The sequence below is a fragment of the Syngnathus scovelli genome, chromosome 10 (assembly GCF_024217435.2).
Source record: "Syngnathus scovelli strain Florida chromosome 10, RoL_Ssco_1.2, whole genome shotgun sequence".
NCBI lineage: Eukaryota > Metazoa > Chordata > Actinopteri > Syngnathiformes > Syngnathidae > Syngnathus > Syngnathus scovelli.
This window is the reverse complement of record NC_090856.1, coordinates 12518431-12587321: the sequence shown is the minus strand read 5'-3', so window position 1 is coordinate 12587321 and position 68891 is coordinate 12518431. Positions and strand designations below refer to the sequence as shown.

Genomic DNA, 68891 nt, shown 5'->3' with positions numbered 1-68891 from the left:
GGATTGTGGTCAAAAACCGAGGTTTGACTGTACAATTTATTCAGGGTTGGCGGGCCGGATTAAACGGCCCAGTGCGCTGGATGTGGCCCGCGGGCCGTAGTTTGCCCATATCTGGTCTAGACTATGTTTTGGTGTTTGACTAGGCATGGATAGTACAGCCCTGTTACCATGTTCTACAACACCATTGTTCATAATAAACTTCGCTAGTCTGTGCTTTAGAAGTTTTCCCGTACTTGGGTAGTAGACAACGTGGGCTGGGCTATACTTGTTGAACCCTGCAAACACTCCCTTTTCACACCTGGGGTCTAACTTCTTTTCTTGCTTGTATGCTTAACACACTATTCCAAATGTCCTCTTCTGGCTGCTTTCCTGTTAGCATGTGTGGTGAATTCTCTTCGATGTTCTGCTGGTCTCCAAGATAGAACGGTGGATAGGTGGCTGGCTCAGGGAAGGAAAACTTCAGTGACACACGGTTGATTGGGGAAAGATTTTATTCAACCGATGTCAGAATTTAAGTGTCTCTCTCTAGCCAAAAAAAGAAGTCCCCCTGTCTTCTCCCGCCTTGGATCTTATACCCCGCGCCCCCCCTTACTCAGGCGCATGCACACGAGGGCTGCTGGATGTCCTCTGCTGCCCCAGCCTGCCTTGTTGATTCTAACCAAATGGCCGATTCCTGTATACTGGTGCCTGGAAGTCTGCCTTCCTGGCCCAGGTCCCATAAAATCCCATGCGCGCGTAACCTGGTCACCTCTAAGCTTAGAAATGAAATATACATTGCATGAGACCTAAATAAAAATATACTACACATGGAGTAGAGTGTCTGTTTGAATCTGTTGTTATAACATCTGTTTCGTATTATTGCAGCAGCCATAACAGTATAGGCCTATACTCCTTAGGTAAGTTGCTCTCAATTAACATACATCTAGCCATCTCAAATAATGGTTGCCAATTTCTTTCAGCGGTCCCATTTTGATGGGGTGAGTGAGAGGCAGAGGTTTCGTGCCGTATTTTGTTTCTGCAGAGTAGTGCTTGGAACTAGTTCCCTGTGTATTCTGTGCCATTATCTGACCTAATGCATTTGATTGCTCCAAAAGGGGCAGCATCGGCAAAGAACTTCTCTGTAGCTTTAGTAGTATCACACTTTGATCTCAGAAAATACACAAACACAACACCAGAATAATCATCCGTAAAGGATAAAGCATATCTGAACCCATCTTTTGCTTCGGGTTCAATAAGGCCAGAAAGATCAGCGTGCACCAAGCGCTAGTTTTGCTCTCTCATCTGAATGCTGTTCAGACTCTGAGCAAACTTCCCATTTATAGAAACCTCGCAGTTAAGATTTGACCAATTTAGCGGCCCTTTGATTTTCATTCCCTTCCAACATGCTGCAGCTTACACACATCTTAAAACTTTGTGCCAGGTTTGTACAGTAAAACAAGCATGACATTGATCATTCACATCAGTGCTGTAGGTATCCAGATAGTACAGCCTGTTGTACTCTTTAATGTCGACTCTGGTCCCGTGCTTATGAATGAGCTGTTTACATCTTTGTTGGAAAGTAGCTGACACTCCGTTGGCCATAGCAGTCTTGACGGAGAATATGTCCTGCAGATAGGATGGTATGTCACGACTCGTCCCCGGTCATTCCATTGTGTGTACATTTTGTCATAGTGCTCCTATGTGCTCATGATCGGTGTAATTACCCTCACCTGCCTCTCATTGCATGTCTCGTATTTAAGTCCTGTCTGCGTGTCACTCCCTGTCGGATTGTTCTTGTTTCTTGTTTCTCGTTTCTTGTCTCCAGTCTCTGTCTTTGTCTCTGTTTCTGTTAGTTTCTGTTCTCATCTGCGAGTTGGTCTGTCTGTTCCCCTTTATACTCCATTCCAACTCCCTTTTGCCTTCAATAAACAAACCCTGGTCCAAGCTGCATTTGGTCGCCCTGCTCCACTCATTCCCGACAGAACAATCAGACCACTTCAGCGACCAGCGCCTGGACCAATCCTCGCCATCAGCTTCCGTATCCGCGACGCCGGACCCACGTGCGCCATCAGGATCCACCCCAGCGTCGCCGGACCTCGTCCCAGCGGCGCTGGACCCATAGCCGCCGTCGGATCTCATCCTAGCGGTGCCAGACCTGTGGCTGCCTTCGGAGCTCGGCTCAGCGCCAAGCACGGTTCTAACTCTCCGTTTGCTGCAGAGCGCGGCTCTGTTTCCCGAGTTTCGGCCGATTGCGGTTCTGTTACCCTGAATGCCGCCGATTGCGGTTCTGTTCCCGAGTTTCCGCCAATTGCAGTTCTGTTCCAGAGTTTCCGCCGATTGCAGTTCTGTTTCCGCCGATTGCGGTTCTGTTTCCGCTGAGTGCGGTTCTGTTCCCGACTTTCCGCTGATTGCGGTTTTGTTCCCGTGTTTCTGCCGAGCGCAGTTTTGTTTCCCCATTTGCCGCTGTGTGCGGGTGAAACTTTGCTGCTGCCAGTTCGGACTTTGCCACAAACCAGTGGGGTAATTTGGACTGGTGCGCTTACGCCCCCCCCTGCGCACACCGTGCGGGGGTTAGTTTTTTTTGGGACGTCGGGAGCCGTCCCTTGTGTGTGTGGGGGGGGGTACTGTCACAACTCGTCCCCGGTCATTCCATTGTGTGTACATTTTGTCATAGTTTCTGGTCACGTGTCTGTGTGCTCGCCCCTCCCCTCCTGTGTGCCGATGATCAGTGTAATCACCCTCACCTGCCTCTCGTTGCATGTCTCGTATTTAAGTCCGGTCTGATTGTCACTCCCTGTCGGATTGTTCTTGTTTCTCGTCTCTTGTCTCCAGTGTTTGTCTCTGTTTCTGTTAGTTTCTGTTCCTGTCTGCAAGTTGGTCTGTCTGTTCCCCTTCATCCTCCAACCCTGCTCCAAGCTGCATTTGGTCGCCCTGCTCCACTCATTCCCGATACGGTATGTACAGTGCTCTGTTCAGCAATGGCTTCACCCGTTGTCCTTCACTGTTCACCGGGAACACCTCCGCGTCTCCCCTCTTAGACGCAATGCCGCTCGTCCTGGTCTCGTCAGCCTGCTCCAAGAAGTATTTTCCGACTTGAAGGTGTCATCAAACTTCTTAAATCTCTCAATGTCTGTGATTATGTGAGACGTTGCCCTTAAATCCACCACAGGCCCCGTTGTCTGGATCCGTTGAGCTGTCCATCCGTAATCTTAAAAAAATTGTTCTTACCCCTTAGTTACTCGCTTGACATCATCTCTCACGCCTGTATGAGCCATTTGGTCTTCTCGCATTGTTTTTGGGTTGATGTGGTTTACCTCCGCGCCACTAGAGAGACTCTCTTGTATTTGTAGACACTATACTGGGAAGCCTATAAAACCCACAGTGAATTAGGACACGGGCGGGGTTGACAGGAAGGATACAGTTTTCCACTGTGCCTAATGCCAAAAATATTATGTGGTTATTTTGATTGCCGTTGTGTTATTAGGTATTTACCGTGTCTTGGAAAAGGAAAATAAACCTACAAGTATCTTTTTTTGTATCTTCAGCAACAGAACTCTCCACCTGCTTATTTATGTACGTATTCTAAGTGCAAAGGCACATGTCCTAACGTTCAGCTATAAGCCCCGCGAAACGACTATACAGGGTTAGTCACTTCAACGCCTTTTCCGTCTACATTTAGAATCACTTTGAGTCACATTTTTTCAGGTACTGCACCACTGTCTCTGGGGCTGTTCATTTGGGCAAAAACACGCAATGTGCGCTTTCTGGTTGCAAGTCAAGCAAATGATGTTCTCTCTCCCCCCTGCAGGAGTTGAGCCAGTCACTTTCATCACACCGTTATCGGTTGAATTACAGCCCTACTTTTCAGTGCTCTCAAAACTTCTCAAGTTAGTTTTAAAGTCAGTGAATGTCATGACGTCATCACTCTGGGTTATATAGACGCTAAAAGCTTTAAAAGATTCTGGTAATCCTTTCAGAATCATTGCGATCAAAAGTCCATCACTAAGCCTCTCTCCAGCCTTTCTCAGTGCTGTAATGGCCCTTTCGGCCTGAAGTACATAGTATGTGACAGTTTCATTTACCCCCTTCTGGAGAGATGTTAATTCTGTGTACAGGTTGATCACTCGTGGTTTGCCTTTACCTGCGTAACGATTCTGCAGTATTTCCAAGGCTTTCTGCCAATCTCCCCCAGCGTTCCTCATTCCCAGGGAGAGGCTTTTGTCATCCAGAAACTGGAAAAGTTCAGCGAGAGCGTCTCCATTTCTCTCCACGTACTAGCCTGCGTCAAAGTTGTCCGCAGATCTATCTGGCTAATGAAAGAGAGTCTTCTTTAGTCCTTGCAGCTGCATGTGCCCTTGGAACTTCACTTCACACAACTCGTAATTTGTTTCGTCTCCGTCAAAACACAGTCTTAACCATCGGCTTCCTGCCTGGGCCCATAACCTGTTGCATTTCCCATTTCTCTGGGATGGGTAACCGGATAAACATTTTCTTTAAGACGGAACAAAGTGCACACAGCATGCTGTGGGATTGCATTTAGGACATTCACATTTACTTCAAGGGCGGCTCGGTGGCGCACTGGTTTTGCACAACCGCCTTAAAACAACAAGAGCCCGGGCCTTGATGGAATCCCGGCAGAAATTCTGAAGCATGGCAGATCAACCGGGAACTGTTGTGGGAAGTGCTGGGGGACCTTGGGGTTCCACCCAAGTTCAGAAACTTCCTGCGTCAGTTCCACGACAGGACGCAAACCTGTGTGAGCGTTGGTGGCCAACAATCCACATTCTTCAGAGTGGATGTGGGGGTCAAGCAAGGGTGTGTGCTAGCACCAACCATTTTCAACATTTTCCTCTCTACCATTACCCTCCTCTCTCATAAACTCCTTGACCCCTCCGATGGGGTACAGATACAGTCCAGATTGGATGGCACCCTATTTACAAGTCTTCACCACCCAACACATCCTGGAGCTACAGTATGCAGATTGTCAGGGTTTTCCAGGTTATCTTTATCGTATGCCTATGTTGGAATGCAACCTGTAATGAATAACCTAGCTAGATTAGTTTTATGCTTATGTTGGAATGCAACCTGTGATAAATAACCTAGCTTGTCCCATCCTGCACAAAGTTGTAAAACACCCCTTGCTATGTTTTGACTAGAGGTCAGGGGCTTTCTCTATTCAGTCCACTCTTACCCCCACCCTGTTTCTCTTAATAAAAATGCTCTTGCAGGAGCCGAGAGTCAGACCTCCATTCGATCATCGCTGTACGCACAGCGACGAATGGACTCTCCACCTGCAGGTGTCTAAAAGGACTTACTTGTTTCCCGTGTGGTTCTTGCAAAATAAGTTGGAGTGAGCGAATCTCTAACATTTTGGTACCGTGACCCGGATCCCTCATACCCGCCATCTGGCTGACGAAGAAGGACGTGCTGCATTGTCGACAAGCCACCGTACATTAGGAGGACCTGGAGAAGAAAGTCCTGGGAAGAGAATTCTTCGCCGGGCCAGCATCTTAGGTCTGCTTTCGTCTGACAGAGGTGGATTGACGGGATCCGGCAGTGCAACGAACCAGGGGACAAGTAAGTTAAAGGCCTGAAGTTGTGTGATTGTGTTGTTGTGAAACGCGTAAAACGTAGAGGTGCACGAGATACAGCTTGGGTTCAAGTCCCATTGGAAGAAACGGGCTAAGAAAAGCAGAGCTTTTTTGTTCATCGAAGAAGTATGTAGACTCTTCTTTGTCTGTTTTTCCAAGCTTAGGGATCTGGCTTGGGTTAGAGTCCCAGTGGAAGGAACATGCTAAGAAACACAGAGCTTCTTTTTTGTTAATCAAAGAAGGGCGTAGATTTTTCTTTGTATGTTTTTCCGGCCAAAGAACAGCTTGGGTTCAAGTCCCAGTGGAAGGAACGGGCTAAGAAAAAACAGAACTTATTTTTCTTAATTGAAGAAGGGCATAAATTCTTTCTTTTGTCTGTTTTTCCAAGCTGTTTGGGAGGGTTTTACACTCATCCCTTGATAGGCCTAAAAAGCGCTGGAGTTTGTGTGATTGAGTGTGTGACTGGTAGGATAAATTGACTAAATAGCAGTTCTAGCATTGATCCACGGCAATAAAACAGGCTAGTAATTTGTTGAAAGGTCCATTTAAACCTGCATTGAGGATCCTCAAAGAAAATAATTGAAAAAAAATTGTAAAACCTTAATCTACTAAAATTTAGATGGTTAATAAGAACGGTAAATCTCTTGCTCTGCTCTTCTTTGAGACGAGAGGTACATGGCAAGTAAATTTCTTAATTGTATGCAATACATGCCGAAGTGGAAGAAAATGTATGGAGTACAAGGAAATTTGAAAGTTGAAATGTGGAAGAAGTGGTAGAAGTGCTAGAGTGTGATTGAAATCTTCACAAAGAGACGACAACAAATTCAAGAGACAAAACATAGAAAAATGAAAACTGATGAGGTCACAAGTGTTTGTCAGACCAGGACAATAAGGCCCCTGTGAGCAGGTACAAGGCCGCAGCTCAAGCAGCGGCTCAAGCAAAGGGGCAAGAGGAGCTTCCGCTCCTATGCAAATCATGCATCAAAATTTAAAAGATCTGAAACCTCTCCCATATGACAGCAAAACATGACATTGTCAGTTTATCAAAAATCCTTTTAGATTAGTAGAGGTCCTGTCCATCCAAGAAGTATGACAATGCTGTTTGTATGCCCAATGACAAATGACTAGAGATCAAATTGTGTGTGTACACTAAAGTTAAAATATGCAAATCAAGTGGTAAAGAAATACAACTTGCTTCTAGAAGATAAAAAAAAAAAAAAAAAAAAAAAAAATTGAATGTGCTGTCCTCGTGTGCGTGGGAGGGACCAGCTCATGATCGACCACGGGAAATGGCCAGCCTGTGACAAATCATTGGTGCTGGGACCTACCTTTCGCACACGAGAGCTGTGCATGTGTGTGCGTATGTGTTAAAATGATGAAGATGTGCTAAACTTTCTGTATAAAGAAATTTGCTAGACTGTTGTCTATTCAATTTACACCGCAGAACAGAAACAATTTTGACAGATAAAAATGAAAGAAAAAGAGAGAAATCTGTTTGCGAGCAGAAACTAATCCATACTAGTGCATGTTAGTGTCGAGCCCTCATGAGAAATTCGAAGTAAACAAAACAACAGAACATGCTTTCAGGAATTGGAAGACGCTAAATTGTGAATTTAAGATTTTGCAACGCTACATTTAATAGGAATAATTGATTGGTTGTGTTATAAGATTATACAAAATTCTAAATATAAACTAAATCTGAGAGATTGAGTTCTTCAAATTTAAAAACAAAGAAAAAAAATTCAGATTAATTTGCCAGTAGTTTTTTTAGTTAAGTTTTTTTTGAATTGGTGGATTGTTCTACCAGGAACCTTGAGTTGAAAATGATATATGAATGTTATGTGGTGAACTTGGATGAATTGGGACCAATGTGATCGGAAGACTCCTTTTTCGAGAATGTGTGAGATGCATATGATGAGCATTGATGAATGATTGCCTGAATGAAAGGTTGAATGGTTGAAGTCGTTGGCGACTACTATGAAAAATTAGTAGAGCGACTTTGATGAAAGAGTGATTTTGAGCAAGTTAAATGCTAAAAAGAAAAACGTAGTTTTTGGATTGATAATTAACTAGAGAAAAAAAACTGGAGAAACAGTAGCACATGCAGAAGATGTGTGAACTGAGAAATTGAGAAGCGTTTTGGAAAGAAAGTCAAATTAAATGATGATGGAATCGTATGTAGTAAAGAACACATTCTCCCAAAATGTTTGTCAAGGTGTGAGGCATGGGCGTTGCCAAGCCTCAGAAGGAGGGAGTGAGTAGGACAGATAGTGGAAGATAGTAATAATACCATGAACGTAGACTAATTGGCACGAGACACATCTGGTTTCCATTAACAACTGACAAGATAGGCACCGTGTAGAGTTGGGGAGGCTGACTGTGGGGTCATAGATCATCCAGCAGCCCCAAGTGAGAAAAGGAGTGCTGACTCGTAAATAATCAGGAGATAGGTATTGGGAGTAATCTGTTTGTCCTTTCTTTAAGACCCTTTAAATGGTTTTCTGGTGTACATAGGTTAGCAACACGAGAGATTTAGAGGTTCAAAAGAAAGACAATTAGAAGAAAACAACATTTCTGATTTGGACAATTGCAGACTAACAGGAACATGAGAAAGATAAGAACTAAGAAGTAGGATCCAATTTGATTGGAGAGACTGAGAATTCACAGTACCATATTCTAAGTCACATTTTTGAGCAAGCATGACACAGTTAATAACATTTAAGAGGTCAAGACATATATCAGGGCTAGATGTGGAACGCAGACCTCGATGAGTTAATTTTCAATAATGATACTGAAGCCAACATACTGTCCTGTTAAATTGGAACTATAGATAAAATGTAGCTCAAAAATAGGATGAATTGCAGGATTTACAATATAAAAACAAGACCGCTGTTATTAGGAGAATTTGAAGTTTGGTAAACAAACGTTACCAGCAAATTGATGGAAGCAGCTACATTTGGAGATAGTCTTACAAGTTTGATGTCCCAGCCTGTCATTCTCAGTGTCAGGGTCCTGAAACCCAATCCGAGACTTCGCCTGCAGCCGTGAACAACTACAAAATAGTGCCTGGCTCTGAAACACCTTTGACCTTTGGCGAAGGACAAGAAAAGACTGCTGTTGTGCTTGGAGGGGGACAAATACACTCCGGAGGAAATACAACATCCCCGGGGGACGGAAAAGACAGTGAAAAGCAGAGGAACTCACAATGATGAAAATGGACATTTGGACTAAAGTGAATTCAGTCAGGAGGAAGCTAGGTTGCTCAATGTACCTACTCAATACAATAGTAAGGTTTTTTGTACCACAGTGGAGGTTGGATGGTCAGAAAGTTAGGTACGTTCAATTTTTGACTTTCACACAATCATGCATAGGAGTCGCACAAGGTGACAATTAACAAGACAATGACTGCAATAGGGGCCACTTACGACTGCACCGACATGGAAAAGTAGAAACAAGAGAGCAGAGTATGGGATTGTATGCTAAAAAGTCTGCTATACAGTTACCAATAGGAGATTCTATCAAAAGAAGCTACATGAGAGATGGATTAGAATGCCTTTCTAATCTAACACCTGTCTGTGTTCTGTGTTCGTGCGTAATCTCTGTAAAGTTATGACAGTATATTGTCGTTCGTCTGAACTTTGTATGCCGTTTTGTGTATGTGTGCGTGCAGATGTGTGTGTGTGTGTGTGTGTGTGTGTGTGTGTGCGTGCGTGTGTGTGTGTGTGTGTGTGTGTGTGTGTGTGTGTTTACACCCTGTGTGGGTGCGCGCGTGTGAGGAGAAAGAAGGCATGGATAAGACAATCTCTTTTAAAACAGGAGGCAATAAATGGGAAAGCCCCTGTCATAAGTAGTCTTTGGTTAGAGGGAATCATTAGGAAGTGTTCAAACTCTTCCCGCAAACACTCCTATTTGCCAGTTAAATGGGCACTACAATTGACTACGAGGGTTGCAAACAACAGATGAAGAGCAGTCATTGGCAGATTATATGATCAGGACGCTCAAACTGTGTCAAAGACAAATTTACTGCCGCTTGATCTTTCCTCCTCACAGGTCGACAACCCCATCAATCCAGGAGACTGGGTCTACATCAAGGTCATCAAAAAAAAGAACTGGGCCAGCCACGGCGAGAGGGACCATTCCAAGTCTTGCTGACTACCGCAGTGAAGATCGCTGTACGGCCCAGCTGGATTCACCTCAACCACTGCAAGTTGCAGAGGGTGCTGGACCCCTAATTCGGAGTGGTGGGGCGTCTCAATGATGGTGAAGCGAACAACGATCCTCACTCCGCTAGGCGAGGGGATGTCCCGGTGTCTCTGCTATCCTAGTAGCAATGGGGATCCATATGCCAGATGGATCCTCTGCTGCGTTGTGGTTGGAGCGTGCTGTGGTCTATGGACTCATCTGAACAGACCAAATGACAATGTTGACCATGGAAAACGATGGTCACACGATGAGAACTTTGAAGCCATACGAAACCAACACTTGGTACCGGTATGTAAAGGTCACTGTGAGAGCTCACACACAGGATGTGTCACTTGGAGGCCAGAGCAATGAATGTCACTGAAGCAAACTGTATGGCATCCATGGGAGGAGTTGGATATCAACACCGAGCTGTCACAATCAGTGATGCCGACCCATCCCGCTCTGGACTTGCAGACAGTGCCTATGATGAACTCTTCTGGGCAAATCTCAATGTGACTGTTAGAGGATGAACAATACCACAAGTGGCCTACACAGGGAGACCAGCTGGAGTGAATTACACATGCTCTCCAGGAGGAAACTGGATGGGAGCTTTGGACATCACCGCTGTGTGCCAGGATGAGAGAGCCGTTTTCAAGGTGTAAGGGCTCTACTACCAACATGGCTGCACCATCGGACGGGACCTACTTCATCCAGAAGTTCAGAAGCACTGCCTCACCTGCATCCTATGAGTGCCCGTGCCTGTTCAGAACAGATCGTGGTTTTTGTGGTCACAAGAGTTGTCTGATGCTGCCTGCCAACTGAACACAAGTGTGTGCACCAGTGTGAGTGACAGACCACACCTACAGACTAGAACATCATCAGCTGACGAAAACACGAGCACATATACAACCTCTTGGAAATGACAGATATGATAATGATAATGAAACATGGATTGCGTAGATGCTGTTCTGCTGAGCATGATTTACAGAAACGTGTTGATTTGACCATCAAAAATGCTTCGCAAGTGATGGATACAATGATGTACTGTTTCTGTGTTTTTCTTTTTCTTTTTTTATGGATAGCATTCTGGTCGCCTGAGGCAGAGGGACCGTGTGAGACTTTTCCTGCTAAATAATATCTGGCCACCAGGTTTTTCGTTTACACAATGAGTTTGATCTGGGGTATTGAGGGACAACCTCATCTTCACTGGAAATTGTTGCTATCATTGTTTGTTTTTTGTTTTTACGATTTTTTTCCTTCGTTATATTTTCTTGCTTACCTTTGTTGTTTGGGGTTTCATAATCATATGATAAAACAGGAGGGAGATGTCAGGGTTTTCCAGGTTATCTTTATCGTATGATTATGTTGGAATGCAACCTGTAATAAATAACCTAGCTAGATTAGTTTTATGCTTATGTTGGAATGCAACCTGTGATAAATAACTTAGCTTGTCCCATCCTACACAAAGTCGTAAAACACCTCTTGCTATGTTTTGACTAGAGGTCAAGGGCTTTCTCTATTCAGTCCACTCTTACCCCCACCCTGTTTCTCTTAGTAAAAATGCTCTTGCAGGAGCCGAGAGTCAGACCTCCATTCGATCATCGCTGTACGCACAGCGACGAATGGACTCTCCACCTGCAGGTGTCTAAGGACTTACTTGTCTCCCGTGTGGTTCTTGCAAAATAAGTTAGAGTGAGCGAATCTCTAACACAGATGACTGTGCTCTCCTCGCTCACTCACCACAGTCCCTACAGTGTGCGCTAAATGCGGTCGCCTTCTTGCCGACCACATTGCCGGTCGCCGTTGGTCTTCAAATTAATATCAAGAAAACACAGATAGTTGTGCAAGCGTCCACCGCCCAAATCAGAGGCCCACGAGATGATGGAATTTGATCAGACAGCACCTTCAGGCCCAATCTAATGACTGTGGTTTTACAATTTGACTTGAACTGCAAAAACTCTGTAGTCAACCAATTTCCAGCAGCATTAAAGTGTGCATTTGATTTTATTAGTTCTCAAAAAAAAATATTGATTTAAGCAAGACGTGTACATGAAAACTGTAACAGATGTGATTCTAAATAAGTATGAATATGAATTTAAATGATGCTACTAATAAAGACTTCATATAAAATATGTATGATTGAAAGGAAATAAATAATAAAAACTGATAATAAATAACTAAACTACGTAATATGGCCACCTAGTTTTACAGTACACGATGAGCTTCCTTGTTCAATGAATTCAACCAAGTCGGTAAAACTTGGTTTGGAGGCCTTTTTGGGGGGTAAAATGCTCTAAAATCAAATAACTATAACTGGGTCAAGAAAAAAATGGGTCACCATTTCATCAGCTTCTATGAATACAAACAAAGTGCATTTGATTGACTTCAGGGTTAAGGAACATTTTCAAGATTGATTAATTTGCTAGGAGCAAGAAAGACAACAGCAGAAAGAAAAAAAAAGTCCAACGTGGCGCTCCTTCTCCTCCGGACCAGGCCCCGCCTCCTCTCGGCGCTCAGGAAACGAGCTGAAGTTACAATTACGTACAGTGTTCCAATTTCATATGCTGACCAAATGCTAATACGCTAACAGAGAACAACAAGTGAAAGTCTTTTGGTTAGCAAAAAACAAAAAGGCAGATCGATAGGTTCTCAAATTTGTAACCTCTGTCCAAGTACCTACATTTTGAAAGTCAAATGCTAACTGTTGGTATGCTAACACACAGCAAGGATAGATCACCTTGTGATTGTGAAATTACATAAGGCCATTGCTAAAAGACTTCGGGTGAGATATGATGAAAAGGTGAGGGGTGTGGTGTGAAAATGCAAGGAGGGGGCAGGAACTAGAGTGACATGCTAGCATGCTAGCTGTTGTCTTACCTGCTTGTTAACCCAGGAAAGGCTAAAGGGGGTTGACAATATGATGAAAGAACAAAGAGGAGTCAGGGTTTGACTTTGACAGTACACACCTCTTGCTCTTCACTCAGACGGAGACGTGTGTTTTGTTCTCACGGAACTTTCCCCGGAGGTACTTGGCGGACTTTTCACTTCAGGCAACACCAAGGCTTTGTTTTTCACCAGGGTGGACAAAACTGTGAACAGAGCACAGCAGGTCGTGGAGCCAATGTGGACTGATCTGGACTGCCCTAAACTGGTCTAGACACGTCTGTAATGGATTTGCCCAGTCGGGTCTGAAGTGTACAGAGCAAAGCAGCAGTCCACGCAGGTCTAGATGTGTGAGCATCGCTTAATTGAGAACCAGATGGCAACAACGCAGAGTACGTGCAGGTCCCGACTGGCACACGCACGGACCGGATCGTCTGATGTGGAGATGATGCGTGCCGGTTTGTATTGGACAAAACAGACCTGGGCCATAAAAACCTTTTCCAAATGTTTGTCAAGAAAAGGTTGAAGGTGCTCCTGGCTGGCAAAAAACTGATTGCCTCCCTAAACTGATCACCTTGACTACAGATCCTCATGATGGAGGTGTTTCTCTAGAATCTCTCTAGAAAAAACAGAGGGATTGTGAATCCAGTGGAATCTGTGAGTGAGAAGGCTAAATGAAGTCGCTGTCCTGATAAGGTGTCCCGCAAAGATGTCAAGTGAGTTGCAGCGGAAACCACGCATGGAAACTAGAAAATGCAATTCCTGGAGAAACTGTGTGTGAAGGCAAGGACTTTGAATCACTTCTTGGGGAATGATGCCGAATGATGATGAAAAGAGTTGAATTACTTGAGAAATGTGGAAAATAGAAGTGTAAAACGAAATTTTAGAGAATTTGTGGTGAAAATGTTTTATTTTTGGTAAGTGGTAAGTTGTGGAATACGTAGGAAAATGATGAACAGTTGAAAGTTTGAACGGGTTGAATCAGTTGATGAATGTAGAATTTAGAATGAACGGGTTGAATCAGCTGATGAATGTAGAATTTAGAATTGACAAATGAAGTTTTGGAGGATTAGGTTGAATTTCAAATTTGAAAGTTTGGAATTTTTGGTAAATGGGAAGTTGTGGAATATGTAGGCAAAAGATGAAGAGTTGAAAGTTGGAATGGGTTGAATCGGTTGAACAATGTAGAAATTAGAGTAGAAAAATGAAATTTTGGAGAATTTGGTTGAATTTCAAATTTGGAATCTTTGGTAAGTGGGAAGTTGTGGAATAGGTAGGCAAAAGATGAAGACTTGAAAAATGGAATGGGTTGAATCGGTTGAAAAATGTAAAAATTAGAGTAGAAAAACACAATTTTGGAGAATTTGGTTGAATTTCAAATTTGGAATTTTTGAACGAAAAAAATGTAAGCAGCCGTGTCACGAATATTTGGAATATGTGAAAAGTGGAACGGAGTGAATCGGTTGAAGTATGTGGAAGTAGTTAAGCGTCAAAAAAGTGAGTGGAATAAGTAGAATAATAACTAGAATTTGCAATTCCTGAAGAAATTGCGTGTGAAGGTGAAGAGGTTGAATAAATACTTGGGGAATGTTGCAGAATGATGTTGAAAAGAGTTGAATCGGTTGAAAAATGTAGAAATTACAAGGGGAAAAGGAAATTTGGGAAAATTGGGTGTGAATTTCAAAATTGAAAATTTGGAATTTTGGGTAAGTGGGAAGTTGTGGAATAGGTAGGAAAATGATGAACAGTTGAAAGGTCGAATGGGTTGAATAAGTTGAAAAATGTAGAAACTAGAGTAGAAAAACAAAATTGTAGAGAATTTTTGGTAAGTGGGAAGTTGTGGAATAGGAAGGCAAAAGAGGAACAGTTGAAAGTTGGAACGAGTTGAATCGGTTAAAAAATGTAGAAGTTAGAGCAAATCTTGAATCCTAATAGAGAATGAATGGGAATTAAAAGAAAAAAAAATTGCACCAAAATTTTTTGAAATTTGGAACAAAAGGAAAAAAAACGGCTTCAGGAGGTTCCCTTTTGGGGTTAAAATGTTGAAACGGGTTTAATCGAACAAAAATTGCAAAAGTTAGCTAAAATGTAGCTATTTAGGCCACTTAATGTTGAAATAAGGTCACTTCCGGTTTGATTTGGGTCACTTCCGGTTTGATTAGAGGCACTTCCGGTCCAGCTGAGGTCACTTCCGGTTTATTTGGGGTCACTTCCGGTTTAAAAAGGTCACTTCCGGTTTAAAAATGTCACTTCCGGTTTGATTTGGGGTCACTTCCGGTTTAAAAAGGTCACTTCCGGTTTGATTTGGGGTCACTTCCGGTTTGATTTGGGGTCACTTCCGGTTTACCTCAGGTCACTTCCGGTTCATTCGGGGTCAATTCCGGTTTGATTTGGGGCACTTCCAGTTCATTCCAGGTTCATTGGGGCACTTCAGGGTCAATCCAAGATGGCCGCCACTCTGGAAGTGGGGGTCAAGGGTTGAATTGTGAAAGCATAGTGGAAGTGGGGGTGAAGGGGGTGAATATGGTAAGCATAAGGTTAACAAAGTGAATAAAGTTGAAAAATGTAGAAATTAGAAAGGAAAAACTAAATTTTTGAAAAATTAGGTGTGAATTTCAAAATTGAAAATTTGGAAATTTTGGTAAGTGGGAAAGTGTGGAATAGGTAGGCAAAAGATGAACAGTTGAAAGTTGGAACGAGTTGAATCGGTGGAAAAATGTAGAAATTAGAAGTGAAAAACTAAATTTTGTGAAATTTTGCAAAATTTTAGTGCAAATTTTAAAAGTGAAAACGTGAAATTTTTGAATTTGGCAAGTTTGGGAATGTCCCCAATAGGATTTGAATGTGTTCAATTAAGTGAATTTCAAACTGGAACAACGTAAATGTGAAATGTTGAATCTGCCATTAAGAATGAATAGGGAAGAATTCGCCGGAATTTTGTGAATTTTGTCAAAACAGAAAATTTGTGATGAATATTTGGAATAAGTGAAAAGTGGAACGGAGTGAATCGGTTGAAGTATGTGGAAGTAGTTAAGCGTCAAAAAAGTGAGCGGAATAAGTAGAATAATAATAATAATAATAATAATAATAATAAAGGACAGCAATAACACCTTCACACTAATAATAATAATAATAATAAAGGACAGCAATAACAATAGTGTGAAGGTCTTCACCTTCACACTAATAATAAAGGACAGCAATAACAATACTGTGAAGGTCTTCACCTTCACACTAATAAAGGACAGCAATAACAATAGTGTGAAGGTCTTCACCTTCACACTAATAATAATAATAAAGGACAGCAATAACAATAGTGTGAAGTAATAATAATAGAGAATGGTGTAGAATAACATGTGTGAAGGCCATCGCCTTCACACAATAATAGAGAATGGTGTCGAATAACATATGTGTGAAGGCCATCGCCTTCACACAATAATAATAATAATAGAGAATGGTGTAGAATAACATATGTGTGAAGGCCATCGCCTTCACACAATAAAGGACAGCAATAACAATAGTGTGAAGGTCTTCACCTTCACGCCAATAAAGGACAGCAATAACAATAGCGTGAAGGTCTTCACCTTCACACTAATAAAGGACAGCAATAACAATAGTGTGAAGGTAATAAAGGACAGCAACAACAATAGTGTGAAGGTCTTCACCTTCACACTAATAATAATAATAAAGGACAGCAATAACAATAGAGTGAAAGTCTTCACCTTCACACTAATAATAATAATAGAGAATGGTGTAGAATAACATGTGTGAAGGCCATCGCCTTCACACAATAAAGTGAATGGAGTAGAATAACATATGTGTGAAGGCGATGGCCCCAGGCAATAATAATAATAGAGAATGGTGTAGAATATATGTGTGAAGGCCATCGCCTTCACACAATTAGACAATATGATACAAGGGAACTTTATTGATCTGGCGCATTTGCCTCGACTGGTCAAGACCTGCGCACTCTCACTTTGACTGTTCTGTGCCGATCCAGACTTGGCCCAATTGATGTAAAAGCGCACTGCTGGGACACCGTGGTCTTTACTGGCATAAAGTTTCATGGGCTTTTGTGAACCTTCCTTGACTGATCTACGGAGCCAGATTTCATCTGTGCTAGCTTGAAGTGGAAATGGTTTGGGCTGGTCTGGAATGACCCGCCCTAGACCTGAATGGACTGACAGGTTTAGGCTTTAGGTGAGAGTGGACCCGCATGGTACCTTCCCTGGTGAGGTTCTCTGCTGCGCTCATGGCCTTCCCACTGAGGTCGCTGACCATGTTGTCCACGGCGGCTTCGTGACGGAGGAAAATGGGTCTGACTACACGGTCGTAGAGGACCTGGGATCCGTTCCAGGCCACGGGGGCCATGCACCACAACAGGAACAAACACTGCGGCCAAGGCATGAGACCAGGAGAAGGGTGTGGCAAGGCGTGGCGAAGGAGGCAGGGAGGTTGCTTACCTTAAAGGCGTAGTAGAAGGGGAACCAGTAGAGGAAAATGTCAGAGAAGAACTCGCCCAGACTGAAGACTCCGTAGACCACCCAGTAGGTCAGCCATTTTGTGTCGTCTTCTTTGCTCGGACTCTCGATGGCTTTGACTCTGAACACACAAATATCATGGACGGACTTCCCGCACTGGGAGAAGCTGTTTGGACTAGCACACAAAGCCTCAGCTGGACTCCAAGGATATGGAGTATGCACTTAGTCAAGTGTTCTAGTCTAGTCCAGATGGCGGACCTCCGAGGGACTCACGAGTAGTACGCCGGGTAGACGAAACCGATCAAGTTGCAGAGCAGGGCAGCGCCATAACCGTAGACCAGGTATAAGCCCGTCACTGAAACCACACCTGAGGGAAGGGCGCAGGACAGCGGGTCATTTCCACAAGGGCTATCAGGCAGGCGCCGACAGCGACTCGAAGCTGGCAGACGCAAAAGCTCAGCGCGTCCTGTGTGCCCAGACAACCGTGTGTGCTGTGTATGAAGACGTCCACAGGAAGTAAGCATTCTGTTGGACAGTGTTTCATGTTCCTACACATGTTCCTTTTATTGGTCCCTCGAATGTTCAACGTTGATTCCACATTTGGATGTTGACAGGCCCCAAAGTACACCTCACGGAAAGTGGTTATCAAATGAGCACATGAGCACTTCTTTTCAGTGTCCATTAGTTGCCTCCAAAGGCTACATGGGCTCCACCGACACAGGTGCCACGCTGGCGTAGCGCGTCTTCTGGCCACGTATGCGTATTGAATTTTTTTCTTCGCCACTGAGCCAAACTCTGCTTGTGATGTTCGCTTAGCACACGCGCACCCAATTAGCTGGGTCATGGTAACTCCGCCACACTTAGCACACGCGCAATATATGAGAGCGGCGCTGCCATGTGGCCTCGTCTTTGGCAGATTAAGGCAATCCTCTCGGAACCTCAGCGCACACACAAACATGCACACTCACACAGACTCGCACATGCACGAGCATACCGGCCGCAAGGATTTTCTTCTTGACTCCCGTCTTCTCCTCGATCTTCCCCAGGAAGTCAGTGACGACATTCTTTTCATTGAGGAACCTCTCGGCACGTTCTTTGGTTGCAGATAGGAAGCTGAGAAGGCCCATGTCTTCGATGTCCTCTATGTCTTTGACTGGGGAGGAAAACGAGCAAGCGGCTGAGGATGAAGAGAACCTGATTAAAAACCTGCCACACGGCAAGGGATGGGGCAGGGTTAAGTCTGATGCAATCAAAGCAGGTCACTTCATTGGGCCAAATGAAAGATGATGTCACGTTGCCATAGTGAGCCAGAGGCTTTGCCACTCTTAGCCCTCTCAGCTGAAGTTGATTAGAACACAGTCTTGTTGACTTTGAAGCGCTAAAACCCTTGTACACCCCCCCCCCCCCCCCCCCCCCCCCGCCAATAGATTCTTGCTAACACACATTGACGGGCTAATTATGAGCATGTTTCACATTCAATTTTCCTCGCTCTCTCGTCTTTCCCTTCCTTCTCCACTGTTGATCAAGTTTTTAGGCATGCAAAACCAAGGTTAGGAACGGCGTGTGTGTTTTTCTTCCTAGCAGCGTTGAAACTGATGTCACTTGTTGAGGTTTGCTTAAAAACATGTCGGCTTAATGTCGGGAAGCTGTCATTACACCTGAAAAGATAAGGCAGATTTGAAAAGACAATGACTTTCATGATAAATTGTCAAAGTCCCAAAACTCAAAGTATCTTCTTCCCCGCCGGTGTGGGCGTCTCGTGAGCAGGAATGCAGCACAGGCCACCACACGCCTGTTCGCAAGTTCCTCTCAGGAGGGGCCTCCCCATCCCTCCCCAGTTCAAGCTCAGCCACCGCCGCCGCCATGAGAGGATACCGTGTCATCAAGTACTTGCTGTTTATCCTCTGCTACGTCTTCTGGGTCAGTACAATGCAGCTTTTCTTCTATTTGTCACACTGCACTCAAAAGGTCTTCCTTCCTCCCCGGGGCGGGCCCTGTTGCTCATCCAGCGTGTGTGCAATGTCTTTTTTCACATCTCCAGCACATTTTGGAGACGAATTGTGTCCGCAACTGGACGACGTCTCAGAGTCAGATCAAGTTGCTTAGTTTGCTCCTAATCACAAAAGAGCAGGTAAATATTAATGGCACGTAAAGCCCTCCGCGCAAGGCAACGTGACTGAGGCTACACTGGCCCGTTGGAACATTGGAGACACCTGCACTAGGGTACGGGCTAGTAACCCTTTCCAGCACTTACGATAGGCGGGATGAGCACCATCCGGGTCTACGGACTCAGAGCCACTTTGCATTTTCATCCATATTTGAAAGAGGACGCCTCGCTGGTCCTTTTTTAAGTCTCATCTCTGGTGAGAGTTTCATCTACCGAGCGTCCGGTTTGAAGAAATCCGATATTCCGTCGGTACTGTCGCTGTGAGCGCCAATGTGAACTGGAGATAACAAAGGTCATCCAGTAAGGTTGTGCTATTGTTCAGGTGTTGAGCGCCGTCCTCATTGCGGTGGGAATCTACGCCAAGGTGGCCAAGGAGAAAGGTCAGAGCGCCTTGCGCACGTCGACGTCACTCGACCAGCACACAGGCATATGTGAGCGACTTGCATTTGCTGCTCTAACCTCAAACCTGTTCATAGTTAGTCTAACTTGCCGGCAAGGAAGGAGCGCAACCTTGCGCAAGTCAGCGCTAAATTTAACAGCGCGTTGGGGACGCCCAAAGACCAGCTAAGCAACAGCCGTGTTGGTAACCAACGTGCATTGAGAATGAGTGGCCACGTCCTTATTGCATTTATTTTGTCCACGTCAAACCGTGCGCTCAAGACAAAGCGTCAAAAAACAGAATGATGTAGTATTTTGGATGCCATCCTTTGAAGTGAGTCATCACGCCACGCCGACTCCTCGCTCAGCATACTCGTGGGCTCAAAAGGCCAGCCCGCCCATGTCCTATCTTGCCGTTCAAATGAGTGTGACGTTGCAGATGTGGTGGATACCCTGACGTTGGACCCCGCTCTGCTCCTGATGGTCATTGGCTCCCTTACCTTCTTCATTACCTTCCTGGGATGTCTGGGCGCACTGCGGAACCTCACCTGCCTGCTCAAGACGGTATGACATTACACCTCAGAGGACTTGGTGTGGTTGTGACATCCCCTCTTCCTGCGGCTGTTTGTAGTTTGTGTGCATCCTGGCGCTGTTGCTCCTCCTGCAGCTGACAGCGGGAGTTGCAGCCTATCTCTTCACCGACACGGTAGGACGCCTTACCCATGCCTTGGGGGAATGATTGCGGATGAATGCTTACCTTGGTGACGTGATAAGAACTTTGTTGTGGAGGTGATGGAGCGGACGGAGCGGCTGATGATGACGAGCGTTGTTGGCTATCGGGAGGATCACGACTTGGAGAATGCCATCGACTTTGTCCAAAAGAAGGTACAAGCACTCGGGGCAGGGCACGGGGGTGGACATGGTTTCACACAGCGATCTGTGCATTCAGTTCCAGTGCTGCGGCGTGGAGGGCTACCGGGACTGGTCCAGGAATGTCTACTTTGAGTGCTCCGACGCCAATCCCAGCGTGGAGGCCTGCAGCGTTCCCTTCTCCTGCTGCATGGCCCCCGGCAACCAGGTCACTCACTCAATTGCTCACTCCCTCTTACATCACTCCGTCCCAGAAAGTAGACCCATAGTGAGGACACGGCTGGCTGGAAGTGGAGTGAAACCGGAGGGTCGGTCGAAGGTGGGCGGGGGGAGTGAACGTAAGAAAGCATGGGAAGCGGAGAAAGGCGGAGAAAGTGGGTAGGCAGACCGCGTGAGAGAGTGCTTGTGCTTCCACTTTTTGTTTGAGCTGAAAAGAAGAGCGAGGGAGGGTCTCGTACAGAAATTCTTAGAGCCAGTCCCCACGGCTACTCCTCAAGCCCGGTCCTCTGAACAGTTCCTCAGGGCTGCTCCTCAAGCCCAATCTTCTGAAAGGTCTCTGTCTGTCCTCACTAGTTGGTGCTGAACACCATGTGCGGCTTTGGGACCCAGCGGCAGGAGCGGTCGCTGGCCCAGCAGGGAGTCTTCCTGGACGGATGTTTAGACAAAATTGCTCGGTGGCTCAATCAAAACGCCAGGATGGTGGGCAGCCTCGCTGGAGGGCTGCTGCTTCTCCAGGTAAAAGGCCTTCATCATCATCGTCACGCACATTGCTGTCATTACATCCGGATTGTTGCCGATTGGCTGGGAGTTTTGACTTAGGCATGCATACATCAAGGGTGGAGTGCCAAACAAAAATCATGTGCCGCAGTCACAATACAGCCATAAAAAGTACAAATCAATGATTCAACCTCATTTTTAACATATTGGCACGATGCCTGAAAGAAAGTAGTTTGACTTTTTTTTAAGTCAATACCTCATGACGTTAGGGGAAAATGGGTGTCTTGTTGCTCCTTTTGCTTTGTTGCTAGTGCAAATCGCTCAGCAGCGTTGTTTGACAGCGAGCAAGATGTTCCATTTCCTTTTGTGTGACGCAAATTCATTGGCAATGCTACTGTAGTATATATTTTCATTAGTATATTCATTCTGCTCTTATTCTATGTATATTCTACTCTTAAAGGGCTAGGGACATCCCTTTTTTTTTTCAATTAGAACGGAATTTGATAGAATGTATAAAGTGAACAGATTTGCCGCATTGGAAATTAAAAATGGACACCGATTACTAAGAATAAAACTGAAATGAAATGCCAGTTTATCGATCGGGTCCCGCACGAAGCCAAACTGGCGGCGCCATTACTGTGACGTCACAAGTTGTACATCTGGATGTCAACAAACCCAAACAACATGGCAGATGATAGCGACAGCTTCGTTTCTAGCGGCAATATTAGCATCATTTTATCCGATTCAGAAACCTCTTTTAACGCAGAATATGATGCATCTAGCAGTTCACTTGGGCTGAGCTGAGCACATTTTCTGAATTGTGCCCCTCCCGTCACTCTGGTTAGGTTGGCATAGTAAAAAGTGCTCTTGGGGGCTTTAGAGTGTCGAGTTGATCTCGGCACATGAAGACATGACCACCTCCAACGTTTGGTTTAGGTTTTATAAGCATTTTTAATTTTATTGCTTAAATCGCATTTTTTCGTCGAGCTGAGCACGTTTTCTGAATTGTGCCCCTCCCGTCACGCTTCGACATACTTTTCAAAGTCTCAAAGTCTCCTTTATTGTCAATTCCTCCGCATGTCAAGACACACAAAGAGATCGAAATTACGTTTCTCACTATCCCAGGGTGACAAGACAGCGTTCACAACGCACATACAAGTAAACAACACAGGAAAAATAAAACAAGAAGATGAACAATAAGAGTGATAGCACGCTAGCCGCTCCCGATGCACAGCAGAGTCCGGAAAGATAAGACAGAGTTCACAACGCACATACAAGTAAACAACACAGGAAAAATAAAACAAGAAGATAAACAATAAGAGTGATAGCACGCTAGCCGCTCCCGATGCACAGCAGAGTCCGGAAAGAAAAGACAGAGTTCACAACGCACATACAAGTAAACAACACAGGAAAATTAAAACAAGAAGATGAACAATAAGAGTGACAGCACGCTAGCCGCTCCCGATGCACAGCAGAGTCTGGAAAGATGACAGTCAACCAGGCCACTGTGAACACGAGCACACAGCAGCCTCGCACTGTCCGGTTCGTGGATCCTATCAGGCGAACTCAACCCATCTTGTCGTCCCGCGAACGAACGTACGCCAGGATAATGGAAGGCACGGCTAGGCGAGCTAGGTTGGCCGCAAACCTGGCCCGACGTCTCCGTGCTGGCCCCTCTTCTCTTTTTGTTTACATTCACTGAAGCTAAACGCGTACAACTTGAGACGTCATGAGACGTCACTTCCGGCTGGCGGCTCGGTGCAGTCAAACTCGTCTGTGCGGCAAATTTAAATTATATTTTTCAGAGCGACAGCTTTCTTTTCGTTGTTTCGAGCGTCAATTTATATTTATAAGCCCATAAGATAACTAAAACCGATTTATACATATACCGGTGTCTCTAGCCCTTTAAGGCCTGGTTTGCTTATCAGGTCGGGCACTGGTCAAGTTGTATGAGATATCGGTGCCTGGTATGGGATGTCAGCGCCTGGCTCCAGGAATGTAGACTTACTGTCGCCAGAAGGTATAAGGAAAACAGGTTGATGTGGTCAGGAAAGAATCCTGGGAAGACCATATAGGGTCAGCAGGATGGACTAGCGAGTTACCAGTAGCCATCGGTATAAAGGATGGAGACCAGAAGACTCAACCTTTTTTCTGGGCGTGAGGCACTTCAGTTTGACATTGGTTGAATAAAACATTTTCCCAATCAGCCGTGTGTCACTGAAGTTTTTTCCTCCCCAAGCTAGCCACCTTCCACAGCGTGTTCCCAAAGAACAGCTGACCACCGAAGACAATTCACTACAATACTTTGGTGTGTGTGTGTGTGTGTGTGTGTGTGTGTGTGTGTGTGTGTGTGTGTGTGTGTGTGTGTGTGTGTGTGTGTGTGTGTGTGTGTGTGTGTGTGTGTGTGTGTGTGCGTTCTCAGACTTGCACGATGTCGCTGGCGTGGGCTCAAGTGTGCTGGATTAACAAAGTTGGCCGGCGCAAGGCAATGCCAGTGAGCAGGATTGCTTCGTTGCAGAAAAAAGACCACATGTGGTTTCCCGCCTTCGCTGATTTTGACGAGCAATGACGGGAAAACCGTTGCTGCGCTGAGCTGCACCAGCTGCTGTTTGCACCTGGTTACCAGATAGCACACACACGCCCGGAATGAAGTAACTCAGCTTTGCTGCATCCCATAATACACTTGGCCGACAGCCTCAGAACCGCTGAGGAAAAGTCAAAGAGAAAGCTGAAAATTCAGGCACAGTAAAGTATAAAGTAGTGCTTTTGCTACCACCTTTGTCCCAAGTAACAAAGGAGAAGAGTGTTTTACTCAGACAATAGGAGTGCTTTTGACCGAGGTGAGTGTGGCGACGTTCACCTTTGCCGCTTGATAGGCGGTGACCTCCTGGAGGTGAGCTTTGCCGATCATGCCCACCACCCACTTGCCATAGCAAAATCTCCACTCGCTTTCCTTTCCTACTATGAATAAGAGAACTGCGATGTTTTAAGATTTTGCTTCTTATTGGACAACAAACAGATGTCACGTAATCAACCTCACAGAAGTCCATTTTGCACATTGACTCAAATGGAAAAAGGCTCCCCAAACGGGTACATTAGGGATTGATGTTACAACAAAAGCCAATTGTGAGCTTTCAGTTGGAAAAATAGAAACTGGGGTTTGAAAAGTTAGGAGACTGCAGGGTGGAGGAGATAACGTTCCTACTGGCAAAAATGAGAAGAGGGCCCCCATCTGATCCGCGGTTGCCGAACCTAAAAGCAAGGCAACGCAGCTACGGAAAACAAAATCCTTTTTGGGATGAATGGCCACCGCCACCATCTGCCGCTGAACCTCCGAGGTGCTCACTTGGACATGTGAAAGAAGCGTATGGACAAAAGTTAAAAATAAAATTAAAAGAAAGCGTATGGTGAATGAACCATCTAAAATTAGTGGTATTAACGTCGGCGCGACGGCTTGAAGCAAATCGACTCCTCAAAATATCAGTCTGCAGGCAACGTCAAGTTAAATGGGTTATCATTGACCTTTGAGCGCCCCTTACAGGCTAAATGCTACTAAGGGCGTTATCGCCTTTGTCGACAGCTGCAGAGCTGCGGAGGAAAAGTCCAAATCAAGAAAAAACGTTGCCAAAGCGTGTTACAAAATATTTTAATGTCATACAGTATCATCTGAACAGTCATTTAAAATGCGTAGAAAAAGTCAACATGAGTTGAAAACTTGGCAGACGGAAGACCCCGACATTAAGGCATACAAATGCAGTAAACGCAAAGCCGCACACACAGACCAGGCCTGCTTCAAATTGTGCAATTGTCATTTAACAAATGCAGCAAATGCAAAGCCGCATACACAGGTCTGCTACAAATTGTACAATTATCATTTTAGGTAGTTTTGATTTCGTGCACGAGTTTGGGGTTTCAAGGGCTATATAGTAATGGAATTTTATCGTTTTGAGATTCAAATTTAGTTCGTTTTCAGGGTGGCTTAGTTGTTTTTTATTAGTTTGACTTTTGTCAATAACATGGCGTTTTAGTTTGTCTTTTTTATAAATTTGCTAAATTGTGTGAAAGATTAAAACAGCATGCAATATCGTGTCATCAAAGTCCGACAAAACGTGATTATCCAGGTACTTGTCCGCAGACTGAATCGCATCATTAACTTGAGAGGCGAAGTTGGATGCACGTCAAGCCTTGGCAAACAGCAAGGAAGCCTTGTTGCCCAAGTGGCAATGTGGATTTGTGCCTTGGCTCAAACCCACTTCCACATTTTTTTCGGGATACTGTCGGTATTTCTTCCAAATCTGAGTAAAACATTTCTTTGCACTTCTTAGCGAGCGTTACAGTTCATCGACAAAAGCCAGGGAGCAATTTGGGCTAAGAAGTAAATTCGTCGCCGAGGCGCAACGTCATCCGGTGGTGCTTCAATTAGCTTCTGCAAGTTGACGTCATTTGCAAGAACTCCCCAGTCACAGTTTGAACATTCTTCATCCGTGCAGTAATACCGAAACGAACACGTTTCAAATCAAGCCCAAGCTCGTATTAACGACTCAATTTTTGCTACGATTAATATTACTTTTTACTTTTGTGAACGTAGAACGTGTCAGTTACTTTTCATTTTTGAGAACGTTTTTTTTTTTCATGAACAAAAATGTTTTTCAATGTCAATTTGAGTTACTTTGTTTTCGTGACCTAAAATAACCCTGGCACAAACTAATACTAAGAAAATCAACGCGAGGGTTTACGTGAGCTGCTTTGTCGACATTGACACGAAAACGGGAAGTAAAGCGCCAAAGCTCGAGAATGGGCCCCAAGAGACGCACGCCAGCGTGCGCCCTGGCCACTGCCGCCAACAATGACGCTCACTCGTTGTCAGAAGAGACGCGACCATCTTGCGTGGTCAATGGCTAAACCCGCGCATGCGCACACACCCAGAAGATTGCTCGGGTGACATGGAGGTCGTTGGAATGTTCATGTCGCTACGGAAACAGCGGCTAACCGCGTTCGCACTCACACCTGGCAGATGTTGTAGTAGACTGTGTGCGCGTGCCTCTCAAATGCCGCGTCGCTGTCTCCGTGCGTGTGTACGTGTGTCAAAGGCACGTCCACGTGCTGGGCGCCGTTGCTGCACTCGTGTGTGCCGTACGACGGGACGGTCTGTGGGAAAAGAGCCGGCCTTTCGCCATTAGCCTGCTATCAAATTCATTTTTCCAGACGGATCTTTCATCATTCCTCGTCAAGTGTGTGTGTGTGTGTGTGTGTGTGTGTGTGTGTGTGTGTGTGTTGGTTGGGGGTCAATTAGGAAAATATAATATTGTACATTCAATTTTAAAATTTGCAATGGGTAGTGGCTCGGTTTGGCGTGTGATTGTTTTTGGGTTCAAATGTGGAATTCAGTGGAAATTGTGTGTGTACCTTTCCCTCGCCACTGAGGGGGAAGTCCTTGCGACACAGGTGTGCGATGATGCCCGCCGCCAGCGCATCGCCCAGCACGTTGATCATTGTGCGAAATCGATCCCTGCGTGCCCACACACGTACGCACACGTCACATGAGCGGCAGATGCGACGGCGCGTCACCCACATGTTACTGAAGGGAGACGAGAATATGCACGCGTACGGAAATACACGTGAGTGGAATGACACAGAGGGGTCACTGATGACCTACAGGATCCAATCGATGGCCACGATGAGCGTGATGTCGTCGGGGGGCAGGCCCACGGAGGTGAGCACAATCACCATGGTAACCAGGCCCGCCTGAGGGATGCCGGCCGCGCCAATGCTGGCGGCTGTGGCGGTGATGCTGGTGGGCACACACGCGCAAGCATGGTCAAGCATGCAGACGCAGGTCGAGCCGACAGCGACGGGCCTCACCTGATGGTGACCAGCTGGCCAAAGTCCAGCTCGTAGTCATTGACCTGCGCGATGAAGATGGCGGCCACTGCCTCGTAGAGCGCCGTGCCGTCCATGTTGATGGTGGCGCCCACGGGTAGCACGAAGCGAGCGATCTGCCGGTCCACGTGGCACTTCTCCAGGAGACACTTCATGGTGATGGGCAGCGTGGCCGAGCTGCGCGCAGACACACAAGAATAGACCTTTTTTTTTTCGCCTCACAGTCAATCGTTGCAAAAAGACTCTCCGGGAATTTCGACCGCGTCTGGAGAACTACACTGGAACGTTTTGTCTTTGAGCAAGGGAGACGGAACTCGGCGACCCAGCTGGACTTTGAACCGCAACAATGCGCCCCTTCCCCACTGACCTGGACGAGGTGGCCAGGGCGATAACCAAGGCCTGCAGCAGGCCGCGGATGAAGGTGAACGGGTTCTTCCCAGTCAGCAGGAAGTAGAAGAGGGGCAGCAGCAGCAGGCCATGCACAAAGAGGCCGGCCAGCACGGTGATGCCGTACCAGCCCAACTTGCGGCCCAAAGTGCTGGGGTCCTGCATGTCCAGGATCTTGCCAGCCACCAAGAAGATGATCCCGAATGGGAAGTACCTGCAAAGGAAGGCAGCGGCGAGCGTCAGGCCATTATCTTTGGACGGGCATCAGGCCATTATCTGTGGACGCTAGCCTTTGGCCTCCCGAGCCATTGACTCACCACACAGCAGCGTTGATGATCTTCATGACACACTCGTTGATGCACTGACACACGTTGACCAGCGGCGCGCCGCGCTCGCCCATCCTGCCCAGCAGCAATCCTGCGCACGCATGCGCACGCGTACACGCATGCGCACGCGTACACGCACGCGCACGCGTACACGCATGCGCGCACACGCATGCGCACGCGTACACGCATGCGCGCACACACACACTTGAAAACTGACCCGCCTCAAAACAAGACGGGTAAAGCGCATTGAAGAGCACCTTTACGCCACTCACCCATGGTAGCTGAGAAGATGACGATGCCGAGCACGTTCATCTGCTGGCTGCTTCCCGGGTTGGTCTTGTACGTCACTTGGGGCGGCGGCGTCAGCTCCAGCATCACCGTTCGGCCCTCGGCGGCAGGCAGCACGTACACAAAGTTGGGCGTCACCGTCCGGGCGGGCACTTTCAAAATGGGCACCAGGTCCGTCTTGTACTGAAGGTGTAAACGGCAAGCGTGAGGGCAGGCCAGCGGCAGCAAAGGCACAACACTTGGGGCGGCGCCGGTCGCACTCACCTGCTGGAAGGTTGCCTCGATCAGATTGGACGGGACCATGTTCCTGTGGGCGGAGCAGCCAAGCAGCACACATCGGTGATCAGCGCACGCTCAAAGCTAAGCTGGCGCTCAAAGCTAAGCTGGCGCTTAAAGCTAAGCTGGCACTCAGCTGCGCAGATGACTAAATATAGGTCCGTTAGTCTCTGAGCTAATTGGATTCACGCGAGTGTAGAGTCCTTGTGTTTGTATGCCAATGTAACATCTTAGCACGTGTGGGTGGATGTCAGCACTCAGCGGATGGTGGGCAGGGCGTACCCACCTGATGAGGTCAAGGAGAGCGTCGGCCGAGGTCATGACGGGCCCGCCCCCGAGCCGGTTGCTCTCCATGTCAGTGCCGGCGCCGGGCTTGATGATGATCACCAGCACGATGCCCACCACCACCGCCATGAAGGTGGTCCACAGGTAGTAGGTCACCGTCAGCACGCCCATGCGGCAGCACGCACGGGACTCCATCGACGAGAGGCCCGACATCAAGCTAAGCACATCAAGCATGCGTCGGGCGTTCCCATTCCACTGTTGCTTTCTTACTGGATTGCTTTTTAGAGTCCTTTTGTTAGTTTTTCTTTTTTTTTTTATTGGAAAAGCTTTTGTTGTATTTCTAACATTAGTATTTTTGGAATCTCATATTTGCTGAGCGCAAGTCGAGTCGAACCTTCCCTCTTGTGTCGGGCCAGAAATCAATTCCGAGCGTGTATGCTGTTATTGAAAACACAATGTCTCAAATGTGCTTTTATGGTTTGTTGTAGTTAGTTTTCTTCAAAAGCATTCTTGTTTTGACTCAAATGTTTTGTTGTTTTCAGTTTTGGCTGGAGTTCTTCCAGTGACCTGCATTGGCCCAGGCACGGGAGGTCGGTCCTACCTGGAGGTGATGAGCGGCAGGATGAGCATCTTCAGCATCCTCATGAGAAGTTCGCCAGGGAAGGAGAAGTAGATCTTGGCCTGCCGTGCAAAACAAAAAAGAAGCCCCGTGAGCGCCGCCCGCTCACTAATCAAGCTCCCGGTCCACGGTCCGGCTTTTGCCTCCGTTTGCACTGTGCAGTGCTACTCTTGAATTGTCTTGAAAAGCTGAAGTAAAAACGCAACAGTTCTCGTATTCGTTACGTGACAGCTTAATAGTCAAGTCCCATCTGGTGTGGCAGCAATCTGCCTAAGATGAAATGTCAAAGTTCTTGGGGTAAAAGGTAAAATGTGCTCTCGTGCTTTCTTCCGCTATGGCACCAATGTGGCAGCCAGTTCGGTTTGGAGCCAACTCTTTGCGTATTGGCGGCGGCGGGTACCTGCGTGGAGAGCTGCGTGGCCCTCAGCACAAACCCCAGCGCGCAGCCAGTCAGCACAGCCGCCACCGACAGGGTCAGGAGGCCGTTCCTCTTGGCAAAGTTGCGCAGCGTCAGGCGGACGTCACGACTGGCAGCGGCGCAGAGGAAAGACTTGAGGCGCTCCGCTGTTCCTCCTCCATCCCCGGCCGCGCAGGACGAGCGTTCCGAGCAAGCGTCCTCTTCCTCGCCGCCGCTGGCCAGCAGAAGCTCGTCCATGACTGTAGCTGGAAAACGGCAAGCGACGGCTCGGCAGCTTCTCCTGCGGAAGGATTAAGTCGACGCCGATTTAGCGGGGCTAAGAAGCTTAGGTACCACGCTCACACCATCTCCTTCCTCCGCGTAGCCTGGGCCGCTTGGATTCAGATGTCAACTCAGGCTCAAGAGAGTGCAACACTTAGCGTGATTGCTACAAAGCAATGGGAGAAAGCCAAGCTACGGATATCGGAAAGGGCTGAGCGTGTCAACAGTGACTCACTGCCGTTTCAATGAAATGATAGTCGTCGGTTGTCATCAGTACACCTATCGTATTGGTGCGGCTCGGCGACCATCCCTCTCTGGCCAAGTTGCCGCTCCGGGTGATAAGATGGAAACTGAAGCCGTTGCGCCAGCGTCTCTCGAGTTGGCTGGAAAACACTTCTGTTCTGAAGGCCTCTCCGTTCAGGTGTTCCGGATGCGCGCCGCCAGGTGAAGCACGCATGGCACGCCCGCCTCGGACAGTGACGGCCACCGTTGATCTCCGCTGTGCGTAGAGGTTTGCCCTCACATCCTTTCATCATGGCTGGTCAAAAGTAAGCTAGGTTAAACCTTTGCAAACCTTACAAGTCACGCCAAACATTATCTTGACATGTTCTGTGGGCCCCTCCACGAGTCTTCGCACCGCTTTCTGGGGACTCTTGCCTTGGTTTAATAGCAGGCTGCTTTTACTCTGGAAAGTTGCTTTTTTTTTTGCCCGTTTCCTGAGAGATGTAAATGAGCCATCATTAATTTCTTTTTGTGCATTTATACCACTGTCAACTTGGTTTTTGCTTGGTGTTTTTCTTGGTTAATCGATTAAAGGATGACTAAAATAGTGGTTAGTTACAGCTTTAGCTATAAAGTTTTATCAAGTCAGCTGACCAAATAAAATGTAGCAAACTTGTCATCATTGTGTAATGGATTTTGAGCCAAGAGCAGATAAGTCAATCCATTTAATTGTTCTGCCTCGACGGCCCACACGTGCACACACAACGTGGTGGTCAGGAAGTGGGAGGGCTTTCCCTGAGAAGGCGTGCTAGGCGAAAGCGTGAAGGCTCCTCTCATGCGCGAATCGTCGGCTGACCAATTTGACTCCCTTTCCGTCGCAACAATCGTCCCACAGCGAAAAAGTCAACGCCGGCTCCTCTGCTCTTACGCGGCCTGCCTGGAACACACCACGCGCACACACGCACACACTCATCTCTGTGGTCATCATCATCGTAGGAAGAAAATGTGGGAGGGCCGGCGTCACATGGTCAGGCTTAAGTGGGCCATTTGAGCTTGGTGCAAAACGGATGAGGCGCTGCTTTCCCTACTGAATGGAACACAAATGCCAGTCAAGCGCTCAAACGCCAAATCAAAAGCCAGTCTAAAATGTTTTTGCCGATTTAACGAACAAGACTGGCTGGCATTTGGACATAAGCAAAAAAGCTGTGCATCAAAATCATTCGTGACCCTGACGTCAGATTTCGGACGGCTCATGGGTTGGAACAGTGACCCAATGTTCTCTGGCTGATGACAAAGGCAAAGTATGTGCAAAGGGTAGCGTGAGAGTCCAATTTCATTTGGGAGCCTGTATCTCAAATCATAGGAGCCCATCTTGGAAAAAGCAGTGGAAATGCTTGAGAAGGGAGCAGGAAAGGACCTCAATGACGTGGCAGCGAAAGGCCGCCCCAGGCCGCCGATGGCTTTGCTGGAGATGTCGTCACCACCATCTGTCCTTCCCAATCACACGGTGAGGTGATAATTTGGTGCCCTCCTTCCAACCCGCATGTGACGACTTCCTCCCACCTGTCTCCAAAAGCTTTCTTTGATGGGCGGAGCTACCGGGTGCGGGCATCAAGGCTGCTCCTCGTTCCCGGCGCTTGGCGTGCGATTGCGTATTTGACTCCTGAGCTCCTCAATGAGTTCTGGATTTTGTTGCTGCATCTGCTGAGCAAACTGCTGACCGCTGAAAGCCACCAAAACACACACACGTGCGTCGGTTAGCATCGTCGCGTGCATCCATGGCACAGACGTCTTTCTGGACATAGATGGTGACATTATTTGGAATTGCACTTTGTCCAAAACGTCCAGGCCAATGCAGCGGCCGCACAGATTAATGATGGATGACACATAGGGCAAATCCCTCTCCATTGCAAGGCTACGTTTTTGTCGACTTTGATTTCTTGTTGATTTCTGTCATTTTGCCTTCAAATGCAAAGTGAAAAATATTTTCACGTGTCCAACCCATAAAGACGCAACTTTTGGATCGACTGCCGTCGCGTCACATCACTACTGAAATGAAAAGGTACAAAGTAGCGGTGTTTAATGCAGTGTACGTACGCCTGGATGAGTCCTGATAGATCTCCGACTGGCGCAGGACCAGGAGCTCCTCCCGGGACTCCACCGCCTCCTCCCGCCGCGCCGCCACCTCCGCCGTACGCTCCCGACATCATTCCCGACATCCTGACACGAAAGCCATATGCGCCCGTCACCCGAAGCAAGAGAGACTCAGCCAAATGCGCGCACACTTACATCTGCTGGACCTGTGGGTTGGTCATCAGTGACGACGCCTGCGACAAACGGCAAGTCAGAACAAGAGAAGCCCTTTGAGACTGTTTGTGATTTAGGGCTATACAAATAAACTTGACTTGACTTGACTAGAAGGTAGCGCAAAACATGCAAACAGGCCTGTGTTATTCTGAGAAGCCGTGATGTCACCCATCGGGCTTCACGGCGTCAGTGGGAAACGCACAGGATCCGTCTTTCGACGGGATCAATAATGGGAGCCAGTGGAGACGTGCTCAGCCAACGCGGTATTGCTCACCATGTTCATGAAACCGGGATTGCTGAGCAGTCCGGCCAGGTCAACTCCGCCCATTCCCGCAATCTGACAACACACATACAAACATGTAAGATGCGGCCAAACCCCCACAAGCGTGCCAGAGAGAGAGGGCGTCACGTTTGCGGGACTGGTAGCGTCCATCTTTTCCTCGGCGATCTTCAGGTTGGACTTGTAGGTGTCGTTGTCCGGGTCAAGTTCCAGAGCTTTCTTGTAAAACGTGATCGCCTCGGAGTGCTTGTTGAGGCTTGCCAACGCCAACCTGCGTGAACGCGTGCACGCAAAACACATTGTCACCTTACTCTGACGGCATGCCATATTTGCTGCCTCCTGGACGAAATTGGTCGGACTTTTGCAAAGCCAAACGCTAGCTCGGACACGTCCTTCTCATTAACGGCAAAAGACGGGACCGGTGACGGTCGGTCCGAGCCTCGGTGCCAGAATGGACGGCAAGCCACTCAGCGGGGACGTTTGGGTCAAAGACATGACCAATTTTGCCGACTCCCATACCCGGCAGAAAATGGGTGGGCCCAATTGTAGCGGGTAGATGGAACGCGGAACATTGCGGCGGGGCTTCTCACCCCATCCTGCCATAAGCTTTGCTGTAGTTTGGGTCGATGCCGATGGCCCGCTCGCAGTCCTGCACCGCCCCCGCATAATTCCCCTGTTTGCTCAGTGCCGCCGCTCTGTGTGCAAGTCATCGAACATGCCGTCAAGTCCGATGTTCACCTCTCCGATGTTGCTGGCAATCTCCCCGGCTACCCACGCACCTGTTGCAGTAGTAGACGGCGCTGTGCGGGTTGAGCGCAATGGCTTTGGAATAAAACTCCACGGCGGCGGCGTAGTTGTCCACCTTCATTTGGTCGTTACCTGCACGGGGATCACGTCAACACGGGGGGCAAGCGGGCAGCGGCGTGAACGTACCCACCGTCTGCCTTGAGTCGCTCGGCCTCGCCTCGCTGCCCTTCGCCAACAGTAGCGTCATTGTTGTTCTCCCACGACTGTCACACAGCAGAAAAGACGTGACACTCGCTGACGCCTGGCTGTCTTGAGCCAGGCCCGCATGAGCAGACATTTTGCATCATTTCGACAAGCGTCGTGTCCCAAATGTCGAGTTTGTCGCAGTGTCTTCACCTCGACAGCCGCTGAATTGCGAGCTCCAAGGCCTTTTCTTCTGTCAATTACGCCAAAGGGATTGTTAACACTGCTGTGTTCACTGCGATTGCTCTATCTGATCAAATCGCACCGCGGTCCGAGAAGCCGTGGTCATTTTCACCCATGGACTCAGAGAACCCGCGGGAACGTATTGGCGGAAGACCAATCACGGCGGGCGGCTCTCACCGATGTCTGGAGAGTGGCGGAGGCGAAGATCTCGGGTAACGCCAGCGGGACGTCAAGGCTCCGGTCGTCCGCGGACACTTCGAAGGCCGTCTCCAAACATTGGACGGCCACTGCAGGGGGACGCAGGTGAGAAGGCGGCGTTCGCCAAGCGCGTGGCCGGCGGCTCACCTTCCAGGCTCTCCTGCGCTCCGGACGACAGATTGCCTGACTGCAGCTGCTCGTGGAGGTAGCGAATGATGGAGAAGGCCAGACGCTTGCTGTCCGTCATGGCGGCACGGACAGTCACAGCTAACCCAACGACAAAACACAACTTGGCCAAACGCATGACATGAAGGGCTGTCGTGACAACAGACCCGAGTCAGGTAACCGTTGCGACCCAAACAAATCGTTACGTTCTGAAACGCACCATCTAAGAATCATATTGCTCCTCGTCATACGTCTCCGTCTGAGAGGCACATCAGGTTGAAAAACTCTATGGATGGCCGGAGAAAGGAGAAATTTGTCACTTCATGCTTTGTTGCTTTCTTTTTTGGGGGGGAAGAAACGTCCTCTCTCCCTAATTGAAATTGAAATGACAAAGTCTTGGCAAACAGTCAAATGATCTGCCTGGAATTCGTATCTTTATTATTCGTCCTGCTTAATTGTATTAATTGTTGAGGTGGTTTTTTTTCTTTTTTCTGTCAAACATCGACCGGCCTCGAAATGTTTTCTTTTAAATTGTCTGGCCTTGGAATGGCCAGGTCCTAAGCTGCGATCAGTTCTTTTTTTTTTTTTTTTAAAGATTCATAGTTAGAGTTTAAAACTCCAGTTTACGAGAAATTCTCCACGAAGATTTGCATTACGAAGTGGGCCAAAAACGGCTGCATTATTTTCCACCGATTTAACATATTCACGAATCATAACTTTAATCGTATTTTCCACCGGACAATGGGACTGATAGCACCGAAATCGTCTTAAAAAGCACCAAGCTGAAAACGCTGCTCTCGTTTAATTAGTCGTTGAACACCTAACTCGATAAAACGCGTCATTGTAACTTAGTCTAATATGACTCAACCCTGCGAGAAAACAAGAGCCGATCTTCTTGAAACCAGCAGCGTTTGATGAATGTTTTGGTTGTGACGGACGATGAATACTGGCGTGTTCGTGTTAAAAATTGTGCTCCGCGAAAACGATTCTTACTTCGAATATGAACCGTAATGTGGTTGACCATGCAAACAAGTCAGCCATCCAGCAAGGCCACGCGCAAAGCTAGAAGCTAACCGGACAATTGAGCGCATTTGGTTCGCGATCGACAACTGCTTGCCGAGCTAAAAAAAAAAAAGAAAAAGTCAAACTAGAGCATTTTTTGTCTCACCAACTGTGGTAAAGCTTCAGACGCGAGCTAGTGCGAGACCGCGGTGAGAGAAATGTTGATTGCTGCTTCTCCTTCTTTCCGCTCGGCAAACGGCGCGTGGTTCTGACGTCAGACACAGCCACCCAGCACTCGCTGAAACTCTCAGCCAAATTAGCCTCTTGGGCGTCGACGCTAATGCCAGAGCAATGTTTGCCAACAAAGAAATTAATTAGAAAAAATATTGAAAAATGGCAAAAATAAAGAAACGTTTAATGACCTATTCAATCGCGAATCAATCGTCCAAGACAACAGGTGGCGCTAAACAAAGCCAAAATGAGCGTGACAGTCAAGTAAAGAAGAAATTCGGCAATGAAGTATAATTCCAAATGGCGTAAGAATTACTCTTCGCCTCACACGTGCACTAATTATTTACGGGAAAACTTTCAAATGGACAAGTGAATCTGATTGAAGAAAACGCGTAGATAAACAGTGACGTCATTCGAGCTGCCAAGTTCCACGAAGCCAACAGAAAAGGTAACACGCACACACGCTCGTTTGAAGATTGCTAGTCAGTGTGGCGCATAACCGGAGGCGTGCTTGTCTCGGATGCATTGAGACGGTTAAGTGTGACGCGGCATTAAGCCTTCACGGACATCATCCTCATCAACACTGAACTCGCAAACTGGCAAAGCATCAACATGAACCAAATGAACGTTGTGGTGTGTCGTGTCCAGGCAGACCGATCGTCACCCTGTTCGTCCAGGTCAACGCGACGATGAACGTAAGCTTGAAAAGCAAAAAGCGTGTGGTCCTGCCCAGCAGACCCTCTCCACCCAGCGTGGCCCTCATCCTGGAGGACATCAGCAACGCCAAGGCTGACGACCTGGTCTTTACCGTCCTGCAGCATCTTCAACCGCCACTGCTGCCACATCAACAAGAAGGTGAGGCCTTACCACACGCTTCTACTTGACATGGATGTTGTCATTTCACGAGTGCAGCCAGCTGCAATTGAAATTGCAAAGGATTTTTCAGCTCGCGGCTCGGAGGTCGTTGCCGTTTGCGATCATCACGGGTAACATAAAACGTTGCTCGTTCTAATGCAAAGCTTTTCACGTTTAGCCCAAAACTTATCACATTCTAATGTGTCTTTGTGGTTTGACAGCAAGGTGTTCAGCAGAGCAAAGAATTTTGATGGTGGGGGTCGGGCGGACCTCAGGTGCCCACATCACTAGGCTCTGTTTTTAGTCACAGAAAAAAAAATCAGCGCCCAGACCCCCTTTTTTAAAATAAGGCTCAGCTTGTACCTTCTGGGGTCTTGAAAGACAGGTGGTGTTGAATTTTGTCCACAATTTAGGGAGCGCGTTATCTGCGCCTCACGGCAAAAGCCATTGCCGATCACCTGTTATCCAATTTACTCACTGCGTGCTCGTTTGATTTCTTCAGATTTAGGAAAATGCTAAGACACTGAAGCACAAATTAGACTTACACAGGTTGGTTGAGTTCAATCACAATTCTTGTTCAGACAGCTCTGTTTTCAGGAAAGTACAATACAGCGCTGGGCCCTTCAAGAGCGGAAAGTCTCCATTCAGAAAAGGCAATGTTAAAGGTTCTTTGATCAGCTTATATTAAGTTGCGCATTGTGGGCCGAGATTGATGGATGATGAGTCTTTGAAGTGGGGCAAGTTCGCCATGGGAGTGGGTGCTGGTTATGGGCGATTCGGTGTGTGTGGGGGCTGTTGTCTTCCATCCCGTCTTTCGGGCTTGGCGATCATCTTTGGCCGAGTCCTTGGCTGGCTCCCTCTGGCACCTGCTGGTTTTATCTCCACGTGACCTTCCTGTGAACATTCTTCTCCAATCTTGGACATACACTGTTGTACCTCATTCTTTCTTTGTTAGGTAAAATATTTCCCTCCGTGCGGAGCGTTCAGTAGTAATCAAAAACTGGCGTCTAGCATTAGTCAAAACATAAGATACAATCAAGTAGTGAACGGTCAAGACGACTCTGGCCGTGTCCATGATTTAGAGAAAAACATCAGGCATGCATTACACAGTTCCTTAAGGGTCATTAAGCTATTTAGGCAATATATCAAAAGACATTTGTTATTTCAAAGTGCTCAGAAATATATATCAGATCATAAAGTTATAAAAACCTTTCTCATCACCACTTATCAAAAATGTCTAGTTATGTCTTCTTTATTGATTTGGTGTGTAGGTATAATTATATGCTTAAAATGTTTCTTTTATTTATTTAATATGTGAATATACTTGTCTGCTTATGTACTTTATTCAATGAGGTTTGAGCATATCTGTTTTTGTAGCTAGGCAGGACTTTTTGTATTTTGACCCCATTCCTTCAGTGGTCCAGCCAATATGATTGATATTGCAACATTGTTTCGCCAGCCGGCGAGGCAGAGCGGACCTTCCGGCAATGTCGGTGTCATGCGGATCTAAAGCGCCAGCTGCAGGAAGTGGAGATGGTCCTTACACGCCAGCGGGCCCACCTGAGGGCGTCGGGCCAGCGACTGGACCTCCACGTGGCGGAGGTCAAAGGTGGACTTTGCTGACTGCTCTGGAGCTGCCGCATCAACCTGCAAGCCGGAAGTTGATTGAGGCTGCAAAGGCTGCTTGCGTGATGTTCCCCATGCTTCTCATCACGGTTCGAGGCTCATTTCAAAATTCATCTGCGCTGAGACGTTGACACCCAAGATGAATGAAAATTTATGAAAGAACATCTCGAGTCTGGCCGTGGCGCATACAATGTATTCTTGCAAATTGGGGAAAAGAAAAAAAAAACGGCGGGAATCCCCCTTCATGTACTCAAATACAATAACACAAGATTCAAGAATTTTTATTGGCCATGTTTGAGCATGACAAACAAGGAATTTGACTTGGGTACATCTCAGCCTCTGTTCAACATTTAGGTGACTAACAACACTCAGTACATATGCAAAACTTGACAAATATTCTCAAACATCCCCTGATCTTAAACTCCCAGGAGAGCAAGGACAAACTCAAAACTCCTATTAGGGGAAATAAGAAACCTCGAGAAGAGACCAAAAATGGGAGGAGCCCTCTTCCAGGATGACCAGGCTGCAATGGATGTGGACTCATATAATATAGACAATTCAAAATAAAGCGTCGAGAGCAGGATGTTATTGCACAGCAATGTCTCTGAGACTCTAAGAGTGGTGTGAGTTCATCAGAGCAACAGCCTGGGGGAAGAAGCTGTCTCTGTCTCTGCTGGTTTTGGCGTACAGTGCTCTGTAACACAAGTACACAAAGTTCACGCTGCATCCAGTAACCCTAGTTTTTGTATGCTGAATGACTTTTTATTGGGTGAAAACATGACAAATCACGTCAACATCGTCCCACCTATTTCACACGTTTTTCGCTGTGACTTGAGCTTGCACGTAAAGGTCTTTTTGCCACGACGACCGACTCACTTTCAAAATGAAATTCAACGAATTGAAAAGAAGAGCAGCTGGCTATCCTTGATTAACACACGAGTGGAAGAGACTCGACAACCAGATGTGAATGCAATGCGTTGAACACATACAAACATTGCACGAGTGGCTTGTACGAGGAAGATGTACCCTTCGGAGTCTGACCTGGTGTTACATGTCAAGTTGCTCCCATGTTATCTTGCTACCCGCCTCAAGTTACGACTGTTATGGTAAAGCGATTTTGTGTTTTGCGACTGGAGATTCGTCACACGCGACTTGGAACTTGCCTGACTGCGAAACTGTTCAAATTCTCAATAAAACGCTGAACGAAACATCTCGTTTGCAGTTCCAACTGGCTTCAACACATAGCAAACACTAAAATTGATTGATTGATTGATTGATTGATTGATTGATTGATTGATTGATTGATTGGTTGATTGATATCTTTATTTCGAACATCCAAAACAAAAAAGAAAAAACAAAACAACACTCTAAAGTGTTGTACAACAAACAAAAAATAAACCAACAAACACACAAAAAAAAAATAATACATAAGTAAATAAGTCAATAAAGAATGCTCGAAAAGGAGTAGGAGGAAGCATAGCTTTTTAGATTCCTACCCATTGCTGACTTTATCCATGAAACCAATGATTCAACATATACTGTAATTCTACAACAGAACACAAGTAGAGTCAAGTCAAGTTTATTTGTATAGCCCTAAATCACAAACAGTCTCAAAGGGCTTCCCATAGCCAAAATTGACAATTATTCTCAAAGCATCCCCTGATCATAAGCTCCCAAAAGGGCAAGGAAAAACTCAAAAAACCCCTGCCAGGGGAAAATGAGAAACCTTGAGAAGGGACCACAGATGGAAGGATCCCCCTTTCAGGATCACCAGGTTGTAATGGATGCAGAGAGTGCACAAGTAATACATAATATGAAAATCAATGAAAAAAATGGATGTCGGAGGTGCCCTCGATTGTCCTGGCAGTGTCTTCAAGGGGGTTGCGCCGCAGTTCCCCCATCTTGAATTGGTCCCCGAGAATCCAGCTAGCCGCTATCAGCTTTTGAGCCACCTAACCCCCTCCCCAGCCGGGGAGGAGGTGGGCAGAGAGAACAGAACAAACTCCGGCCAAATCGGCCATCACAAGTTAGTTAAAGGCCATCTCATAGAAATGTGTCTTTAAACGTGTCTTAAATGTTTCTACTGAGGTAGTAGTTCTAATATCCATTGGTAGGGCATTCCAAAGCTCTGGAGCCCGAATAGAGAATGCTCTAGACCCTGCAGACATTTTCTTGGCCCTCGGTATAACTAAAAGACTAGCGTTTTGCGAACGAAGGTTACGAGACGGAAAATAAGGAACGACTAGGTCGACGAGATATGAAGGCGCTAAGCCATGCAGTGATTTATAGGTTAGTAGAAGAACCTTGAAGTCACATCTTAAATGGACCGGGAGCCAATGTAATTTGGCTAATATTGGGGTAACGTGATCAACTTTTCTTGACCGTGAGAGCAGCCTCGCAGCGGCATTTTGCACTAACTGTAGACTTTTGATACTGGACTTAGGAAGACCAGAGAATAATACATTACAGTAGTCCAGGCGCGACGTGACGAACGCATGTATAATAGTTTCCGCATCCCCGGTCGAGAGGATAGGACGAATCTTAGCAATATTATGAAGGTGAAAAAACGCAATCCTGGTTATATTCTTAATGTGTTTTTGAAAGGAGAGCGTTTGGTCAAATATTACCCCGAGATTAGTTACCGTATCACTCTGAGTGATAGTACGGTTATCTATAGTTATAGTGGTTTCCTTAAATAAGTGTTGATAACGATTAGGACCAATTATCAACATCTCAGTTTTATCCGGGTTAAGACGAAGGAAGTTGAGAGACATCCATTGCTTAATCTCCGCAAGGCACGCCTCGAGATTACAGCAGTCCTGTGGATCTGTCATCGATAACGGCATATATAATTGGGTGTCATCCGCATAGCATTGAAAACTAATATTATATTTACGTATTATGTCCCCAAGCGGAATCATATACATATTAAATAAAATCGGTCCGAGTACCGATCCCTGTGGGACACCACACGTAACATTATAAAGCTCAGAGGACGTATTACCATGGACCACTCGGTGCGTCCTGCCTGATAGATAGGAATTGAACCAGCTTAGTGCTGACCCTGAGATACCAACACAACTTTTAAGACGCCCTAATAAAATATCGAAGTCTACAGTGTCAAAGGCAGCACTAAGATCAAGTAGTAACAATACAGACGACGTATTTGAATCCATAGCTATGAGGAGATCATTAGTCACTTTAGCAAGTGCTGTCTCTGTAGAATGATTAGCTCTAAAACCAGACTGAAAAGAGTCATATCGATTATTAGCGACCATATAATCAATAAGCTGCCGCGCTACTACTTTTTCGAGAAGTTTTGCTATGAATGGGAGGTTTGAAACTGGCCTATAATTACTGAGACAGTCCGGGTCAAGATTTGCTCGCTTAAGTAGTGGTTTAATAATGGCGGTTTTAAAGGCTATTGGCACTATCCCAGAGGAAACAGACAGATTGATTATATTTAAGACGGACGGTCCTAAAATTGGAAATAATTCTTTAAGTAGTTTGGCTGGAAGCGGGTCGAGTAAACATGTTGTTTGTTTAGCCGTACTAACCAATTTTGTAAGCATTTCAAGGGACACGCTTTTAAAATTTGAGAGGGTTATTGCATGATCCCCAGCACTAGTAACCGGCGGAGCGATTGGCATGGTATTCTTGATCTCGTCCCTAATGGACTCAATCTTTTGAGCAAAAAATTTCATAAACTCGTCAGCTGAGTGGAAGGAGCTATCGGGGGTCGGCTGGCGCAGAGTTAGCTTTGCCACTGTATCAAATAGGTATTTAGGATTGTTTTTATTAAGATTAATGACTTGGAAAAATAACGAGTTTTTGCTAAAATAAGCGCATCTTTATATTTCAGGAGGCTGTCCTTCCATGCCTGATGGAAAGCCTCAAGTTTGGTTAAACGCCATCTGCGCTCATGCTTTCTACATAATTGTTTAAACGTACGTGTTTCATCTGTGAACCACGGAGTTGGCCATCTACGGCGAGTTTTCAGACGTAGCGGTGCCACAGAGTCGATGGCTTTTAATAATGTCGCATTGAATTCATTTGTAAGATTATCAATAGAGCCGCTGTACGCGGGAAACATGGCGGTTGCCGGCGACAGTAACTCAGATAGCGCAGTTGCAGTCATGGAGTTAAATTTACGGCTGCTATAATTCTGATTGCTCTCTTGTCTTTGACAAGGAACTAAAATTTCAAATTTTATTAAAAAATGATCAGACAGAACAGTAGTGTATGGCAGTACTGCTATATTTGAGGTTGCTAGTCCCCGGGATAATACCAGATCTAAGGTATTTCCATTCTTATGCGTTGCTGCCTGTACAGCTTGCGTAAAACCAAACGTATCGATTAAAGTTTGAAATGCCGAAGTCGGTGGTTCTGACGGTGAATTCATGTGGATGTTGAAATCACCCATGATAACTATATTAGCTGCATTTGTCACTAGATCAGCCACAACTTCTGAAAATTCATCCAGGAAGCCAGAGTAAGCCCCGGGTGGACGGTAAATAACAGCAAGATAGAATGACGGTAAAGCAGTGGATCGTACAATGAGAACTTGAAATGTTTTAAATACGTGAATTGAGTGAGGCCTAAATCTAAGCACAGAATTTGAGATGAGGGCGACACCCCCACCCTTTTTTCGAGGACGTGCCACATGCGAGCTCACAAAAGGCCTCGTTAAGTGACAGCAGTTCATTAGGTTTTAACCAGGTCTCGCAAAGACCAAAAACGTTTAGATTATGTTCCGTGATAAGGTCATTAACGAGAACTGCTTTCGTATGAAGCGATCTAATATTCATAAAACCGAGTTTAAGTGTAATCGGTCGAGCAGGGTGCGTATCTATCGAAGGATTTTTAAACGGGATGCGAGTAAAATTGTGTTCTCTAGGCCTAACATCACCCCTCAAAAGTTTATTAGCGCGGTGGGATGAAACGACCGTGGGAATTTGATGATGAATATTTGTTACACATGTGAAGTTATCTGAAACAGGCACCGTTTCATCAGTAAGACCGGTCAGGACGGAGTGATTGGATTTGTCTACTACCCCAGTAGAAAGTGTGTTTATGTGTACTGCAGCACTATTTAAACTGTCGCGCTCTAGTCTACACGAGGAGCTATGTGTATGCTGAAAGTCTAGCCTAGCGCTAGTTAACTTTAACTTAACAGACTCCAAACCCATCCTCACAGGTGGTCTAATCACCTGTGCCCTGGCCTGCTCTAAAGTGACCTGTCATGAGTGGCTCAAATAGTAATCTGTATTCCTAGAAAGAGTGAAGGCGCCTTCACGGTTAGGGTGAAGGCCGTCCTTCCTCAGCAGGTCGGGGCGGCCCCAGAAGGAGGACCAGTTATCTATAAAATACAGTCCCTGCTTTTTACAGAACCCAGCCATCCATCGATTAAGGGAGACTAATCTACTAAACCTCTCATCAGTGCCTCTCCCAGGCAGGGGGCCAGAGACAAATACTCGATGCCGACTGATCTTTCTGGCAAGATCACAAGTCCTCGCTATGTTTTTCTTTGTGATCTCTGATTGTCTCATCCTAACATCATTGGAGCCGACGTGTATCACTATGTCTGAGTAGCTAGTGTTGGTGGAACTACGCTGTTGACTAGGCCTATTGCGAGTCAGCTCCCTAAGATTAGCTTCTATGTCGGGTGCTCTGCCCCCAGGAATACACATTACCGTGGCTGGATTTTTAAGCGTAATGTTTCGGGTAATGGAGTCGCCTATGACCAAAGTGCGAGGGCCAGTAGACCGAGATGACTTTGGACGGCTATGCGTCGTACCTGGCTCATCGCGATTAGCAAGCTGCTTGGGGTTAATGCTAACCGGGCTAGCGGGCTGACTACAGCTCGCGTCTGTGTCCGCCGCAACTACTGTTATCGCACTATTCTGCTCTAACTGGCGGACACGTCCCTCTAGCAGAGACAACCTCTCTAAGAGAAGGGTGCAGTTGGTGCACGAAGCCGTACATACCTCTTGGTCCGCTGCCATACTTTGTGTCCGAAGAGCGACGATCTAGACACACTTTCACACTTATTTTTCTGTTTCATTTTTACTTGTGTGTAGCCCTTTGGCACTTTTAGCCTTTATACCCGCTAAACAACATATTTTTGTACATTCTTTTAAACTGGTGGATATTTGGACTTTGCTTGAGTTCCTCACTTAGATTGTTCCATAGTTTGACCCCGGTTATAGTGATACAGAAACTTTTTAAGGGTGTTCTTATGTTTAAGATTTTGAAGTTGTGATTCCCCCTTAACTCATAACCTCCCTCCCGATTCCTAAATAAGTTTTGGATATTTTCTGGTAGTTGTTTTGCTTTTGCCCTATACATGATGATTGCTGTTTGATATAAGATACTATGTCAGTGAATTTCAATAGTTTGGATTGTATGAAAAGTGGATTTGTGTGTTCCAGGTAGTTGACTTTATGAATAGTCGTTATTGCTCTTTTCTGCAGAATGATAAGTGGCTGTAGTGAAATTTTATAAGTATTCCCCCAAACCTCAGCACAGTAATGCAAATAGGGCAAGACAAGAGAACAATAAAGTGTACGAAGTGAATGATAATCCAGTAATTCTTTTGCTTTGTATATGACTGCCATGCTTCTTGAAATTTTAGACTTTACGTTTTTGATGTGTGGCTTCCAACTCAGCCTGTCATCTATTATAACCCCAAGAAATTTGTTTTCCTGCACTCTTGCAATTTCAGTCCCATCTATTTCTATTTGTATCTTTATGTTCGCTTTGCCAAATACCATAAACTTGGTCTTACTTATATTTAATGATCATTTGTTCCAGTCGAACCACATTTTTATTATTTTCATTTCCTCATTCAACACTGATTCCACTTGTTGGATGTTATCACCTGAACAAAAGATATTTGTGTCATCTGCAAAATTGATGAGTTTTAGTTCTTTAGAGACTTTGCACATGTCATTTATATACAAAATAAATAATATAGGGCCTAAAACTGACCCTTGTGGAACACCACAAGCTATGTCCAAATATCCAGAGCAGTGATTACCCAACTTTACATACTGTTGCCGTTCTCGCAGATAATCCTCTGCCTTCAAAAACATTGAGTGAGGATTCCTTTCTATTAATTTATCTCTGTTGCCTACATCTGGCGCTGGAATCTGTATGGTTTTTGCTATTTGAGGCCCAACATTTACAAAGAACTGATTAAAACTGTTTGCCACTTCTTCCATATTATAATTTTCAGTATCATTTATAACAAAATATTTAGGTAATTTGTGTTGTTCGGTACCTTCACTAATAATGTGGTTTAGGAGAGTCCATATCCCCTTAATATTATTTTTGTTATTCTTTCTTACTTAATCTTATAATATTGGTTAATTTATTCTTATATCTCTTATATTTATCTTCAGCGCCTTCTGTTCTGTTTTATGAAGTTCCTATAGAGTAAATTTTTCTTTTTACAGGCATTTCTTAAGCCTTTTGTCAACCATGGACTGTTCTTATATTTAGTTTTTTTATTATATTCCTTGATTGGACAATGCTTATTATATAATGAAGTGAATATAGTCATCAATTTATGGTATGCATTATTTACATATTTTTCTTTATATATTGCATCCCAGTTCTGTTCCATTAATTCATGTTTTAGAGTAGCAATTGTCTCATCTGTCCTAATTCTTCTTTGTTGTTTATACACCCCAATTTCAGATTTGAAATTATTGTCATATACTGTGAACACTGAAAGGTGGTCAGTAATATCAGTAATTAATAACCCGCTTGTTGTCTTGTTTTCTATTATATTGGTGAATATGTTATTTATCAGAGTAGCACTCTGTGATGTTACTCTCGTGGGTCTAGTGATTGTAGGAAAGAGACTCAGGCTATGCATTAAATTTAAAAAATCATCAATATTTTGTTGCTTATTTGGATTTAATAGATCAATGTTATAATCCCCGCAAATAAAAATATTTTTGTTGCCTTTTTGTATAATCACACTTTCTATCCATTCTGTGAATGTCTCAATGCTAGAACCAGGAGCTCTATAGACACAGCTTATAATAATGTCTTTTTTCTTTTCAACACAAATCTGTATCGTGAGACATTCAAGAAGATTGTCCACCACCTGTGTCATAGCCTCTACAATCTTGAATTTCATATTCAAATCAACATAGATTGCAACACCACCCCCACCCAACACCACCCCCACCTTTTCTCTGTCTGTTATTATGTATGAATTAATAGCCTTCCATCTCAAAGTGCATTCCCTTCTCAGTCGTAATTCAGGTCTCAGAAATATTAAATGGTTGTTTGAATGTGTTTAAGTAATCCCGAATGCTACTAAAATTTTTATATAGACTCCGGCTATTGAAATGGATAATAGATAGCTTATCTTTTGTTAAGATGTCCATATTGTACTGATCATTGCTGTAATAATAACGTGTTGTTTGTGGTGGAGAAGAAATTATTGTCTGGGTCAACGTCCTGATCTATGTCCAGAGTGCTGCTTTCACTGTAATCAAATGTTGGAGTTGTTCATGTTCTTGTATCCACTGTGTTACATGTCCATTGTTGCTTGATGTAGGTTGAGTAGTGTCCCTGAGCATTATGTTTGTGTTTTATGTTGTTTCCTCCATTCAGTTCCAAGTCCACTCCAGTTGATTTTCTATTGAGGATACTTATTTGAGCTTTTCCAGTTCCTCAATACTCCTCACCATCAGTATCTTGGCCTCTTCTGGTGATCCATTAAGCTTGATGTATATCTTGCAATTCTGGTCCATGTACTCTGTATTTTTTTCATTCTTCTCAAGTGACGTGCTTTCTTTGCAATATCCACATTGGTCTTTGTCAAATGTTTATTGATGTACGTAGATGTCTGTGCCTTTGAGCAACTTACCCTGCTTTAGAAGTGCAACTTTGTGCTTCCTGTTGACAAATTTCAGAATGACTGCTGGCTTGTCATTACTGTTTCTTCTGGGCAGTGGATGACATGCTTCAACCTGGTTGGAGTCCATAGTTATTCCTTTAGTTTTCAGAAACTCAGCTACCTGTTGCTCGGCTGAGCTTGCATGTTGCTCACAGCCATTATTACCTGCCGTCACTCCCCTTGCATAAGATATAGGTTTAATTGCTATTCCCGTGATGACAATGTCATTTATTCTTGTATATTGCTCAATGTCCGCTACCTGTCCGTGTGTATATATGTACTGATATGAATGAGACCCAGGACGACAACTGTTGCTCAAGTCTCTGTCTGTATTCAACTGCCGCCCGTGCGTCATGACGTCACACAACCCAGCATAACGTCTCTAACACTACCCGACTTTCAAGGAAGGCAAGCCGCTTGTCCTTCTCAGCATCAACATCTCCCCTTTTATAGATGGTAACTTATACATGAAGATCAAATTTAACTTCCAACAATATGTCTCCCCCACTTGTCTTTACATATCAGCAAACACTTAAACAACTCCTAACTCACATTTCAAAGAACAGTGTACAACATGTAGTCTTTTTTTTTTTCACACATTTGTTCCCGTCAACAACCCAATTGACCTCAAGGCCACACAGTAGTACCCACACAGCTCACAAGTCCAGTCTCTTCGGCACTCTTACAAGCCTGCCACTGGCCGTCCTGCGCCCTAGCACAGGTGTATGTAGACGCGATCCATTCTGAGGCTGGTGGACGTCACTCTGCCCCTGCAGTGTGACCTCCTGGGCGACTGTGTCAGTGTCATCATTAGTGCCAATCGTCAGGTGGATCCCCGGATTGGTCAGCTGGTGGGCTGTTGTGCTGCACTCCGTGCTGCCCAGGCATTGCGGCGTTAGTCTCCGCAGGTCGCAGATCCACCCTGTTACGGCGGTACAGTGTCCCTTCGACGTCCACCAGGTATGACCTGGGGCCCACCAGCTGTAAGCACACTACTCTTCGCCACCTGCCCGTCCTGTCCCCAGGCAGGGGCTTCATCCTTATGTCATGTCCAATGCACAACTCAGGCAGATCTCTGGCCGATTTGTCATGCCAGAATTTGGCAGTCTGGTGTTTCACTCACAGCCTGTCTGGAACCCCCGCCACCACACTCGGCTCCAAGAGTGTGGTGTTCTCAGCCTGCGAGACATCAGTCTGTGCGCGGGGCTGCTCATCATGTCTTCCGTAGGCGTATTCCTCCACTGCAAGATGGCCAGCCAAGGGTCAGTCTCCGCCCTTGCTGCCCTCTTGCACAGGCTCTTGACAATCTTCACGGCTGACTCAACCTTCCCATTTGATTTTGGGTACCTGGGAGAAGATTTGACATGGTCAAAGTCCCAGTCTCTCACAAACCTCCTGAACGTTTTGCAATCGAACTGGGCACCACAGTCTGTGATTACCCGGTCAGGCTGACCGTTCCGTGCAAAATGGGCCTTGCACCTCAGCACCGCGGTCTCAGCTGAAAGATCTGGGAGCAACTCTATTTCCCAGAAATCCGAATAATGATCAACCATTGTCAGGGTTTTCCAGGTTATCTTTATCGTATGATTATGTTGGAATGCAACCTGTGATAAATAACCTAGCTTGTCCCATCCTACACAAAGTCGGAAAACACCCCTTGCTATGTTTTGACTAGAGGTCAAGGGCTTTCTCTATTCAGTCCACTCTTACCCCCACCCTGTTTCTCTTAATAAAAATGCTCTTGCAGGAGCCGAGAGTCAGACCTCCATTCGAACATCGCTGTACGCACAGCGACGAATGGACTCTCCACCTGCAGGTGTCTAAAAGGACTTACTTGTCTCCCGTGTGGTTCTTGCAAAATAAGTTGGAGTGAGCGAATCTCTAACAACCATGATCAGAAAGTCCTTGCCGGCCTGCGTGAACAGATCCATGCTGAGGATCTGCCATGGTCGTATAGGGAGTGCATGGGACATCATCGTCTCCCGCTGCTGTCCGTGTGCATATTTGTTGCAGGCTGAGCACTGGCTCACATAGTCCTTGATCTCACCGTGCATGTTGGGCCAGTATAGCGTGTCTCTGGCCTGTCTGTAACAGGCATCTCCTCCTACATGCCTGGCATGGATGCATTTCAACATTTCAGCACGCAATGATTTGGGCACTATGACCCGCTGACTCTTGAAAAGCACTCCATCCTGTGCGCTGATCTCGTCCCTGATTGACCAGTATTCTCTAATTTCCAATGGAGTGTCCTCCCGGCGATCTGGCCAACCCCGGAGCACTACCTCTTGCAAAAGCTGAAGACTCCCATCACCCACTGTATGCAATTTTATCTGCCTCAGCCACTGGCTGGTGACGTTCAGATGCTCAGCCTGATTTATCTGTTCAGCGTTCACTTGTGCTCTCTGCATGCAGCAAACAGTTTGTTTCGTATATCTCGTGCCAGGCCCCTGCGGTGAAGCCGTGGCCCTATTCAAGGTGTCACTGATGTGCATGTCGGGCCCTGGCTTGTGCACCACCTTCAGATTGTAGCCCTGTAGTGTGAGCAGCATGCTCTGGAGTCGTTTGGGCGCTGAGAGGAGTGGCTTGTGGTCGGTTTCCGCTGTGATCTCCCCCCACCCATACAGGTAGTAATGAAATCGCTGACACGCGAACACTATGCTCAGACATTACTTTTTGATTTGTGCATAGTTCTGCTTCATCTGAGTAAGTGCCCGTGAAGCAAAGCTTACCGGCTGATCCTCCTGCAGTAGGCAACAGCCAAGTCCCTTCTGACTCGCGTCACTCTGTATGGTGACTGGCTAGGTCACATCGTAGTATCGCAGGATCGGGGCCGACGTGACGAGTCGCTTAACCTCCTCGACTGCTGCGTCGTGTTTTGGCAGCCAATGCCATGGAACATCCTTGTCCAACAATCTCCGTAGTGGCTCACACACCTCAGAGAGGCGTGGCATGAACCTTGCGAGGTAGGTCACAAACCCAATGAATCGCTGCACGACCTTGGCGTCCTCGGGGTGTGGCATGTCCTGGACCGCTCTGATTTTCCCCGGGTCTGCTCTAAGGCCCTCCGCTGATAGGATGTGTCCATGAAACTTGACCTCTCTGACCCTGAACACTAGTTTCTTTAAACTCAGTCGCAGCTTTACCTCCCTGCATCTTTGCATGAGCGCTAACAACTTTGTATCATGGTCCCGTGTGGCTATCTCATCTGTCCCCCCACACCCCACAATCAATATGTCATCTACTATAGGTTCCACCCCATCTAGCCCTGCCAGTAGCTCATGCTGCTTTCGCTGGTAAATCTCTGGGGCCACAGGCACTCCAAACGGCAGCTTTAACCCCCGCTTCCTGCCCCACGGTGTCCAGAACGTGGTGGTGTAACTGCTCTCTTTGTCTAATCTGCACTGTAGAAAGGCATCTCTTGCATCTACTAGTGTAAAGACGCGGGCCCTGGACAGCTTATGCAACACATCTTCAAGTGTTGGCATAATGTAGTGGGACCTCTTTAGAAACTGATTTAATGACTTGGGATCTATGTAAATTCTCAACTTTTCTGCCATGTTGCTAATCCACTCAGTAGGCTCAGACACTGACGTTAGGTGGCCATCTGCCTCATACCTATCCAACTGGGCCTTGACTGCCTCCCTGAAGGCCACCGGGACATTGCGTGGGGAAGCCTGCACTGGTGGTACATTAATATCTAACTCAAAATGAACATCCCTTGTTCTTAGCCTGTGTACTCTTCCCTTCACTACGCACTTTGTGCGGAATATGCCCGTGGATTGCATGGATTGGCCTGAATACAATACTAGCTTGCTCTGGCTAGGTAGTAGCTTTGCCCCAGGGTCAAGTCTCCTCATGTCTTCTATGCTCATGACATCACATGTGGCCTCCGAATCTATCTGGCACCTCTGAAACCCACCATTCATTTTTAAGTTAACAAACCATTTCTTCCCCCACCCCTGAACTGCCCCTATGCTCTCCGCTGTGTAAATGTGTGCCTCCATGTCAGACCTGTCCATGTCCTCAGGTACTTCACCATCTGCCGCGTGCAGCTGTGTCGTGGCTTGGCCCCTCTTCATGCAAACTTTGACAAAATGATTTGCGGTCCCACAGCTCTTTTTTCCAAAGGCTGGGCAAAAATCACGCCCACGCCTGTCCGTGTTGCCGCAGAATATGCACGTAGCGCTGTCATATGTGTTCGGTGTCTGATTTCGAATTCTGTCCGGACGCTCCTGCCTGGACGTGGCCGCGGGCCATCCATTGTGTGCACTGTCTCTGGAGGCCTGTCCTGCGTGATTGCTTGTATCCTCGTGCCTGTCATCTCTGCTGTTCTGCATATATCTATGGCCGATGCTAGTGTGAGATCTTTCTGTCTGAGCAGCAGGCGGCGCACACTTTCATCACTCACACCCAGCACCAGTCTGTCTCTGATCAAGTCCTCTTTGAGATGTCCATACTCACATGAAGCAGTTTTCTCCCTCAGTTTCGTTACGAACACATTAATCGGCTCCCCTTCATCTTGCTTGCAGTTTCCAAAAATAAATCTCTCAAATATGACGTTCCTAGCTGGTTTGAAGTACTCCTCCAAAGCATCAAGAATAACTTTTACATCCTTCCCTTGGTCTGCCGTGAGTCCCAAGTTATGCTTGTATATGTGACGACATTCATTACCCATTACTCTCCATAGGGTTGCTGCTTGAACTGGTTGCTTTTTCTCTGGTAATCCCGTTGCCAGTAAATAGTCTTCAAATTCCCCTCTGAAATTGTCCCAATTGCTTGCGAGGTCGCCGCTCATCTTCATCTCCTCCGGCGGCGGTATATTCGTTGCCATGGTTGGTGGTGTCGCTAGCCTAGCAGGTTGCTAACCGCCGTTCCGCTCGTCTTCGCTTTCTGTCCGTCTGTCCCTCTTCACCCTCTTTCACTGACCCCACAGTGAAGCACAGCGCCGTCCAGCCAAACTGTGGTCGGGTCCAGTCGCTTCTGACACCATGTTCGTGTGTATGTTCGTGTGTATATATGTACTGGTATGAATGAGACCCAGGACGACAACTGTTGCTCAAGTCTCTGTTTGTATTCAACTGCCGCCCGTGCGTCATGACGTCACACAACCCAGCATAACGTCTCTAACACTACCCGACTTTCAAGGAAGGCAAGCCGCTTGTCCTTCTCAGCATTGAGCGTCTTTACCTCTTCTACCAGTGCCAAGTTGTTTTTTTGCTGCATCCTTACAGCAGAAACTTCTTCCGAAAGGAAGTCAAGTGACCTTTTTATGTCCTCGACTTCCTCCGTGGACATGGTTAGTTTTTTTTTTCGGCCCCATATTGCTCACGTTGGTCGCAGCTATCTCTTTGACAGCTCAATCAGCTGTTCCCCGGTAAATCAGCTGTTAGCAGTCTGCTAACAAACTCGCGGGTTCGCGATCTGCTTGGATCGGTTACGTTTTCTTGTATTTCCTTTCACTAAACAGCACAGGGATGGTTCGTCTGTGGCAACAAATTAACAACAGAAACTGCACAGGAATGGATCGTCTGTGGCAACAAAGTTACAACAAAAAACTGCACAGGAATGGATCGTCTGTGGCAACAAAGTGACAAAAGTGACTAAAAAGATCTTGAACTCCTCCACGTTCAAAGTTCCACTGGGACCTTGTTTGAGAGGAAAAATGTTTGCAAACAGGAATGTGCTCCGCTTTTGCTCTTCCAGTCCAATCAGTCCACTCAAAAGTAAAATATAAATAAAATGTAAATAAAATAACATAAAACAGAAAAGTCACAAGCGGGACTTGAACCCGTGACGAAAGGAACTCAAGTACAGTGTACTTAACCGACTTAACCGATGTGCTTTCGTGCCACGCATCGCACAGAAGGAATGGGGTCAAAATACAAAAAGTCCTGCCTAGCTACTGTGGTATATGGTTTTTGCTGCTTCGCTGGTCTTCAAAAAACACTCGGTGATCGGTGGCTGTTTCCCGACGAATGAGCACTTCAGGGACCACGGCTGATTGGGAAAAGATTTTATTCAACCAATGTCAGGGTGAAGTCTTTCCAAAAAGTTGAGTGGCACAAGGCATGGATGTCAAAAAGCCCCCCCTCCCCAAGAGAGAGAGAGAGCGAGCGAGCCCGCGCTAGCGCGAGCCCCCCTTGGTACGAACGACCCCTGGAACGAGAGCCAACGAACCCCCCCCCTCTTGTCAGGCCCGTAGCTTTTATACCTGACAAGAAGCTGATGTCACGGCTTGGGGTAACAGCTGTAGTTTTCAATCTACTAGTTTACTTCAGTCCTAAAAAGGAGATCTTGACCAGCGCTGTTGGTGATGGACAACAACAGCCACTTTACCTTATTATAGGATTGCACACATTGCGGAAACTGAATTCTCCCTGGTCACGGCCAACTGGCCCTTCTGTCTTCTACTACGTACTTATACACTACTGAAACTAAAGCTTCTCTGTACAGCAAATATAGTTTGATGGTCTTACTGCTACTAGTGGATCATCTAGTGCAACATACAGATACGCATAAAGTTCAAAATTCACTTCATTCCCCCCTTCGGGACGTTACAAATGTCCCGAAAACAGTTTAGCAAAAGATGACATCAGTAAACAACCAAAAAATCTCCTCCCAACCAAATTTTTTATGGTCACGTCTACAATTTGGCCTATACCTGCACAGCCTAACTTATGCTCGAGGCATGCTACTTAAGGTTACTTTAACTAGGAAAGCTCAAACTATTTAGTTAGCCAATTGCTCCTTGACAACAGTCTGAGGCCTCTCAGGAACCACAAGTAAAGAAAATTGAAGTCCACATTATACAGACGACGGTACCACCCCCCTTAGGTAATACCCTTACAACGGTGACAAATTGCGAAGTAATAAATTTGGTGTGGCCCGTTAGAAGCACCAAAAAGTTGCCGGCCCTTCCTCAAGAAAAAACCTCGCCAGTCTAATGACAAGGAAAAAGAGGAAGGCCCTTTCTACCATCCCCAGTGGTTCCCCTCACCTGGTGTCAACCAGGTGTAAGGAGCCCTGGCACATTACAATCCACAAAACAGTATGAGCTCACAAAACAGTATGGAAATGAAATGACATAACCACCGACCGCTAAACAGTCAAGCTGCATTATCATGATGTTAATATGTGATGAATTAAAGTAATGCAGCATGTGGTCATTTGATAAAGTAATGAAGGAGATAATATTGACGCAATATCACAGCATACTGCAGAGTTGAAACGCTCTTAGTTTTGCCCCCCTTGCATATGTATGTTTCTGTCGATGCAAAGTCCAGTCCACTGAATGCTCAGTAGTGAATCGCGCTGGGATCACTGCCCAGGGCCTGCTGTCCATCCAAGATCTTTATGTCCACTTCACCATCCTCAGAGTCTCCTCCCAGGCCCCGGTCAGCGTCCAGGAGTTCTGCGATAATTGGTAGCTACTGCCAGTATTGAACAATGACAACAGCACAAAACCTTGAGTTGCAATGAAAAAGCAGCAATGCCCAGCGTAGGCCGGAAGTCCTCCTGCCCCCCTTTGGTCACCCCTCGTAAACGACATCTCCATAAGCAGTCGTCAGCAAACAAATTCTTCTCCTCTGGGGCTGTTTGGGGCACGGGGACGATTGGTGGTCATCGTCTCATCGAAGTACTCAATAGAACCTCAGAGCGTTCCCGGCATCTACTCCTATGATCCAGAGGCCCACGTGATCCTTAAAACACACAAACAGACAAACAAACAAACAAACAAACAAACAAACAAACAAACAAACAAACAAACAAACAAACAAACAAACAAACACCCTGGGGGGAGTGTCTCGTCTTGCTGTCAGTCTCGCAAGATCTCTCCTGTAGCAGAGTAACTGCTAGCCGTTCAAGTTAGCCTTTCCTGCTGCAGCTGTCACTGTCTGAAGTCCTGTCAATCACGTCTCGGCAATCACTCTTTCCCAGTCCAAATACTAATTTTCTCTCAAAATTTCCTCTTTGATTTAGGTTTTTCTCAATATCGTCAAATTCAAAGTCAAGTCAAAGTCAAAGTCAAAGTCTCCTTTATTGTCAATTCCTCCGCATGTCAAGACACACAAAGAGATCGAAATATCGTTTCTCACTATCCCAGGGTGACAAGACAGAGTTCACAGCGCACATACAAGTAAACAACACAGGAAAAATAAAACAAGAAGATGAACAATAAGAGTGATAGCACGCTAGCCGCTCCCGATGCACAGCAGAGTCCGGAAAGATGACAGTCAACCAGGCCACTGTGAACACGAGCACACAGCAGGCACGCACTGTCCGGTTCGTGGATCCTATCAGGCGAACACAACCCATCTTTTCGTCCCGCGAACGAACGTACGCCAGGAGAATGGAAGGCACGGCTGGGCGACCTGGGTTGGCCGCAAGCCTGGCCCGACGTCTCCGCGCTGGCCCCTCTTCCGCTGCCTCGCAGACCCGCTGCAGACCCGCTGCCGACGCATCCCAACAATGCTCCAGGACGGAGCAGTCCGAGCTCACGACGCAGTCCAACCGGGGGAGGAAGAGCAGGCCAGTCCGGCGTCGCTCCATGACGAAGCAGTCCGAGCGCCCTTAATCTCTCCGCACCAAAGTCCAGAACGCCATAAAACCCACTTCCGCCGATGTTGAGCAGAACATGCCCGCCGCACTAGTAGCACGACGTATCACACGAGACGGACATACACAAAACTGCCGGACAAACACTCAGTAAACGCTCACAAAATATCGAACGGGACAGAGAGTGGCCGCTGCGTGTGCACGCGCCGCCATCTTGAACTTTAAATTGGTACCAGTCTCGTCAGTTTCGTCCAACCAATTTGTGTACATACACAAATTACCTTAATGTGTTCTTAAATACTTTCCCTTTAATAGCAGCTTTAATGCATTCATATGTTAAGAAATTTTCCCTATTCCTCGTTTCTGATCCAATTTCCTATTTTATTTAATTACCTTCCAAACATTTGTTGTCTATTGTGCTGCAGTCCAATCCCTATTAGCTTTATGATTTGTCATCATTCATGCTTTTCCGTTGATAGACCTTAACCCTTACTGTCGCTAGATTGTTACCACGCTTTGCTTCCATTCCAGATTGTTATCTCCCATTAACTTTGCTTTCAAGATGCTTCTTCTGCTCCTTCCATCACTGCCTGTTGAATTCCGGCACGTCCTGTTAAAGCCTCAAAAACAAGTGAATCCGAAAAAACATTGAATGTCACAATTAAATTTTATATCTACTTACTCATTCAAACGTAACCCCACCCCCCTTTGACACATTCACCCAATGTGTCATTAGGCATCCAAAAAGGAACCGGCAAATGTCCTACCACATCATCATATGTCTTGCAGCCAGTCCTGTCGAACCTTGAACTCATCCAGGACTGTCATCCCCAAGTTCCTGAAAATTGACTGTGCACCTCACACTCGGCAATACCAACAACGGACACTTGTACTCACAAAACTACACAGGCATCGAGTATCTACTAAATGAAAATACACAATGAATCATGGCGCACGGGGGTTCCGTCCTGAAAATCATCAATCATCATAAAAATCAAAAGGGTTAGGGTTAACATTTTCACGTGAATTCAACACAAACTTTCCAAGACTGCAATCGACAGCCTGCAAAAGTAATACAAGTTATAAAACAACCAGCAATCTGCTCCTCGGCTGGTGGTTGATGCTGCAATAAGTCAAGTGACACACAGAAACAAAGCAAAGCTCGCACTTGCCACAAGCAAGCTTAAGTTTCAAATGTATGCTTGTCATCTACATAGTCTGTCACCCTGTCGGGTGAGTCCAGGTTTGTCATGTCATATCGTCCATCGTCCTAATGTTTGATATTAGTCCTGTCTTGTCCATTCGTGTTGCTGAATTCGGCCTTCTCCATGAACTATTTTGCTGTTCATGGTGCCTCTGATTAACCATCAGCTGTCAGTCATCACTCTTGGGTGTTCCCGTCCCAGGTGAGAGGAATCTTACCCTCAACTGTGACCCTTTCATACCAACTCCAAAATACTTTGGCCTTTCACACTGCTCCCGACACACTCATTCCTAACCGCACAAATGCCACTCCATTTGTTTCTATCACTCATACCACAACAAACAAATTTAGTATGTGTAAGTGAGCAGGCAATCAGTGAATACTAACAGTAACCCTTCATTTCCGGATGTTCTTCCCAATTAAATATTTCCTACATTCGTACCTCACCTTTACCGTAAAATTGCCAAATAAATGCCTAAAAAATTCAGTCATTTCCACTGTTGAGCATGTTCATAGGTGAGCATGGGGGAAGAAGTAGCCTCAGCTGGTCCCTAAATAATTTTGTCCTAATCCATCGTTCTGATCGAGCAGCCGGGTAAAGATACTCCAACAGTCTACTCCACCACGTTATTTTCACTTTGCCATATTAAGGCCTTTGTTATTCGAGTCCTATCACATTTGTCATCGCGTTCACTATCACTTGGTGTGACTCTTAGCAGTATTAGTAGTAGCAGTATTATTCTTAACTGTCAAAAGGTTTCATGGCTGTTATTCCTTGATTTTGTCGAACTTGTTTGACACCAGAATTTCCCTGTGAGGTGTGATTAACTTCTAATTTATTAATTAGCTCCATTGAACAATCTAATCACCTCTTGACTGCATCCTAGTGGGTCCTAATGCCCTATTTTCCCTTCTCCAAAGTGTCAATGACTAAATGTCTAATCGTTAAGCTGGATGGGCTAAATGTGATCCTACTCTTATTTCTTACAGTGTTAGCCTATCTGCTTTATCCAAATTTAATCTCTGACTATGATGCTTTTCCTTTTTCTGTAACACTACACATTTGCTCCTTATTTCTTTATACATATTTATTTATCAAGACTCCTCAGTGGTGTCAAACTTAGTGCCCAAGCAAGCTTCCCTCCACTCTGACCCAAGCTCCACCAGTTTTGATGACATCTCAGCAGCTTGATGCATCTTTCAGGTCTCATGTGTCTTTCGCCGCACCTCATTGTCAAGTTGTTGTCTTTGGTTGTAGTCTCAGAGTCAACTCATCTCTCACTCTTGGATGAGTCCATTTTCAACTGAGTCCATTCTTATCTTGTAAGTTCCTTCACTCTTTGTAGTTTTGCATCCGGGCGTTGTGCTCCCCCCAGCACAAATATAGTCCTTCTTTGCTCTTGCGAAGGTCAAAGGTGCCTCAGAGCCATGCACCGTTTTCTTGTTGTTCTCAGCTGTCGGTGGAGTCTCGGGATCGAGTTTCAGAGTAACTGCTGACCACTGGAAGAGACAGACTGGGGTACCAAATTTAAATATCATCTCCCAATATGCCATTAATTTCGTAGTGCCTTTTGTTAGTCAAACTTCAAATTCTACTAATATCGACAATGTAATACACTTGAGAAAGACGGCGCCTTTCCTTCCTGAGCTCTCGGATGTATTGTGATGGACCTCATTTGAGCCATTTTAAATTTGCAGATTACCCCAAACTTAAATTGCCAGTCTTAACTGTGATTTCTCTCGATTATACTGCAATTTCCAGAAGCTCATTCTATTTTCAGGCTACATTCTATCGTTTGTTTTTCCTAACTTTGATTTTATGCCATCCTCTTTATTACCTTTCCTGATTTGAGCCCTCAATTTCTGATAAAGTTTCCAAATTGTGCATAGCATCATCTCCATTTTGACCTAAGTATTAATGGTGTTATGCTCACTTTACAGATATTACCGAACTATCTTGAATCTTTCATTCACTGCCACGACATTGAAGGCCATTTCTCAGCTGTTCACTTTCCCCATGCTCATGTTATTCGAATTTAGGATGTGGTTCTCATTTGAATTTCTCACTTTTGGACCTCTAAATTGCTCCTATCGTTAATTTATTTGTACCGAGTAGACTTTCACAAGGGTATTAAGAGAACCAACAGATTACTTCCAAATCCAATATCTCCTCGTTGGCATCTCCTTCTCTATTTTGGACTTACGGCTTTTGACCTGTGAGTCTTGTTACATAGGCGCTGGTCGCCCTTGTCGAGCCAAAATTTATGAGCAGGCTCTCCGTGAATACGATTCAGTTCTATGTCTAAATCCAGAGAATTCCTTTAATTCTAGCTGGCGCTGTGGCCCTCACTTGATACCTCTCTTGCGCTCATAAATTAGTCTTCACCTGTTAGACTGCTGTTAAACATTCATTCTAAGTTCAGTCTGTGTCTCTTTGTCCTGGAGCCAACGGATGTATCCGCTGTGTCGGGTTCTTTATGTAAACAGAAAATTTGAAATGATAATGAGAGTCGCAAAGAAACAAAGCAAAGCAATAACTTGTTTTGAATTTTCTCATCTTTTCAACAATTTAAATTAACAAGTTGTGGTTGTCTTTAAACAATTTCCCATTTCCCTCAGAATGCTAAAAGGAGCATCAGCTGGCTCTAGTTATTTACGAGCGGACCACACTCCTCTGGACATACCTACATACTCATCTATATTGGTGTCGTATTGATTAACATACGCATGCTTCTTGTTTCTCTTGTTAGACAGCTATGGGACATTAATTATCATGGGTTGCAGTTAGCTCAGGACCTTCATTGTTGGTCATGCATTCCTTTGCTCCTTCAGCCTGCCGTCCCCCATCATCCTGTCACATTTTCTCGCTGCCAGCAAGGTAGGCCCCAAAATGGGCACAACTCTGGCCCCGCGCCCCGCCCCCACGTCACCCACACGGGGAGTGCCTAGCCTTGAAACACGGTGGGCAGGTACAGGTTGGCCACTCCCTGTCCCGCCCCCGAAGCCAGATTCCCCTCCCCGAGCGGGCACCGCAGGCGGGCACGCGCCCCAGAGCACCGAGAAGCACACTATCGTTTTAGCTTTTTTCTGCCTCTCCCAGCACGCTCACCCACACGCATTCAAGAGCACACACACACTTACTCACGATCGCGCGCACGCGCACACACGCACGCTCACATACACACACCCATGGGTACACACACACACACACACACACAAACAGACGCCATTGAGCGACAAACGCTCACGCACAAACACAGAAGACAGAGCAGGATTCGAATCCATTCCACGTTTTGCTGTTTGCCTACTGCGGCTATGCAGTCTGGTTTTTAACAGTGCAGATATGCACTGACAAATACGCACGTCTTACTTAACTTTCGTTTCGTTTCGTTTCTAATAGCGCTTTATATTTTCCCCTTTATTTTCTGCAGAATTTAACTTAAGTGTGCACACAAATTACTTTTCCATCATGGTATACCAATCCTTGCACTCCGAGGCCTCATTGCCACATTTTCCCTGTCTCCAGAGGGATCTCTACACACACAATGCCGTACAGCACCTATTTCCCAAACGCGGTCTGTACAGGCTCAAATTTATCAAACTTTGACAGACGTGCATGCTATTATAATACGTCCCCATAGAGGAATCGAACCGCAAGCAGATCGTATCAGCTCAATCAATATTCAAAAACCGCCAGTCCTTCGTTTTACCTGGGGGCATTTTACACCAGCATTTAAATTGACAAGCCTTATAACTCACATACACCTCTAATTCGATCAGTGCCCAAACGACGTGGCTTCGCGCGCATCATTCTCTTCGGCCCACAGGTCGCTAACCTGGCCGGATATTTCTCCATCCACTCACTCTCACGGTACGGATGCCAAGGTTGCGCTCGTTCCTATTAGCCAAACGCGGTCAACGCAACCTCCCTTTTGCGCTGGACTTTGGCAGAGACTAGGCTCCCACCGGACATCTCGGCTATAGCCCCTGGCCCGTGTGGATTCACCCGTATCTTGTCGCAGCATAGTTCAATCGTACCTGTGTTTCCGCCACAATCACACAGCTAAAATTTCGATCCTCCGCGGGACCATTGAAACGACTAATTTCCACGTCCACGTTTTATGGGACTTCCTACTATTTACTTCTCGTGACAGCCGATCAGCGTTGTTCATGCCAACGTGTCCTGTTTCACATTCGCTCTCCCTGGAGCTTTTAATTCGTTTATCATTCTCACAAGACATGCCATTCACTCGTGCAATCCCCAAAACGTTTTGTTACTGTTCCCTTTTTATTTATTGTTTTTTATTTATTTTCCTGTTTTTATTTTACTTTTCTTTCGCTGTCTCTATTTGGGGCCACTCCCCCTTCAAAAGTCGCATTATGACGGCTTTTGACTAGGAGAGACAACTTTCCCTGGAGCCAGCCGTGGCCCCATCAGATCCGTTTAACTGCCCTCCGTGTGGGGGACAACGCTCCCTCCCCCTCTTTCCAAGAGCGAGCATGCTGCGGCGACTTTGAGTGCAAGCAACTCACCTCAAAACAGGTCGTCGGCTGGCCGCTGGATGCTCACGGAGAGAGCGGGCGGGACGGTCCCCCTGGAGAACACGAATCCTGTTCGTGACGCCAAAAATGTGGTATATGGTTTTTGCTGCTTCGCTGGTCTTCAAAAAACACTCGGTGATCGGTGGCTGTTTCCCGACGAATGAGCACTTCAGGGACCACGGCTGATTGGGAAAAGATTTTATTCAACCAATGTCAGGGTGAAGTCTTTCCAAAAAGTTGAGTGGCACAAGGCATGGATGTCAAAAAGCCCCCCCTCCCCAAGAGAGAGAGAGAGCGAGCGAGCCCGCGCTAGCGCGAGCCCCCCTTGGTACGAACGACCCCTGGAACGAGAGCCAACGAACCCCCCCTCTTGTCAGGCCCGTAGCTTTTATACCTGACAAGAAGCTGATGTCACGGCTTGGGGTAACAGCTGTAGTTTTCAATCTACTAGTTTACTTCAGTCCTAAAAAGGAGATCTTGACCAGCGCTGTTGGTGATGGACAACAACAGCCACTTTACCTTATTATAGGATTGCACACATTGCGGAAACTGAATTCTCCCTGGTCACGGCCAACTGGCCCTTCTGTCTTCTACTACGTACTTATACACTACTGAAACTAAAGCTTCTCTGTACAGCAAATATAGTTTGATAGTCTTACTGCTACTAGTGGATCATCTAGTGCAACATACAGATACGCATAAAGTTCAAAATTCACTTCACTACAAAACCGTGCTCAAACCTCATTGAATATAGTACATAAGCAGATAAGTATATTCACGTATTACATCAATAAAAGAAACATAAAAGAAGCATATAATTATACCTACACACCAAATCAATAAAGAAGACATAACTAGACATTTTTAATAAGTGGTAATGAGAAAGGTATGATATGCTCAAACCTCATTGAATAAAGTACATAAGCAGACAAGTATATTCACATATTAAATAAATAAATAAAAGAAACATTTGAAGCATATAATTATACCTACACACCAAATCAATAAAGAAGACATAACTAGACATTTTTGATAAGTGGTGATGAGAAAGGTTTTTATAAACTTTATAATCTGATATATATTTCTGAGCACTTTGAAATAACAAATGTCTTTTGATATATTGCCTAAATAGCTTAATGATCCTTAAGGAACTGTGTAATGCATGCCTGATGTTTTTCTCTAAATCATGGACACGGCCAGAGTCGTCTTGACCGTTCAGTACTTGATTGTATCTTATGTTTTGATTAATGGTGGACGCCAGTTTTTGATTACTACTGAACGCTCTGCACAGAGGGAAATATTTTGCCTAACAAAGAAAAGATACGGTTGGAAGCATGATTAAACTAAGAATATAATGACGTAAGCAAAGACATGAAGTATCAAAAGAACAAACTTTACATAGTCAGGGAACAGCAATAGATTAATGATGTCACAGCCAAAAGCTAACATAATTTCGTACAACATGACAAAATTGAAAGAATGCGGTACGGCAGTGTATGTCCAAGATTGGAGAAGAATGTTCACAGGAAGGTCACGTGGAGATAAAACCAGCAGGTGCCAGAGGGAGCCAGCCAAGGACTCGGCCAAAGATGATCGCCAAGGCCGAAAGACGGGATGGAAGACAACAGCCCCCACACACACCGAATCGCCCATAACCAGCACCCACTCCCATGGCGAACTTGCCCCACCCCAAAGACTCATCACCCATCAATCTCGGCCCACAATGCGCAACTGAATATAAGCTGATCAAAGAACCTTGAACATTGCCTTTTCTGAATGGAGACTTTCTGCTCTTGAAGGGCCCAGCGCTGTATTGTACTTTCCTGAAAACAGAGCTTTCTGAACAAGAATTGTGATTGAACTCAACCAACCTGTGTACCGTAATTTCCGGACTATAAGCTGCGACTTTTTTCCAAAATTTTGGACCCTGCGGCTTAGTCAGGTGTGGCTTATATAAGATTTTTTTTCGTGATTTTTGTGATGACTTGATCACTTTTACTCTTAACACTACTATATACAGTAAAAGCTACAAAACAAACTGACAAATAACTTGATTTCAAATCAGACGAGTAAAAACTGGTCAAATATTTAAAAAAAAGATATTAAAAGTGAAGACAATTTGCAATTCTAGTAATGACACGAATTTGATGCACAATTTGTCTTCGCAGGCCACATAAAATGATGTGGCGGGCTGTATCTGGCCCCCGGGCCTTGAGTTTGACACCTGTGCTCTAAACCCTTTCTCTTACTCTGCCATGTCACTCAGAGATTACACAAAGCAGTGGCGCTGTTTGGACCATCTGCATTGTATTAAAACCCAATCAATCAGCATTTAAATTCAATTCTTCTGACATTTTGCTCACCAAAAACAAGTTGTAATGAATGTGAACTTTTAATGCATTTTATTCAGAAGGTTACTTTGAACCTTAAACGGCGGCGCGGCGTACTTATGGATTTTTCCGGCCTCCGGCCTCCAAGGGGCGCTCTAGCAGGAAGCAAGAGCGAGACAGGCGAAGAAGAGACAATGCGCCGAAGAAGACGTGCTAGTTTGTGTTTACATTTCGCGGATCACGCAGAACGCGATCAAGACGGACATTACTGAAAGGAAGCCTTTATACACAAACCGTCATCATGGGGGACAAAAGAAATGCATATGATGCCGCTTTTAAGCCAAAGGCAGTCGATGTTGCTGACATTATCTTGTGTCTACTCTGGAGCGTACTTATGGATTTTTACGGCCTCCGGTCTCCAGGGGGCGCTCTAGCAGGAAGCAAGAGCGAGACAGACGAAAAAGAGATAATGCGCCGAAGAAGACGTGCCTGTTTGTGTTTTGATCATCTCGCGCATCACGCACACACCCGCATTCACACAGAGACAGGAAGCTTTTATACACAAACTGTCATTATGGGGGACAAAAGAAATGCATATGATGCCGCTTTTAAGCTATACGTGTCGCTCGCTAGTTTAATGTAATTTAGCGCTTCGTGCATGAATAAGATTAGCATGAAAAGACCCTCTTCACACTCGAAGAAATGCATAAAACCGACGACGAAAGAGAGACTGAGAAAGTGTGAGGCGAAGGATACCTAACGCTATTCCAATCGGACACTATGGCGGAAGACTTCGATGGTTTCAGTGCACAGGAGGAAGATGAAGACGGCTCTTTTTTTACTTTTACTGGTATGTTTTTTTTTAACCAGGCCTGTTAGTGCTGTGCTATCATGTTGCTGCTGTGTTGCTGCTGTGTTACCGCCGCGTCTCAGTGACTTTGCTGTGTTACTTCCGTGTTGCTGCGGTATTACTGCCGCGTCACAGGCAGTGTTTGGAAAGAAATGTTAAGGTATGTTATTAAAGCTTTAAAAAAACTTTCTGTGTCCAGTCTTTCTTTGCTAATAACTCGCGTGCACACTTCCGCGTTGCTGCGGTACTACTGCTGCGTCACAGGCAATGTTTAGAAAGACATGTTCAAGTATGTTATTAAAACGTTAAAAAGGCTTTCTATGTACTGTCTTTCTTTGTAAAAAAACTCGTGTGCACGTGCGGCTTAAAGTCCGGTGAGGCTTATGTAAGAAAAAGACTGAAATATCCCTGAATTTTAGCTGGTGCGGTTTATAATCCGGTGCGGTTTATAGTCCGGCAATTACGGTAAATCTAATTTCTGCTTCAGTGTCTTAGCATTTTCCTAAATCTGAAGAAATCAAACGAGCACGCAGTGAGTAAATTGGATAACAGGTGATTGGTAATGGCTTTTGCCGTCAGGCGCAGATAGCGCGCTCCCTAAATTGTGGACAAAATCCAACAGCACCCATCAGATAATTTTCAATATAGCCAAAACTAAATTACCCGGCGAGTATGCGTTAATCTCATGCCTTGTGTATACCCGCCCATGTTAACTGGCTCCTCGGAACCAACTTGACATGGTTGCGTTCCAAAGCTTCACGCCAACCTCGCAGCAGGGCATCATGCATTTACGACATGATCAACTTTCGAGACACATAAGGAATGGGTCCAAGTACTAAAACAGCGGTGTTATATTGATCGGCTTTGCGTAATAATAGGAGTGTGGCGAGAAATCGCCAAAATCGTCTAAAAATGTTCAGTACTTGATTGCAGCTTATTTGGAGATAAAACCAGCAGAGGTGCCAGAGGGAGAACGCCAGGAGGAAAACAGCCAAGGTGATCGCCAAGGCCGAAAGATGGGATGGAAAACAACAGCCCCCACACACATCAAATCGCTCATAATCAGCATTTAACCCCACGGAACCAGCTCTCACCGAACCAGCACCCACTCCCATGGAATCAAACTCTACTGCGAACTTGCCCCACCCCAAAGACTCATCACCCATCAAACTCGGCCCACAATGTGCAACTGAATATAAGCTGACCAAAGAACTTTGAACGTTGCCTTTCTGAATGGAGACTTTCTGCTCTTGAGCATGGTCGTACGAAAGGCCCAGCGCTGTATTGTACATTCCTGAAAACAGAGCTTTCTTAACAAGAATTGTGATTGAACTCAACCAACCTGTGTAAGTCTAATTTCTGCTTCAGTGTCTTAGCATTTTCCTAAATCTGAAGAAATCAAACGAGCACGCAGTGAGTAAATTGGATAACGGGTGATTGGCAATGGCTTTTGCCGTGAGACGCAGATAGCGCGCTCCCTAAATTGTGGACAAAATCTGTGTGCCATGTTGGCACAGCGGTAAAGGTGGTGCTCAGTGCGCAGTACTTTATTTCTTTGCGTCACGGGTTCGAATCCCGCTTATGACTTTTCTATTTTATATATTTTTTAGTGTTTGCTATGTGTTGCAGCCAGTCGGAAATGCAAACGAGACATTTCGTTCAGCGTTTTTTATTGAGAATTTGAACAGTTTTGCAGTCAGGCAAGTTCCAAGTTGCTTGTGACGAATCTCCAGTCGCGAAACACAAAATCGCTTTAACATAACAGTCGTAACTCGAGACAGGAAGCAAGATAACATGGGAGCAACTTGACATGTAACAACGGCACAAGCCCATAGGCGGATCCTTTCACGCGAAATGTACACAAAACACCTGTTTCACACCAATATTGAGCAATGCATCGGCACGTCTTATTTTCTAGCGTGTTATGTACAAACTTGTGAGGAACACAGTCAAAGCTACAATAATTAACTGGTATCAATCAACTGCTAATATGACAACTGATGCTTTTGCGCGAGTACCAAATTATTGTCTGCATGTGTGTTAACCTATAGCACGGGGCTAATGGAATGGTTGAAGAACAATGCGAAAATAAACTTACTTTTTGTTTCTACATGCACAGCAAGCACACAACGCTTCACTAACCACACTAGCGTTTTACCGCGAGCATGATTCGCTGCGTGCACACCAAACACAGGGTGAGCGGCATCCAGCCACTTCATCTGCGTTGTCCACCGGCTGCTCGCTCTTGTATGTCTTTTTAACTTTATTACGGCAAATCTCCTCTGATGACCAAAACATGTTTCAACATCGAGCGGCCAACATTGTCATGTAAACATTGGTGCCGTATGGGTCGAGTTCACCAGCTTAAAAAATGAAAGGAAAAAAAAGTAACAACATACTAAGTATATCCCAAGTTCCTCACTCACAGTTCTCCAAGCCTGCTTGTCCCCATTTACTTTTGTATGCTTACATGGACGTGTTGTAGTTCTCGGGATGATCATCTTTTCCTGCATTTTCTTGAAACGCTTCTCAGTCCGCCGGTCTACCCGGGTGTTCAGATCGGCTCAGGGGCTTGTGACTGTTGATGGCCTCATGTTACGGCAACTTCAATTAGACAAAGTACACTAACGCTCATTAAATTATAGTCAGGATGCACTCGTGAATAAAGAAAAATGGTATGTAGAGTCAAACCTCGGTTTTCGACAACAATCCGTTCCAGAAGTTGGTTCGAGAAGTGAATCTGTCGAATTCCGAATCTATTTTTCCCATTACAAATAATAGAAATAAATTTTATTCTTTCCAAGACAAAAAAACCCCCCGCCTTTTGAAAGCATTTTTTCATTTGCGCATTTTTGTCTGATCGCGCAACTGCAGCGCACCGCCAAACGCGCAAACATAACGCGCCGCCGACCACGCAACTGCACCACGCTGGTCGCATTATTGTGAAAGAGCCGTCGCTGAAATTTAGAAAATATCTTTTAAGTCCTGATGTACTTTCCAAAATTTAAGTGGATCTCAGTGCGCAGGGAGCTTAATTTGGTTCGATTGCGCAACCGCAGCACGCTGGGCACTCACTGTTGCATTGCTTTAAGAGCGTCTTTGTGTTTTAGGATGGCTTTACTGCTCCCACTTGCTTTCTTTGGAGGCATGATTAGGGGTTAATACAATCCTCAAAGTAACGAAAATACAATAACGAACGGAGTCAGTCGGCATCCGGGACGCGCGGTCGGGTTTTCTCGGGTCTTTTCGGCTCATCTCGCGAGGTGCGTCCTACAAATTTTGTTCGACAACCGAAGCAAAGAAAATCTCGAATTTTTCATTTGAATTCCGATTTGTTCGAGAACCGGGACGTTCCAAAACCGAGGTTTGACTGGACTATCATATCGACTGCAATATTGCTAGCTCTAATGTAATATTGTGCCTCAATAAATAAGAGTTAGGATGTGTCCTTCCTTTGTTTATTGGCGTTTGCTCATTCAATTTACGCGAGGTTAGCTCAAATGAAGACTCTCTCAAATGTCTTTCATCAAACATTTAAGAATGACTTCTGCTTTTCGTTTTGTGGTCGGCCTCCGTGCCCGGGACCTCTGTGCCTGGGGCCTCCAGCTGGACCATGGGACTGGGGACGTAGTTGAATGGAGAAACTCTGGCCGCCTTGCTTGGAGATACGTGGCGGAAATGCACGGCTCCGCCCACATGCCCGTCTGGTTTTGCGGTAGATGCGGTGCCGTCTGACTCCCCATCTTGAAAGTTATCCCCCCCGGCAACGGCGCTACTCTTCCTGAGTAGCTCTTGTCCGGCAGCATCTTCCAGAATGGCTGCCGTTGACTCTGCACTGGGAGAGGTGCTGGAGTTGATCTTTGTGTTGGAGAACTCTTCTGTCTGAACCGTAGCGTCACTCACACTACGCGAGGCTAGGAGAATCGTCGGCATCTTCTCTGTCAGAGCCAGAGATGGCTCGGCCCCGTCAGGCGATGGCACCAGAGGCAAGGCGTTTGGCGGCAGAGAGCTTTTTAAGAGCTGAGCTATGTCTTCATCCTTGATCCTCCTCCAGGTGACCCCGTCATTCATACAGGTTCTAGGACTTTTCTTCTTTGTATCATGCTCGCTTTTGGCTCGTGCGCTTGAATCTGAGGATGACGAACGGAGTGAAGAGCGACTGGTCACTCGGCTCAGGGTGTTTATACTCGGAGATGAAGCGTGAAATGTTTTAGATGTTTTTTTGTGCTGCTGCTGTTGTTGTCTGTCTCCCCAAACTCTGCCTGGGGCATTTTGTTGAGCTGCCTTGTTGGGGCTTTCAGAGCTGGTTCTCCTGGATGGACGTCTTGTGGACAGGTCCCGTTCCCTGGAGGCGATTGTGGCCTGTAGCTGAAGTCTGTGGACTCGCTGTGCTTGGCCTGTGCTTGTTGCTGTCATCTTTCTCGGGGGCTGAGCAGCCACCTTGAGTT

At 45.9% G+C, this 68891-nt stretch overlaps 6 protein-coding genes across 15 annotated transcripts in view; 2 read left to right on the top strand and 4 right to left on the bottom strand.

The window, feature by feature from the left end:
• Positions 1-11737: 11737 nt before the first annotated feature.
• Positions 11738-18511, bottom strand: reep6 (receptor accessory protein 6). 2 transcript variants are annotated; one of them, XM_049731591.2, is made up of 7 exons: positions 18108-18511; positions 17387-17480; positions 17096-17234; positions 16856-17024; positions 12719-12841; positions 12630-12651; positions 11738-12277 (listed from the first exon to the last, which is right to left on the bottom strand). In XM_049731591.2, the coding sequence occupies exons 1-5, from the start codon at positions 18238-18240 to the stop codon at positions 12729-12731; spliced, it is 648 nt and encodes a 215-aa protein (XP_049587548.1). In that variant the 5' UTR covers positions 18241-18511; the 3' UTR covers positions 11738-12277; positions 12630-12651; positions 12719-12728. The 2 variants fall into 2 exon arrangements, with proteins under 2 accessions (XP_049587548.1, XP_049587558.1); XM_049731601.2 differs by lacking the exon at positions 12630-12651.
• A 31-nt stretch (positions 18512-18542) lies between these two features.
• On the top strand, positions 18543-24235 carry zgc:113223 (uncharacterized protein LOC541424 homolog). Of its 3 annotated transcripts, none has more exons than XM_068652107.1 (8): positions 18543-19033; positions 19603-19660; positions 20098-20222; positions 20290-20364; positions 20433-20543; positions 20608-20736; positions 21102-21263; positions 23668-24235. In XM_068652107.1, the coding sequence occupies exons 1-8, from the start codon at positions 18977-18979 to the stop codon at positions 23812-23814; spliced, it is 864 nt and encodes a 287-aa protein (XP_068508208.1). In that variant the 5' UTR covers positions 18543-18976; the 3' UTR covers positions 23815-24235. The 3 variants fall into 3 exon arrangements, with proteins under 3 accessions (XP_068508208.1, XP_049587400.1, XP_068508209.1); XM_049731443.2 differs by having other exon boundaries at positions 18549-19033; positions 19603-19711; positions 20448-20543; XM_068652108.1 differs by having other exon boundaries at positions 18550-19033; positions 20448-20543.
• Positions 24236-24874: 639 nt separating this feature from the next.
• slc1a8a (solute carrier family 1 member 8a) lies at positions 24875-30770 on the bottom strand. 3 transcript variants are annotated; one of them, XM_049730364.1, is made up of 12 exons: positions 30221-30770; positions 29707-30004; positions 29289-29368; positions 28689-28904; positions 28391-28433; positions 28111-28309; positions 27830-27929; positions 27493-27726; positions 27108-27302; positions 26902-27036; positions 26652-26754; positions 24875-26393 (listed from the first exon to the last, which is right to left on the bottom strand). In XM_049730364.1, exons 2-12 carry the CDS (start codon positions 29959-29961, stop codon positions 26247-26249), a joined length of 1707 nt encoding a protein of 568 aa, XP_049586321.1. In that variant the 5' UTR covers positions 29962-30004; positions 30221-30770; the 3' UTR covers positions 24875-26246. The 3 variants fall into 3 exon arrangements, with proteins under 3 accessions (XP_049586321.1, XP_049586302.1, XP_049586311.1); XM_049730345.1 differs by having other exon boundaries at positions 30265-30770; XM_049730354.1 differs by lacking the exon at positions 28689-28904 and having other exon boundaries at positions 30265-30770.
• Positions 30771-30919: 149 nt separating this feature from the next.
• On the bottom strand, positions 30920-35662 carry sgta (small glutamine rich tetratricopeptide repeat co-chaperone alpha). Of its 5 annotated transcripts, XM_049731262.1 has the most exons (12): positions 35499-35618; positions 34551-34616; positions 34313-34432; positions 34145-34254; positions 33732-33804; positions 33574-33673; positions 33385-33489; positions 32924-33065; positions 32789-32851; positions 32497-32534; positions 32305-32427; positions 30920-31930 (listed from the first exon to the last, which is right to left on the bottom strand). In XM_049731262.1, exons 3-12 carry the CDS (start codon positions 34410-34412, stop codon positions 31819-31821), a joined length of 966 nt encoding a protein of 321 aa, XP_049587219.1. In that variant the 5' UTR covers positions 34413-34432; positions 34551-34616; positions 35499-35618; the 3' UTR covers positions 30920-31818. The 5 variants fall into 5 exon arrangements, with proteins under 5 accessions (XP_049587219.1, XP_049587210.1, XP_049587201.1 ...); XM_049731253.2 differs by lacking the exon at positions 34551-34616 and having other exon boundaries at positions 35499-35662; XM_049731244.1 differs by lacking the exons at positions 34551-34616; positions 35499-35618 and having other exon boundaries at positions 30920-31694; positions 31771-31930; positions 34313-34451.
• A 134-nt stretch (positions 35663-35796) lies between these two features.
• c10h19orf25 (chromosome 10 C19orf25 homolog) lies at positions 35797-39252 on the top strand. The gene is made up of 3 exons (XM_049731805.2): positions 35797-36011; positions 36212-36418; positions 37878-39252. The coding sequence occupies exons 2-3, from the start codon at positions 36253-36255 to the stop codon at positions 38039-38041; spliced, it is 330 nt and encodes a 109-aa protein (XP_049587762.1). The 5' UTR covers positions 35797-36011; positions 36212-36252; the 3' UTR covers positions 38042-39252.
• Positions 39253-66096: 26844 nt separating this feature from the next.
• apc2 (APC regulator of WNT signaling pathway 2) overlaps positions 66097-68891 on the bottom strand; it is a 15899-nt gene continuing 13104 nt past the window's right edge. Inside the window, exon 15 of the mRNA XM_049729838.2 lies at positions 66097-68891. This exon is cut by the window's right edge and continues 4442 nt beyond it. Coding sequence (XP_049585795.1) covers positions 67978-68891 — 914 coding nt within the window. The 3' untranslated portion in view covers positions 66097-67977.

Excerpts from the sequence above, each read along its gene's own strand:
- sgta (XM_049731253.2), bottom strand. The coding sequence starts at position 34,412 with ATGACGGACAGCAAGCGTCTGGCCTTCTCCATCATTCGCTACCTCCAC. Across the intron at positions 33,066-33,384 it reads AAAGCTTATGGCAGGATGGG|GTTGGCGTTGGCAAGCCTCA; the intron begins GTGAGAAGCCCC and ends GCGTTCACGCAG. Across the intron at positions 32,428-32,496 it reads AACCCACAGGTCCAGCAGAT|GATGTCGGGAATGATGTCGG; the intron begins GTAAGTGTGCGC and ends CTTTCGTGTCAG.
- reep6 (XM_049731591.2), bottom strand. The coding sequence starts at position 18,240 with ATGGGCCTTCTCAGCTTCCTATCTGCAACCAAAGAACGTGCCGAGAGG. Across the intron at positions 17,481-18,107 it reads GAAGAAAATCCTTGCGGCCG|GTGTGGTTTCAGTGACGGGC; the intron begins GTATGCTCGTGC and ends CCCTTCCCTCAG. Across the intron at positions 12,842-16,855 it reads AGAGAACCTCACCAGGGAAG|TTTTGTCCACCCTGGTGAAA; the intron begins GTACCATGCGGG and ends CTCTGTTCACAG.
- c10h19orf25 (XM_049731805.2), top strand. The coding sequence starts at position 36,253 with ATGAACGTAAGCTTGAAAAGCAAAAAGCGTGTGGTCCTGCCCAGCAGA. Across the intron at positions 36,419-37,877 it reads GCTGCCACATCAACAAGAAG|CCGGCGAGGCAGAGCGGACC; the intron begins GTGAGGCCTTAC and ends TTGTTTCGCCAG.
- slc1a8a (XM_049730345.1), bottom strand. The coding sequence starts at position 30,521 with ATGATGAAAGGATGTGAGGGCAAACCTCTACGCACAGCGGAGATCAAC. Across the intron at positions 30,005-30,264 it reads GAGCCGCACCAATACGATAG|GAGAAGCTGCCGAGCCGTCG; the intron begins GTGTACTGATGA and ends ATCCTTCCGCAG. Across the intron at positions 29,369-29,706 it reads CCACGCAGCTCTCCACGCAG|GCCAAGATCTACTTCTCCTT; the intron begins GTACCCGCCGCC and ends TTTGCACGGCAG.
- zgc:113223 (XM_049731443.2), top strand. The coding sequence starts at position 18,977 with ATGAGAGGATACCGTGTCATCAAGTACTTGCTGTTTATCCTCTGCTAC. Across the intron at positions 20,365-20,447 it reads CCTATCTCTTCACCGACACG|GTGATGGAGCGGACGGAGCG; the intron begins GTAGGACGCCTT and ends TTTGTTGTGGAG. Across the intron at positions 21,264-23,667 it reads GAGGGCTGCTGCTTCTCCAG|ACTTGCACGATGTCGCTGGC; the intron begins GTAAAAGGCCTT and ends GTGCGTTCTCAG.